The sequence below is a fragment of the Budorcas taxicolor genome, unplaced genomic scaffold (assembly GCF_023091745.1).
Source record: "Budorcas taxicolor isolate Tak-1 unplaced genomic scaffold, Takin1.1 scaffold455, whole genome shotgun sequence".
Lineage (NCBI taxonomy): Eukaryota > Metazoa > Chordata > Mammalia > Artiodactyla > Bovidae > Budorcas > Budorcas taxicolor.
This window is the reverse complement of record NW_026292546.1, coordinates 6905-78993: the sequence shown is the minus strand read 5'-3', so window position 1 is coordinate 78993 and position 72089 is coordinate 6905. Positions and strand designations below refer to the sequence as shown.

The 72089-nt window shown below is 43.0% G+C and overlaps 2 protein-coding genes across 3 annotated transcripts; one reads left to right on the top strand and one right to left on the bottom strand.

Moving 5' to 3' along the window:
* Positions 1-27436: 27436 nt before the first annotated feature.
* On the bottom strand, positions 27437-37368 carry LOC128071400 (protein LZIC-like). Its single transcript, XM_052664277.1, is given in 9 exon segments — positions 27437-28623; positions 28626-28664; positions 29154-29235; positions 29533-29628; positions 30923-31021; positions 31593-31728; positions 33246-33354; positions 36612-36770; positions 37306-37368. Coding segments are annotated over 7 exon segments (597 nt in total). The 5' UTR covers positions 33347-33354; positions 36612-36770; positions 37306-37368; the 3' UTR covers positions 27437-28579.
* Positions 37369-37489: 121 nt separating this feature from the next.
* On the top strand, positions 37490-65483 carry LOC128071401 (nicotinamide/nicotinic acid mononucleotide adenylyltransferase 1). Of its 2 annotated transcripts, none has more exons than XM_052664279.1 (6): positions 37490-37568; positions 38021-38149; positions 58618-58788; positions 60385-60568; positions 63577-63722; positions 64478-65483. In XM_052664279.1, the coding sequence occupies exons 3-6, from the start codon at positions 58674-58676 to the stop codon at positions 64876-64878; spliced, it is 846 nt and encodes a 281-aa protein (XP_052520239.1). In that variant the 5' UTR covers positions 37490-37568; positions 38021-38149; positions 58618-58673; the 3' UTR covers positions 64879-65483. The 2 variants fall into 2 exon arrangements, with proteins under 2 accessions (XP_052520239.1, XP_052520238.1); XM_052664278.1 differs by lacking the exon at positions 37490-37568 and adding an exon at positions 37639-37779.
* The last annotated feature ends 6606 nt before the right edge of the window (positions 65484-72089 follow it).

The following is a 72089-nucleotide window of genomic DNA, read 5'->3' as shown; positions in this document are numbered from 1 at the left end:
ATGGTACAGCCAGAATGAATAAATAACAACAGAAAATTTAAATACTCAGCATCAGGGGACACTGAAAAAATTTAAAGTATAAGCAATCAAAAGAATGACAGGGAACCATTAAAATGAGTCAGATAGTTGTAAATGACCTCAGACAGAAACTTAACTTCTCTGTGCCTCAGTTTACTCACCTGCAAACTGTGGAGAATAACAGTATTTAGTTCATAAAGTTGTTGTGAAAAATAAATGTGTCAACATAAGTAAAGCGCTTTTAACAATACCCAGCACACAGGAAGTGAAGAGGTATTAGCCAGACGACAGCAATGGTGATGACAGTGGAATGGAATGTTGGGTTCCAATATTTCGCGTGAAATGAAAAAGATAAGGTGAGTATTACAGTGTGTGTGTGGGGGGGAAAAGCAGTGCAAATCAGGCGTGTGTGCAGCCAGTGTGTACCTTATGCACTTGTACGTGTAGGAGTCTCTTGTTAAGATGAACAAGACAGCCACTAACAGACATCTTTTTCAAGGCCTCTCTCTCCCCAATTAGCCTTTTGAGTTCTGTACTATGTGTATATTACCTACTCAAAAAAAAAAAAAGTGTTCTTTTTAAGGAGGTGAAACGGGGTCAGAAGAGGAGAATAAACAAATATCTCCCTCCAGGCGGCCCCGTGCCATGGCTGATGTTGAGCACTTACGCTCTGCCACCACTACCGCTCACAGGCTGTGAGACCCCTTTCTCTTCCTTGGAGACAGGAAGCCAGGGTGGACAGCCAGCACTCAGAGCAGAGATTAAATGATGGGCATGTACCATTTCTCAGGTGGTGGTGGGCAGCTTCTCCCAGGGAGGGAGGAAGGACTCTGCTTCACCATGTCCCACTGTAATCTTCAGGGAAGTAGAGCCGGGGCCCTGGAGAAACCCCACCACCACCTCAAGCCAGCTTACTAGCCTGTAGGTCCTACTCTGTTCCCCCTACAAATTACCAGCACCCCATTTTCCGGCCACTTCAGCGATTGGCCATAGCGCACATGCTGAGGAACGGTGCTCCCACAGGTCTGAAATCATAGCCTAGTGGGCCTGAGCATGGTGATTTCTCTATAACCTTCTGTTCCTTCCTTAGTAAGACTGGATCAGGGGCTCACCCCGTCTTTAAAATCTCTGGATCATGTTGACAGCACCTATGGTTCTGTGTATTTAAACCATATTCTTCCATCCCCCACTCCCTCCTGCATGAGAAACACAAAATTTTAAATGGAAAATCATTCAAATATCCTCTCCCTGGAGAGAGTGGAAGAAACCTAGAGGGTCCAAAACCTGTTTTAGTTCACATTCCTGTGCAGAACAACATTCTGCAAGGACAAGGGTCAGGATGGATCTGTCAGAAGCCAGGGCTGCCTGGGGCAGGGGGCTGGGAGGCCTTGGTCTGGGCAGGGAGGTCAAGGCTAACCCATCTCCTTGGAAACTGAGCCCCTGGTTCGCCCGGGTGATTTAGCAGGAAGAACAAGGGTGGGGCCCACACTGTGAAAGGTATCTGAATCCAAAAGGGACCCAACCCCTGAAGGAAGCACCCCCCGCCCCCGCCACGGCCCCCAACCAGCTTGCAGAAGCCAGAACTGAAGAACGCGAAGGCGGTAACTTCATCTGTTTGGGAGTTGTTATTCAGTTCAGGGACACGAACCACAGGATTCCAGCAGCAGGAAACATGTGGGCTGGATACTCAGGAGATGCTCAGGCCTGAAAAAGCCTTAATTGGAACTGGTTTCCCAAAGCCTCCCACCCAGCTCTCCACGTGGGAGGGGAGATGGAAGTGGGTCACATTCTCTCAGCTGAACTGGCGTCACCGTGGGCTCCGACCACACGTGAACAAGTCCGGGGGCACAGAGTGGCCTGGTCTCCTCGCCAGGCCGGCCATTTCCTCCTGCTCAGATGCTGGATGGCTCTGGGGCCCTCTGGACCAAAGGGGCAGCTGGTTGGCACCAGAAGGGCAGTGACACTGAGGGGGCTGGGGGAACGAACATCACCCAGGAGCATAGCCCCATCCTGGCGCCTTCCTCGCTCTCTGAATGTGGGCAGGTGCCTCTGCCAGCCTTGAGTCCTCTCTATTCCAGCTCCCACCCAAGGATGAGTGGATGAACACTGGGTGCTTTTCAAGGACCTGTTTGGCCTCCCTTGACTGGGCTCTTTGGAGGGAACACGAGGCCTGGAGCTGGGCAGACTTGGGGAAGAACGACCCTCCTCTACTCTACTCTACATATACTGACCCCCAGTGGGGCTCACAGACACAGGTGTCCCTGGCTTCATGCCCAGCGCGCTGATGCAGCCAGTCCCACAGCCTGCCTGCTGCCATAAGCCTGCATTCCAAAGTTGGCAGAGAGAGGCCTGGAAGGCAGGGAAAAATTCTGCAGAGCCAAGGTCTGATGGACTTTTCACAAGAACAGGCACTGAGGACTTCCCTGGTTGGCCAGTGGTTGAGAATCTGCCTTGCAATGTAGGGGAAGCAGGTTCAACCCCTGGTTGGGGAACGAAGATCCCATATGCCTTGGAGCAACTAAGCCTGCACGCAACAGTGAAGACCCAGTGCAGCAAAAAAGAAAAGAAAAGAAAGGCACCAGATTGATGGTATCACTCCAAAACAAAAACTCTGGAAAGAGCGGATCACCATGATCACTCCTCCTGACTTGAACCCAAGTGACAAAGCTTTAAGGCTTTAAGAGGAAGCATAGTTCTTACTAACCATGACTGCCAAGGTGCTGATTGTTTCTGCAGATGCCCACATGAGTGCAGCTTTCGTCAAGTGCAACACACAAGGGCTCTAATCTCCTAACTCTTCCCGTGCTCTTCTGGGAAGCCAAGCAAAACCTCCACCTTAACATCCACCCAGGGCAGGTGCCCTTGGGGCTGATGGGGATATCTGGAAATTATATCCTGACTGCCCCCCACCACTACCCCTGAGAGTTCAAGATACTCTCACCAACATGTTCTTGCTTTATTCACATGGCTCCAACTAGATAATAAACCTCTTGGCCCTAGACTAGAAGCTCTGTATGATAAGAACTATTTTTACCCTGTTCTCCACAGTACTCCCAGTGCCTGCCATGGGGCCCGGATAGTAATAAAAGTTCAGTAAATATTTATTAATTGAAAAAGGAGCCATTAGAAGGAAGGAGGAAAAGAAGGACCAGTGGAAGACAGTCATCACGTCTTGCTATCTCGGTGCCCTTGGTTGACATTACAGAGACATCACAGCAGGGATCAGAAACCAAGCCCTATAAACCCCTTCTGTGCTCTGCCATCAGCAGTCTTCCATCCTGTTATGAGTCACTGTTTACATACCTGCTTACAGAAGCATCTACGGTACATGGACATGAGAAATAGAGAAACACAGACTTCCCTGGTGGTCCAGGGGTTAAGAATCTGCCTACAGAAGACACAGGTCCGATCCCTGGCCTGGGAATATCCTACTTGCCTTGGAGCAACTAAGCCTGTGTACCACAACTACTGAGCCTGCGCTCTAGAGCCTATGAGCCGCAACTACCGAGCCTGCTCATCCTAGATCCGTATGAGAAGCCACCACAATGAAAAGCTCGTGTACCGCAGTGAAGAATAGCCCCCGGCTGCCACAACTAGAGAAAGCCCAAGCAGCAGCACAGCCAAAAATAAATAAGTAAATAAATGTTTTTTTAAATAAGAAAGTAAGGAATGGAGAAACATTCATGACCTTCAGCCCTTAAGAAACTTCAGAAGGAGGAAAACGATGTTTGGTCCAGCGACACCCACCATGGAAGGACACCTTTCCCTCCAGGGGCTGTTGTCTTCCTCCTGAAAAGGCTTTGTGGAGGATCAGGGCATAATCAGTCTTTAACAACTTAGTATAACAGCAGTCGGGGCTCCATGCCCTTTCATAAAAGAAGTTCAAAAGCACTTTAGCTCAAACATCATAATGGCCCTGGGAGCTATGAAGGCACAAGTATCATTATCTCCATTTACGATGGAGGAAAGTAAGGCAAACCGAGGTTAATTAGCTTGCCCAAGGTCAGATGAAATGGGGGAAAAAGGCGTAGGATTCAAACTCTGCAGCAGCCTCCAGTGTGCTAACTCTGGCCTCCCCACAATGTCACCCACGCTGGGCTTAAGATGTTTTTTCTTCTCTGTTGTTTCTGCTGAAACACAGCATCTGATAGGAAGCCCAGAGCTCGCACATGAGAGTGCCATCAACTGGGCTTGAGTCTTGACTCTGTTTTCTGACCACAACTACTGAGCCCGCGCTCTGGAGCCTATAAGCCGCAACTACCGAGCCTGCTCATCCTGGAGCCGTATGTCCTGTTGTTGCTGTCCTGAGCTCAGCAACAAGAGAAACCACCACAATGAAAAGCGTGACCTCAGTCAACTTACCTAACCTTTCCAGGCCTCAGCTTCTGAATGTGTGCTAAGTCATTTCAGTCATGTCCAACTCTGTGCAACCCCACAGATAGCAGCCCACCAGGCTCCCCCGTCCCTGGGATTCTCCAGGCAAGAACACTGGAGTAGGTTGCCATTTCCTTCTCCAATGCATGAAAGTGAAAAGTGAAAGTGAAGTCACTCAGTCGTGTCCAACTCTTTGCTACCCCATGGACTGCAGCCTACCAGGCTCCTCCGTCCATGGGATTTTCCAGGCAAGAGTACTGGAGTGGGGTGCCATTGCCTTCTGAATGTGTAAAACAGTAATAATGCTACTTACCTCAGAAATTAACAGTGAGGACTAAATGAGAAAATATATGTAAAATGTCATTATCATTCATTTTCTCATTTTCTAAATGAGTACATATCACTCTCAAAACAATAATTTTTAAAAAACAGTTACATGAGAAAAAGGTGGCACCCACTCCAAGTTTAGTTTCTACAAGGCCACAGATAACATGTGACTGACACGCAAGTCTCAGTCTGCCAATGAAATATACCAGGTCCCTGAGAGGGACTTGCAACACAGAAGTCCTGTTTGATTCATTCTGACTCATGTTGGCCTCTCAAGGTTAGCAGAGCAGATGGTATCTCGGACACTGACAGACAAGTGGATGTCTGAGTAAGGATCCGAAAGGCTGGCCAACTGCCCCCAGTCTACAGAGGCCAACTCTGGACTCCTGGTGAGCTGAACTCCTGGCTTTGAAACACCATTTATGAGTGCTCTGCTGAGCTGCTCAACTCTGCTCAGCCCAGGCTAAAGACAGCTTTCTAGGTACCACTATACTCCTGGATCAAGTGATGTACAGGACTGTAGATCAAATAACCAAACAGGAGGTGTTCAGAGGTGACAATGTGGCCTGGTGGTACTCAGCAAGAGACTGGAAGAGAAGTGGGGGATGGTGTGGGAGAGGAAAACTGCCCAGTCACTCTTGATACACTTCCAACAAAGACACTGTGACATGGAATTTCCTGGTGGTCCAGTGGTTAGGACTCTGCATTCTCACTGCCGAGGGCCTGGGCCCAATCCCTGGTCAGGGAACTAAGATCCCACAAGCTGAGTGGCACAGCCACCAAAAAAAAAAAAAGACTGTGACAAATAGGTGTGCGTGGGTCCCTGATGCACATAAGAGCAGTAGCAGAACTCCAAGGTTACACCCGAGGCACGACCACCATAAGAATCTTTTCCTGATGCAGAGAGAAGCAGAAAACATAGGACATGCCACTGTACAGGACAAGACGCTAAGAGCTGGTGATGCTCATTCACTCAACTCAAGAAATATCTACCCATTACCTACATAGTCAGAAGGAAAAGATGGCTTGAGGGAATCTGCAGGACACACAGACACGCACACCTGGACCTTTGTTAACCTAGCTGATGGCTCCCACGCCTCCCAGCTTTCTAGGCCAGAGACGTGAGAAACTTGATGGGAATAGACGCAACACTGCTGACTTCCGAAAGCCTTCCAAAAGCAGGGCAAGGAGAGCATGCTCACTGCTCTTCCTAGTGTTAGAAGCTCTCCTGGGATGGACCCTCAGGAAAAGTTCCCATGCAGTGACTTCCCGCTGTTCAGAATCGAAGAGTAAAATCCAAATTCCTCACCGTGGCCACAGGTCTAACTCCTGCCAGCTCTTTATTCAGCCCACTCCAGCTTCCTTGGGCTTGTTGCTTCTGCTGCCCTCTGCCCATCAGCTGGGTCTCCACTCAAAATTACCTCCTTAGGGACTTGCCTGATGATCCAGTGGCTTAGACTCTGTGCTTCCAACGCAGGGCGGCTAGTCACAGAACTAGATCCCACAGGCTGCAACTAAGAGTTTGCATGCCACAACCAAAGATCCTGCATGCTGTGACCAAGATGCGGTGCAGCCAAATAAATAAATAAAAATACATTTTAAAAAAACACACCAAAGTTACCTCCTCAGAGCTCACTACAGTTATGACCCAGGCATTCTCCATCTCACTGCTCTCTTTTATTCTCCCTGCATCTCTTTTCACCATCCTGTTTTATTCACATGTGTACTTGTTTACCATCTGTCTCTCCCACTAGAACATGAATTTCATGCATCTTGGTGATCTTGTTCTTGGCTCAGTCCCCAGCATCTACAACAGTGCCTGGCACATAGTAGGTGCTCAATAAGCCATTCAATTTAAGAAATGTTTATGGAGTGCCTACAAACTTTAACAGTAGACCACAACAAGACAAAAATCTCTGCCCTAAAAGAGCTTAAATTCTGATAGGAGATATTTAGTAGATAAAAAAAATAATGGTGAAATAACAACTACTGCTTCAACCAAGCCCTTACCAAGGGGCTCAGTGTAGTTCTAAGACTCTAATAGGTAATTTAATCCTATAGGTAATTTAATCGGTAATCTAATAGGTAATTTAATCCTCCCAACAACTCCATGAAGGAAGTATTAATAGTTTATCAATGGGGAAACTGAGGCACAGAGCAGTTAAGTTACTTGCTGAAGGTCATGAAGCTCATGATGGCAGAACCAAGATCCAAACCCAAGTTTAGTCCTGTCTTTGGACTAGTCCTGTGTTTAGACCTCAGGCTCTGATTAAGAGCTCTGCTTCATATTTGCTGGGTGTCGAATAACTAGTTGCTCAGCACCCTTAGCAGCTGCTCCCTGTAGGCAGGGCTGGAGTGAGAGCCGACCCATCAAAGAAGGGCTGCCCTGCTCTGTGAGCATGGTGACATGGAGACTGCTGGGCTGACCACCGTGTTAGACTCTGGATGAAAAGGAAAGTGATGAAAGGACATGGACAGGGCTTCCCCGGTGACTCGGTGGTAAAGAATCCACCTGACGATGCCAGAGACACAGGTTCAATCCCTGATCCAGGAAGATCCCACCTGCTGCAGAGCAACAAAGCCTGTGTGCCCCTACTATTGAGGCTGTGCTCTAGACCTGTGCTCTGCAACATGAAAAGCCACCAGAATAGAAGCCCAAGCACCACAGCTAGACAGCAGCCCCACTCACTGCAACTAGAGAAAAAGCCAGAGCAGCAACAAAGACTTAGCACAACCACTAAGTAAATAAACACAGTTTTCTTTTTAAATTAAAAACACAAAAAAACATAGATAAGGTCAGCATTCCTGGGCTCTAGTTTCAGGCGCTGTGAAACACCTAGGCAGGTCCACCAGTACTTGATGAGTATACTTTGCGGGTGGGATTTAGATGCTGTGAGAGATGGAAAGCTGAGTCCAATAGAGACCCTGGCCTCAGAAAGCTTAGGGTCATGCACCTGCACATGAAGCTGAAAGAGAGGTAGAAAGTGACAGGTGCCATTAGCAAATGTATAGACTGGTATGGGATTTCAAAAGAGTTACTCAGGGGACTAGGTCCACAGGCTAAAACTCCACGCTTCCCGGGTTCAATCCCTGGTCAGGGAACTAGTTCCTACATGGCGCAACTAAGTGTTCTCACGCCTCAACCAACAATCTGCATGCTGCAACTAAAGATCCCACCCATGTGCAGCAAAGAAGATCCGAGATCCCGGATGCCACAACGAAGACCTGGCACAGCTAAACAAATAATTTTAAACAATAAATATTAAAAACAACAACAGTTACTCATCTCTGGGGGCTAGTGCCCAACAGTAAGAGGGGCCTGACCTACATAACCCCCACGGTCCTCTAGTTCAGAACCTGTTCTGACAGCACAGGTTTGGTGCGGCATGGAGATCCACGTTTTATTCTGGTTAATGGTTCAAGTTCATGGCCACTGAGCACTTCTCCCACCCACTGCGAGATCAGTCCCAACCTCTTTGGGCAACATCGTATAGCAGTGGGAGGGCAATCATGCTCTCGTTTAAATAATGCAGCCGGATGTGGGAATGAAGTCCAGTGCGTGCTGCCCTCCTCCTCCTTGAAATGGTTTTTAAGCCCACAAACCCTCTTCCCTTCAGGAGGAGGTGATCCACCTGTGGACACCTTGTCAGAACGTGGAGGCCTAGTCACCCTGTTCCCGTCAGGATCTCTAGAGTCTAGCACAGCGTCTGGCTCACAACAGGTATTGAATACAGTTTGCTGAGCTAAACCGGAGGATAGCCAGGTCTAGAAATTCTCTGCCAGACATCTAAGTCTCAGTCGGTGTTCCCTGAAGTTTCGCTCTCAGTCTCTCCCCAGGGGATCAGACTGGTTTCATCTCTTTACTTATGCTACCACTACCCTGGTTCAAGTCACCATCATCTTTTGCCCAGCAGTTGCAATGGTCAGTCTCCCAACTAGCATCCTTGCCTCTACATGCCAGGTTAGTCCCTGCTAACCTGACAGCAGGGACTGCTCAGACATGTTCCGCACACCAGAGAGGCAGACATGTGGGGTCTAAAAGAGGCTGAGTATCCAGACTTAGGTGTCTTGGTTACCAGGTGCAAGAAAAAGGAAGGTGGTTGGGGTGGGGATGATGGCAATCATCCCTGCTCCTTACAATCCAATCTCCATATGGAGGCCAGCATGATCTTTCAAAACTTAGATTTTATCACCTCTCTGCTTAAATCCTCCAATGAGTTCTAACTGCACTTGGGGGGAAAAAAACCAAACTGGTTCTTCCCACCTTCACAGCACTTACTACTTACCACTACTAAACTTACTTTGTCTGCTTATTTATTTACCCCTTTCTCTTGAGAATGTCAGCTACAGGAGGGCAGGGGCTATGTCTCCAGAATCCAGTGCCTGGAAAGCCACATAGGAAGCGCTCATAACTGAATGGATGAATCTCCATCCCAGGGAGGCGACTTGTATATAAGAGGGCCACTCACTCCACCAGGAAACCATGAATGACACACTGGCACCTTTATTTATAATTCGAAATCCTGCTTTAAACCAGGGGAAACTTGGTCACTCTGGACATTTTAATGGCCCAAGAGATCAGTATCACTTAGAGTCTAAAGCCAGGAACTAGAGCTCAGTAGTTGCAGCAGGGAGCTAGGAGTCAGAACCTAAGGACTAACTTTGACTTGCCTCCAGGTCCCTTAGCCACACCCCCACGCCTCAATTTACCCAGCAGTCGGCCAGGCACACTTTCCTAAGTTGTGTGAGTGACAGGAGACAAAGTAATTAACAGTACTAGCATACTTGATCCTCGGACAGGAGGTGACGCAAGCCTCACATCGCGTTATTTGTAAAACTCTTGATTTGCAGCCAACACAGGCCTCCTGGGCCTTCCCAGGGGCTAACCTGACAACAGGGACTGTTCAGACACGTTCCGCACACCACAGAGGCAGACATGTGGGGCCTAAAAGAGGCTGGGTATCCAGACCTAGGTGTCTTGGTTACCAGGTGCACAGGAAGGTGACTGGGGTGGGGATGATGAGGAGAAGGCAAGAAGCGCAGTTTGGGGCTCCCAGTGGTCAATCTTGCAGGTTCACAGATACATGCCAGCCATACAGGCGAGACATGTGCCTACAACCTGCACCTTCCAGGAACACTCACGGGGGACACGACAGTTCAGCCAGGCTAGAGAGAGGAAGAGCGACCCAGGGGCCAGACCTTGGCAGCATTTAGTTTGGGGAAATACGGGGGGCTCTTTACAGAGGTTCAGTCAGGATGCTAGAGCGGGGTGCAGGTGAGGAAAGAGACAAGAAGGCGCGGGACCTGAGGCTGATAGGCGGCGACAACCACGCCGATGCGGTGGGGTGAGCAAGAGTGGATGGCTCGGACACCTGTGGAGGCGACCTCCGGGGGAGGAGAGGTTGAGGACGGCTCGATGGTGGTCTGCCGCGGGATCGGGGGCGGGGGCGGCGAGCGGCAGGAGGCAGCGGCGGCTAGGCGGGGCAGGAAACCCGGCCCAGACCAGGGCTCCGTGCCGGTGGTACGGGCGGTGGGTCCCAGTCGGGTCGGGGGCGCAGTCCGCGGCCCCTCCCCGGGAGACAAAGGGCTGGCTGCTCCCCGAGCCCCGGAGCGGCGCGGGCCCGGGCACTGCGGGTGCGGGCCGGCCTCGGCGCTTACCTGGGCCGCCCGACCCGGCCAGGCGGGCGGGGGCTGCGGGTCCGAGAGCGGCGCGCGGCGGCCTGTTCCGGGACGCGCACAGCCCGAGCAGCCGCTACGGCAGCAGCGGCAGCGGCAGCAGCGGCAGCAGCGGGAGCGGCCGCCTCAGCCTCCGCCTCCCTCTCCGTGAGTCACCGCGGCGGGGAGGGAAGGAGGCGCCAGGCCGCCAGGGGAGGGACCGGCGGAGAGGGCGGCATCTGGCTCCGCGCGGGCGACGGAGGCGCGGTCACGGCAACGCCCCGGGGTGGAGGGCGGCAGAGGGCCGGCGTAGGGGCGCGGTCCGACGATGTAATGGGCACGGCCTGGAATTCTCAGTGGCTCTCATTGGTTAAGTGGGCCAGTGGCGCGGAGCTCTCAGCTGAGAGGTGGGTACTGCGAAGCGCTCAGGCAAGCTCACTGGGCCCTTTGGGGTGGGCGGGGCAAGTGGCCCCGGGGCGGAGCCACGAGATGGGCGGGTGGAACCCGGTTGCGGGTAGGGCCTAGAGGCTCTCAGAGCAAAGGGGTGGAGCGGGTCGGGGGTTGGCAAAGGAGGAGGGGCGGGGGCTCCGAGGGGGAGGCAGCCTAAGGGCGGAGCCCGGGCTAAGGATGGAGCCGGCGTTGCGGTAAAGCAGCTCGGCTTGTCCCTAGCTGCTCCAGAAGCACAGTGATCCCGTAAAAATAATGGCCTCTCCTACACATGAGTCTGAGTTTAAAAATGGGGGCGGCCACACGAGGCGGAATCCTACCCGTTTACTCAGGACCCCTGAAAAATCTGAAATGGACAAGGTTGCAAAACATTTAGAGGCGTGGTCTTCCTGGGTCTTGGAACTGGATATAGTGCTACCTTTGAAGCAGTTGGGCCCACTCTTGAACTGGTGTCCTGTGTAACCTGGATCCACCGAACCCCGAGAGCCCAGGGATGGGCCTCTGTGGGTCCGTTAAACTTAGAATATCGTCTGTATTGATAGTGAATGCATTGCGGGGGCGAGTAGAGAAGGTTGCCTTTGGTTAAAATGTTGCTACAGAAAGTCTGACTCGATCTGCTCTGGAGAGAGTATAAACAGCCTCCTTTAGGCAAAATGCGAATTGCTCTGAACATCCAGCTTCCCTTTAAAGGGACACGTGTCTTCAAGCGTGGTCTCACTTTCAACATTTAACTTAACAATTGCTTAGTGTGACACTAACCACACTTTTAGAGGCCTTACTGTGCCGCTTTCCCCAGCCTTTCTGCTCCTTTTCTGTCCCATCCTCTTCCACTTCCCTTATTTTTCTTCCCCTTCTCTATGCAAGAAGGATACAAGATACTTTTTTCTGTTATATTATCTAATGTCCATATTACTTTTAATAACTTTTTTTACTTACAATTGAGGAATATTTTATCAAAATCATGAGATTATGAACTTTTAAAGGCCAGAAATAAGTCAAAACAGTGTCTGTATCTCCCTTAGCATCCAGACTACCATGCCCATAAGAGTTCAACCAATATTTCTTTATACAGTTACTAGCTGATCCTTCAAGTTTCACAGAGCATACAAATATAACAAATTTACACAAATTATTTTCATATAAATATTGATGTTTAAACAAAACAAATGAATTAAAAGTAAACAACGTGCTTGGTTATTCAAGACAATGTATAAATTCTATATCAGAAAAAGGTACATGCTTAAGGATAAATGTGGGAAAGGAATGTATTAAAAAATGTGTCACTGAAATAATGGAAGCTTTTTCAAAATTTTCATAAATATATTGTTTATTGTTCAAAATTACAGTAAATTCATCAACACAGTCAGGCCTTCATCCCATCAGCTCAGAGTTAGAAAACTCTGCATCTCTAGATAGTAGGATTACTTCAGAATTAACTCAGCCTCTCCCCATCTGTAGTGTTAGAACGAAACACTGAAGGCTTCGGAGGCAGGAAACATCTGCTAGCTCTGACAGCCCAGCCCTGTCTCTGCCCCTTGGGGAACTGCTCCTTGCCACCCTCTACCCACCAGAGGTGCTGATGAGATGACCATTTATAGTATCCTAGCCTTTCCCCTCTGCAAGAAAAACAAACAGGGAGACATGAACTCAAGCTGGACCAGTTCACATGCTGTGTTCTCTGGACCATTCGCTAAGAAGAGGATATGACCTGAGGTGAGCCAATTGGAATCCTCTGAAACTTTGGGGGGGTTTTTTTGGCCACATAGCATGTGGGATCTTAGTTTCCTGACCAAGGATGGAATCCATGCCCCTGCATTAGAAGTGCACTCTTAACCACTGGACCACCAGGTAAGTCCCTAAAACTTTTTATATTAGAAATGAAGGGAAGCTCTTTCTCTCCTATTGGATCAAGAGCTGTAAGGATGTGACCTCAAAAATGTTTACCACCATCGTCTGCTCATCTCGTGGAAAATTCTGAAAGAATGAGGCAGTGTAACTGGACAAAGGGACCAAGATTTGGAGGGAAGTAAAGTGAAAAGGACAGAAACTATCATGGTGTGTTCCATGGTTTCAGTAGACCTTGTACCAATTCTGCACACACCCTCCCACACTTAAGAGGTCCCCAGATAGGTCTTTCCTCCATCAATAGCTGGCCCCACTCCACCGGAGTTGCTTATACCGGAAACTTAAGCATATCTTCCACACCACAGTCTCCCTTTTCCCTCATATTCAGTCCATGTTGTTTCCACCCCCAGATCACATCTTGACTCTCCCCAATTCCCACCATCTCCATTTCTGTGCTCCAGTGTAAGCCATCATCAGCTCTCACCTAACTCCAGCACTAACTTCCAAGAGCTAGTTCAGGCTTCCCCTACCATACTCTATCCATTGCCCACACAGCAACTAAAGGGGTCTTCTTAAAATGCACCGATCTTGTCACATCTGCACTATTCAATGAGTTCTTTTTGTTTTCCTGATGAAGTTCAGTATCTTTAGCATGGCTACCAGGCCATGCATGACCTGGCTCCAACCTGACCTTGTTCCACCTTTGCCAGCTGGGCTTCTGCTATACACAGGCCTTCTCCCTATTGCTTGATCACAGTGTCCTTCCTTCTGCTTTGGTACACCTGAGTGTACAGCTCCCTTTGCATCAGTGGCTTTTCCCCACTTCTCTCCCCTTTACCTGACAAAATATTTGGTTTTCTTTCGTCATTTTCAAGGAGACTTTTTCTATTGACATATAGCTGATTTACAATGCTGTGTTAGTTTCAAGTGTACAGCACAGTGATAGTTATATATATATGTATGTATATATACATATATATATACACACACATACTTTTTGCTTTTTTTTACTGCTGAAAAAGAAGGGAAAATATGTATATGGATATACTTTGGCCACCTGATACAAAGAGCTGACTCGCTGGAAAAGACAATGATGCTGGGAAAGAGTGAAGGCAAAAGGAGTAGAGGTCAGCAGAGGATGAAATGGTTAGATAGCATCACTGACTCAATGGACGTGAATTCGAAGAAACTCTGGAAGATAGTGAAGGACAGAGAAGCCTGGCATGCTGCCGTCCATGGGGTTGCAGACAGTCGGGTACAACTTAGTGACTGAACAACACATATTTTTCATGTTCTTTTCCATTATGGTTTATTGCAGGATATTAAATATAGTTCCCCATGCTATGGAGTAGGACCTTGTTGTTTACCTATTTTATATATAGTAGTTTGTATCTGCTAATCCCAAACTAAAGGAAACTTTTCTTGACCTATACTAGGCCAGCCCCGGTCCCAACAGGGCCATAAATTCCAGGAGGATAAGGAAGTCACTGTGAATCACTCCTACCTAGCACAGCATGTGTAGATGCTCAACAAATATTATTGCATGAGTAAACAAACACGTAAAGACTGCGCCCAGGACTTTCCCTCCACTGATAGCCACTCCTATTTCCCCATCTGAGACTCCAGTGCTCCCAACCCTCTTCTCATTCTTCACTAAGTTCGTGAGTCTATATTTTTATTTTTTCAGCTTTCGGGAAGGTCTCTCTGCATTCCTCGACATAGATATATCTTTTTATGGTATATTAATTATCTATTTATTTGTTTTTGGCTGCGCTGGGTCTTCGTTGCTGCTCGTGGGCTTTCTCTAGTTGCAGTGGGCAAGGGCTACTCTCTAGTTGTGGTGCACAGGCTCATTTATGTGATTTCTCCTGTTGCAGAACATGGGCTTCAGAGCTTGGGCTCAAGAGTTGTGGCCTGTGGGCTTAGTTGTCCCACAGCATGTGGAGTATTTCTGGATCAGAGATCAAATCCGTGTCTCCTGCATTGGCAGATGGATTCTTAACCACTAGACCACCAGGGAAGTCCTATGTATATCTTTAAACAGTTGCTTTCTGGAGGAAAAAATCTCTGTGCTCTATGAAAGTCAAAGTGTCAGTCGCTCAGGCGTGTCTGACTCTTTGTGACCCCATGGACCGTAACCTGCCAGGCTCCTCTGTCCATGGAATTATCCAGGGAAGAATACTGGAGCAGGTTGCCATTTCCTCCTCTGGGGGATCTTCCCCCAACCCTTGGACTGAACCCAGGTCTCCTGCATTGCAGGTGGATTCTTTACCGTCTAAGCCACCAGGGAAGACCAAAAGCTTTGTGTTGCCCCTTCTATACCAAAGGGATAACTCTAATAGTAAAATTTTCAGGCCAAGTATGAAACAACAGTGGAGCATCAACAGGATACAGGGAAAGAAAACAGTTTTGAAGTAGTTATGGCAACAGTGGTCCTCAAATTATACTCCATAAGGGGGCCTCCTGCCTACAGGTTGAGAAGGCACAAGGTAAGAATTTGAGAGAAAGGAAGAGACTTTGTATTGAATAAAGAAGAGATTTTTTAGGAAAGGAAAAATAAGAACCAACTCTATGTGTTCTGAAAACCAAATTTTAAACACCAATAATTTCCAGTAATACAGAAGTTTGTTATCCTGTTTACATGTAACACAACTCTAACTTCTCTGAGGACAGAGAGTGACCAAGGCTAAGCACACAGCTCAGACAAAGCATGCTGCAGCTGTGCGTCACTCTCCTTTTTGCCTTGGCAAGTAACTTGTCATCTAATTTTACTTTGGAGATAATAAGGAATTATTAAAGGCCATGATGAAAGCATTTTGTAGACCAGTGGGTATACATATTTTGGGTCATGAGTGGGGTATGTGCAGCTGTGAACATCTGGCTCATTGCCAACCTATCCCCAGAATGTTGGTTCCTGCAGCATCTGATACCTACAGTACAGGTTTCCCACGTCACGGGAACTTGCTTGTACTGTGCTGGGGAACAATGTAAATAAATAATCATTCATTTCTTTGGCTGAATGTTTTAACAGACCAACATGTCTTGTAAAAGTATTTTGTCTGTGTAGCCTCAAAGGTTCTAATCATCTAGTAAAGAGAAAACAACACAAGGCCTCAGTTTGGATCCAAATATTCAGCCTATTAGCCTTGGATCCTGGGATCCAAGAATATCCACTCTTCTCCCAGTTCATTTATCACCTTTTATTCCCCTTGCTGGTTACTGTCCAACTAAGTATAAAAAATTACCAACCCTAAAATCAAAGAGTCTCTACTCTCTGGGAATAAATGACAAAACAGCTATCTTTCCCCCCAGCACAAATCAATGGATTTCATATCTGTAGATGTTGCAATGTTATCAGTATATTTAGGTGTGACTTAAAAGATTGTCCCTGACAAGCAATTCTTTCCTCACCCTTTGGACCACCAGCTTATTGTTGCTAACAAGTAGTGGGGCCTGTTATTATCAAATATTTGTAGCTCTGTGCCTGCCCTTCACTGTTCTGAGTAGAAATTTTCAAACCTACCTGAGAGTATAAACCCTCCTGTTACACACTCATATGTTTAACTGTTTGCTATTTGTCAGACTGAGGTCAGAATTTGCAGTGATGTGACAGACATTTAGATTTTGCATTTGGGTCCAGCAGAGGTTGCTCAATCTAAATGAACTTTGTGGTTTTCTTTTCTCCACACACCGCTCCTCTCACTTTCTTCATAACTGTTCTTCTGGGAAATTACTTCCCATCAGCAATATTTGTCTCCAGCTGGTGAACTGGATGGGGCTTTTTTTTTTAGCTAATAAACACTAAAAGGCTGAGGGCAGCAAATCTACACCCCAGTGGTGCCAGCTAATGAAGAGCCTCACATGAAAACTTATGCAAAGGGGACAGGCAGAGTGCAAATGTCCTGGGATCCAAGATTATCCACTCTTCTCCCACACGCTGCATAACAAGACACTAATGATTATTAATTATTTAAGCAAAGAACATGAGAGCCAACACAGGCGGCAAAAGGGAAAAGAAGGAAGCTGCCTTCTAGGAGCTTCTGCTGAAGTCATTTTAATTAGGACAGGCTATAGAGCCAAGGGAGATAGACCAAGCTACTTAACAGCTAAAGAAATCTTTAAAAATCCTCTACCACTTTTTTCCCTTACAAAAAGAAAAAGACAACTTAGGTTATACTTGTATACATTGCTGACAAACTGGAATATGAAGTGGCTGCCACAGCCTGTCCTCTCTGATGGCATCACAGGCCAGCAAGTGACAGGAGGCTCAGCCAGGTCTTCACAGATTCTAGTGAATCCTGAAGCTGTGAGTCCCAAGTCTCCCCTCGAAATACGTCTTTCTTGCTCATACACACTAAGGACACTTGACTATCTAAGCTGAAGCTCCATCCATCTTTTCTCTGTACTGAAACCTTCATGAGATATTCACTTCAAATTTCAAACACTGTTGGGACTTTCCTGGTGGTCCAATGGTTAAGACACTGCGCTTCCACTGCAGGGGGCATGGGTTCGATCCCTGGTCAGGGAAATAAGATCCTGCATGCCACCAAGCGCAACCAAAAAATAAAATAATTTTCCCCCCCAATATTGTGTCATTTCTGGTAGGTTTTACTTTTTCTTTGGATATATCAGGATACCTAGAACAGTTTCTTCCTATTATATAAGCTGTGACACTATTTTAAAAAGTTAAGAGCCCTAAAAGGCACAGTTTGATCTTATTTTTAAATTCTTGGGTGATCTCCATTTGTTTGAAACTCATTGGTAGTTCTGCAGTGCAGCCTTTGCAAATTATCAATTCCCTGGCAGCTAGTGACATTTCCTCTTAAAATCAAGTTTTCATTTCTAATTCACTAACATTTAGAGATTTAATCCTCATTATTACTGTAGCTAACCTGGCTCTGTGACTAAGGAGAGACTGTTTTCCTTGCAGGTGTCTTTTTCTGACCTTGTTCCAATATTCACATTACCTTCCACTAGTTTCCTACAGGACATTTCATTTGAACTGATTCAGAACTTCATTAACATTTCACATGTGAGCCATTATGTATCCCCTGACTTTTGTTCAAGCCTAGTCTCTTTAGCCAATTACAGGTCACTGTTCTAAGCAGGGGATAATGCAGTAAATCAGACACGTTGTCCTTGCCCTCATGATGGGTGAGACATAGAACAATGAATTACACACTTCAATAATTCATTGCAATTATAGTTAAGTGCTAAAAGCTGAAATACAAAGGGCTCTGAGGCCATATAATTGGGAACTAGTGGCTTGGGGGTTAAAAATCCACCTGCCAATTCAGAAGTGAGTGAAGTCACTCAGTCGTGTCCGACTCTTTGTGACCCCATGGACGGTAGTCTACCAGGCTCCTCTGTCCATAGGATTTTCCAGAGACGTGAGCTCAATTCCTCGGTCAGGAAGATCCCCTGGAGAAGGAAATGGCAACCCACTCCAGTATTCTTGCTGGGAAATCCCATGGACAGAGGAGCCTGGTGGGCTACAGTCCATGGGGTTGCAAAGAGTTGGATATGACTTAGCCACTAAACCACAACCACCACCTTGTATTAGGGTCAGGGAGAGCTTCCTTTGCAAGTTCTTTGGAAAATAACATTTAAGCTTACACCTGAGGTATAAGTAGGAGTTAACTAAGCAAAGAGTAGAGAAAAAGGATAGCACACAGTGGAACCAGCCCATAACAAGGTCATCAGGAAGAATGAGAAGGTGGTGAGATTAATTTACTGAGAGAGAAGGCTGGTGACTAGAATGCAGAGTGATGGGGAATGAGGTCAGGCCCCTCTCATGCAAGAATTTATAGGTCATGCTGAACATTTAGAATTTATTCCCCAAAGGTTTAACCAACGATGTAACATGGTTTGATTTGTACTTAGATGACTATGGTTTCTGCAAGGAGAATGGACTCAAGTGGAATAAGAATGGCATATTAGTGAGTGCGTGCTGCATAAAAACCCACCTCGAAACTCAGTGGCTTAGCAAGCATTTGTGGCTTTTGTTCCGGGGTCAGCAAATTGGCTGGTGTGGGTGTGCTTCAGGCTGTGGGTTGACTGTGACTCTGTGGGGTGAGGCTGAAATCAACAGGGTTTAGCTGCAGCCTGGAATTAAGTCTGCTCTGTATCAGCTTATTCTCCTTGAACCAGAGGCCATACAGGGCACTTCCCTCTCAAGATGAACAGGAGAAGAGCAAGGGCCCCAAGTCAAACTGTGTGAGCATGCTGAAGACATCTCCATAAACATCCCATTTGTCAAATTCAGTCTAATGGCCAGGCCCAAAACTGCAAGATAAGGCGGTGTATTCTACCTCAAGGGAAAAAGATCTGAATAAATACTTGTCGAGTGATACTCCAATATATTAAAGCAGATATGATCAAGGTATTTTCCATGCTTTAGTTCAGAAGCTCAGTCATGTCCGACTCTTTGCGACCCCATGAATTGCAGCACGCCAGGCCTACGTGTCCATCACCAACTCCCAGAGTTCACCCAAACTCATGTCCATCGAGTTGGTGATGCCATCCAGCCATCTCATCCTTTGTGATCCCCTTCTCCTCCTGCCCCCACAATCCCTCCCAGCATCACAGTCTTTTCCAGTGAGTCAACTCTTCGCATGAGGTGGCCGAAGTACTGAAGTTTCAGCGTTAGCATTATTCCTTCCAAAGAACACCCAGGACTGATCTCCTTTAGAATGGACTGGTTGGATCTCCCTGCAGTCCAAGGGACTCTTAAGAGTCTTCTCCAATATCACAGTTCAAAAGCATCAATTCTTCGGCACTCAGCCTTCTTCACAGTCCAACTCTCACATCCATACATGACTACAGGAAAAACCATAGCCTTGACTTGACAGACCTTTGTTGGCAAAGTAATGTCTCTGCTTTTGAATATGCTATCTAGGTTGGTCATAACTTTCCTTCCAAGGAGTAAGCATGGAAAATAAATTGCAGAACCTACTGCTTTCCCCATCCTAATCCACCTTGCCTTAGTCCCCAAATAATTGGTTTCATTTTGCCAAAGACTTTACTGGATAGAATATATTGTTGTTTGGTCACTAAGTCGTGTCCAACTCAGATGCAGCATGCCAGGCTCCTCTGTCCTCTACCATCTGAAATTTCAGTTCAGTTCAGTTGCTCAGTCATGTCCGACTCTTTGAGACCCCATGAATCGCAGCACGCCAGGCCTCCCTGTCCATCACCATCTCCTAGAGTTCACTCAAACTCACGTCCATTGAGTCGGTGATGCCATCTAGCTATCTCATCCTCTGTCATCCCCTTTTCCTCCTCCCCCCAATCCCTCCCAGCATCAGAGTCTTTTCCAATGAGTCAACTCTTCGCATGATGTGGTTGAGTTTGCTCAAATTCATGTCCATTGAGTTGGTGATGCCATCCAATCATCTCATCTTCTATCACCCCTTTCTCCTCCTGCCCTCAATCTTTCCCAGCATTGGTCCTTCCAATGAATATTCAGGGTTGATTTCCTTTAGGAATGACAGGTTTGATCATGGATCACAACCTTGTGAAGGGGCTTGCATAACTCAATGAAGCTGTAAGCCATGCCTTGCAGGGCCACTCCAGATGGACGGGTCATAGTGAAGAGTTCGGACAAAACGTGGTCCACTGGAAAAGGAAATGGCAACCTCTCCAGTATTCTTGCCTGGAGAACCCCATAGACAGTATGAAAAGGCAAAAAGAATAGAATATAAAACTATATAATACTATCAGTTTAGAAGGGCATAGTAGAAACTCAGTTTACAATGGAAAAGTCTGGCATAGTGCTATGTACTCTCATCAATTTTTAGATCTAATTTATTTTGGGGGGTATGGGGTTTTTTGGTGCATTTTTTCTTAAAAAAAAATTATTTGAGAGGAAAGCAAATCTGTTCCTCCCCCCCACCCCAAGTCCTGATTTATGTCACATTTTTGTGCTCAGATTTAACTAGGATTCATTCTTTTTTCCCTTCTTACAGTTAGGCACGCATTCACAGCAACAGTCCTGGATCTCTAATAAGAAGCTAGTCTTGCTGTGTGGACATCAATATTTTTGGTGGGGTGTGAGGCTGAGGAGAGGAGAGTTCATGCAGCTTGGAAGCAGCCCTGGGGAGTGAAAGTGAAGCATTTTTAGCTGAATTCAAGTGGAGGCAATTCACTTAAAGAATCCAAAGGCTTTAGCAGTATCTTGGATTGACTTTAATGAGGAGTTAGACGGAAATAGCTACAGGCTCCAGGGGGCAGCCCAAACCTATTGAGGATCCCTCCTGGGAGATAAAAAGGCGCTCACAGAGCTCGCATCACGAAGTGGTGTCAACCTCTTCTATGCCCCTAGCACAGTGCTCAGTATGGGAGTGTTTCTGCTCATCTTTACTAACTGGTGGCTAACTACAGATAGAACAGAAAAGGACACTTATTTTTTACTAATAAGTGAAAAAGCTTTCTTAGAACAGAGCAGAAGACATGCTCATAGGGAAGAGGTAGGAATCCTCAAGCTAGCATACAGGTGACATGCGTGACTTTTTAAAGCAACTTTGAGCAGGCAATTTCCACTTAATTTCTTTTCAAAGAAGATATATAGAAACAGCATGCTGAAGGGGCTGCAGTGTCTGGAAAAGATAAAGGGGATGGTTGTAATTTGCCTTCCATTTCTGCTGCTAATGACACCCTATGGAGACAGACTATCATATTAACACACAAATTCCCACAAATCCAGTTAACAACCTTTCATTAGAATGTCTTGGGTTATTACAAGATCTCTTTAGCACAAATTATATCATTAAAGGAAATTTAACAGAAAAGGTGATTTACCTCACATCCAAGAAAAGGAAAAGACAGGAGAAACAGAATTGTAGGATTTTCCCACATTAGATACTCCTAGTTAATTTATGATTTTAATTTCCTCCTACTTCAAATATCTAGATATGAATACAAGCTTCCCTTAGCCAAACCAAACACACATAACTGTAGCCCACCAGGCTCCTCTGTCTATGGGATTCTCCATGCAGGAATACTGGAGTGGGTAGCCATTCCCTTCTCCAGGGGATCTTCCTGGCCCAGGGATCAAACCCTGGTCACCGGCATTAGAGGCAGATTCTTTACCATCTGAGCCACCAGGGAAGCCCCAAAGCAAACAAAAACACCTCCATTTTACTTAGTATTCTTAAAATGTATATTTAAAGATTTTATATAATTTTAATGAAAATGGCATTATTTAATTTCATACAGTTCCTTATACTGTAGCTTCAAAGCAATTTAAACATTTAATAACCATCCTTCACAAAATATCTACGTGAATATATAGAGGTGACTTAACAAACTGGGGCCAAAGTTAAATATGAAAGAGTGGCACAATTAGGACTAGAAATGCAGTGACAGGGTTCAGAGGACACACCATCCCACGATATGGCGCCTTCGCATATTGAATATTTTAAGCTGAAGGAACCTGAGAAATGGCATGAATAATACTTTTGACCTTCCCATGAAGCAGGTCACAAAACCCTCATATGAGAGGTACCCTCCCCAACACCTGGAAGGAAGGAGCATCCTTACCTTTGAAGACGAGACACAAAACAACTGGAACAAACAGATATGGCTGTTTCTCTCAGTTTATTACACTTAGCTCACCTCTGTTCTATCACATTTTCCCAAGACTTTTCACTCGTCAACAAATCTAGCATGAAAACACTCAGGTTTAATGGTTTCTCTGGGTCTTCCATTTCCTTATGAAGGCTCCCATGTCACATAACACTTACAGGAAATAAATCTGTATGCTTTTCTCCTGTTAATCTGCCTTTGTTATAGGGGTACCAGTCAAGAACACAAAAAAGTAGAGGAAAGATATTTTTTCCTCCCCTATAGGAGTATTCTCACTTTCTCTCCATTCAATATTCTCCAAAACAACTTAACCTTTGAACAACATGGGTTTGAACTGTGTGGGTCAACTTATACCCAGATTTCTTTTACTAAATACATAGTACAGTACTACACAATCTGTGGTTGGCTGAATGCATGGATGTGGAACCATGGTTACCAAGGGCTGACTGTCAAGTTATACATGGATTTTCAATTGCGCAGACGGTGGGCACTTCCAACCCCCACATTGTTCAAGGATCAATTGTATTTTAGTGAGATATGCATTTTAATGATTTGATTTTATAATTTTAGTATTTTGCCCCTCTGCACAGCTTGCAGGATCTTAATTCCCTCACCAGGGACTGAACCCAGGCCCACAGCAGTGAAAGTCACTAGAAAACCACTGAACTCCCTACAAGATAGATTTTAAAATGAGGTAAATATAGATGAAAGAGATCATTTAGTTCAAATTGTACAGATCAGAATTATTTCCAAGCATAATCCTTCTTACAATATGTGAATACACATCTGAAATAATGATTCTAAGGACCCATCCAACTAAAACAGAGTAACAGATTGGGTGGAGATTTAGGTCTATTTAAAACACGATTTTATCATTATAAAATAAATCTCTTGGTGATACAGTCTGACATCTAAACCTCTGTTACCATATAAACACTTAAGAGTCTTATTTTTTAAAGACTCTATCCAATATACATTTTAGAAAATTTAACAAAAAAGAGCTAGGTAATACCTGTCATGTATCAGCACTCAATAAATGTCTGATGAAGAACAGACAACATCACAATCAGACAAGGGAGCAGATAGAAGAATCTATCCTGGCTTCCACATAGGAATTATTGTTAAGATTTCTCTAAAGCACATTTTCTTCACTTTCAAGACCTAATCCTCACCAGGAAAAAGTACATTTTGGGTTTTTCAAACCAAAAGGGCCTAGTATCCACAATCTGTCCAGTACTTTATAACAAAATTAACCTGGCATAATCAACCACCCTCTCTGGCAAGAGCAGCACCATGGGCGGTCATCTGAGCCAGCACTGTGGGAGCAGTCAGGCTCCCTGGAGGCAGGCACACACATGAGTACACACTCACATCCCTCATCTCTACCCCAAGCGCACAGGTTAGAGACAAGAGTCTACGTTTTCCTTCCTGAGAGTGGAAAGCAGATTTAGGTTCTGTCTGCATGTACTCTTTTACTTGCTCATATTTTCTTGCAGAGGAATAAACAGTGCACACTTCTGGAAGGCAGGATGAAAAGAAATGCCACGAGGCTGAGGCTAAGGGTCTAAGATTTTGCCTGTCTGCTCCAAAATTACAAATGCTCATCTCCTGGGTAACTATGAAACAAAAATATTTAAATAAAAGAAAAAGCCCAGAAGCTTTTGTTTGTTTTGGTGGTTCAAACACAATAGAAGTTTATTTCTTGCTTCCAAGAGTTTAAAGTGAACTTTCCTGATTGGTGGGTGGCTCTCTTCCAAGCACTGACACAGGATGCCAGACTTACTGCTTGTTACAGTTCTGCTGTCTTTTAAAAATTTATTTATTTTTACTGAAGTATAATTGATTTATAAGCTCAAAGCTTTATAAATCAAATCTAAGGTATAATTTACCAAGACCTAGAATAAACTTGGTGTAAAATTTGAGGTGTTAACAAATTTTAAAAAAAAAATTAAGGGAATTCCTGGGCACTCCAGTGGTTAGGACTCTGCATATCTACTGCAGGGGGCATGGGTTCGACCCCTGTTTGGGGAACTAAGAGCCTGCAAGCTGAGTAGGGCAGCCAGAAAAAAAATCTTTTTGAAAGATGAAGTAAAAAAAAAAAGCCCACCACATTTTCTAAAAACATGGTCAACCATAGGATTAAGGCAATCATGTATAGTCTAATCCAGGCCAAATATCTGCTTTTACCTAAATTACTTATCTCTTTGATTATCATCAAGGGTCACTGCCTCAGTTTTCAACCTGGCCTAGTTTATGAATACTGTGGGAATAAGGCCAGGCCTAAAGAATCTAGTTACCACACAAGCCAAAAGTGGAAAAAAAAAATCACTGAACTCTTTCTTATAACAAAGAAAAGTCCCGTGTATATATGACAATTTAGCAGTAACCAAAAAAACAGTACTTGAACTACTAAGACATTTTGGAGTAAACAGACAGTTAAGATTACAAACTTTTAAACCATGTAATGAAATTATGACAGAAACACACAATCAGAAGTTCTTCTGGGAAGGCTTCAGAAGTTCACGGTCACAGTTACCAGCATTTGGGGCAGAGGACCTGTGACTGATGCATAATCTTAATAAGAATTTTTACTAGCATTATCTTCTTCTTTTTTAATTCAAAAGAAAACTGGTGGCTCTCCTTGACCTCCTTTATGGAAAATATTTTTACTTGTTTATTTTCAATGGTTGTCCATTGTCTCAGGCTGCAAGGAATCTGATGTTCTCAGAGGAAAACAACCAAGCATTAGGAAGCTACAAACTGACAGCCTCAAACCTCTCCAGTGGTCCCTCTGCCTGGAACAGCATGGACTTTCCACTGCGAACTCTCAAGAATGCCACTGACCCCTTGTTTTCAGGTCCCTTCAGCAGCTCAGTCTCTCTGCTTTGCTGTTAGTGTGAACAGGGAGAGGGGCTTTCAAAAAGAGAGTGAGGGTGTCAAAAGGCCATACCTAGTAGAACCGTATTTCTAACCTACTTTTTCCAACTTAATGAAAATACTAAATACTAGTTTCCTCAGTTTAATTCCAAGGCTACACAGACTGGAAGCAATTACAGCTTATTCATGGGGGTCTGTGGGAATGCTAACAGTTTAAATTTACATATTAATGCCTGAAAAACATTTTCAGAAGCAAAAGAGTGTTTTTTGGTCTTGGTAATGACTAGAATAAGAAAAAAATGGACAGGAAAGTGGTTGAAAAGCTCCAGGCAAAATGGTCCAGGTTTATTTTTGCTGTAATACTTTCAAACTATCCACCATTCCCTGTAATAAGACACTCTTCTAACAGTGGATTTGCTCAGTCTTTCATTTTGCCTAAGATGATCGTTCTCTGGCTGAGCGTCTTCAATAAGAGGCCTAACAACCAAAGTTAAAAATCCATCTGTTCCAACTCCAACTCATTCCTGGGGATAACTCATTCTAATGCTTGATTTCTTCTTCTACCACCCACCTAGAATACCTAACTTAACCACTCACCAGGTTTAAAAAAAAAGCTAAACATTGAAACAGAAATTGTTTCAAATTGTATTTCCTTAAACAGCCAGGTTGGGCACTTGATCACTAGAATTTACTTCTGTGGCAACCCCAGTTTTTTGATAAATGCAGGTATTCTTTCATTAAAATATTAGCTTGACCCAAAGATGTCAAACAGCCACCCTAGCATTAGTTACTGCAGTCTGAGACCTCCCAAGCGGTCTAAAAAACCAGAAGATTAAATACAGCAAAATATGAATATAAACATAGTTTACAAGTCATTTAATAACTACAGTTAAACAGACTTTTCAAAGTATTCACTTTTCAAGTTACTCTAAACTGATACCAAATTTGTGAAACAAAATATATCATATGGCTCTTGAAAAAACTTAAATGGTAGATTAGCTCCAATGTAAAACATCTTTCTATATTAACAAAGAGAGGGCAATGCACAGTAATCCTATATAGTGGGTAGCTCCCACTCAACTGAAGAGAAAAAAGGCTCAAAAAGATTAAGTAACCTACTATAGGTCACACGGCCCTGACAGTGTCTTGCTAGGCACTGCAAACCTGGCCACTATCAAAGGAAGATTAATTTTAAATTGAGTAGTAGTCATTCCTTACAAAATGAATACATTATTGTGATTAATGGCAAAATATTTCACTTAGGTTAGTCTTACAGAAAGTTTAAGGGAAACCAAAGTTTAAGGACTCCAGATTCATTTAGGCCCCTTTCAAATATAAAATACTTCCAATTTTCCTTGTCCTACTACTACTGAAAGGGAAGGGAAAATATTGCTATGAATTAAAAAAAAAACCCCAAACACCCAAAAGAGCAATTCTGTTCCTAGGTACATACCCAAAAGAAGTGAAAGTAGGTATTTAAACAAATACTTATGCATTAACGTTCATTGTAGTGGTAGTTTAGTTGCTAAGTCGTGTCCAACTCTTGCCACCTCACAGACTGTAACCTGCCAGGCTCCTCTGTCCATGGGATTCTCCAGGGAAGGATATTGGAGTGGGCTGCCATTTCCTTCTCCAGGGGATTTTCCCGACCTAGGAATCGAACCCAGGTCTCCTGCACTGCAGGCAAATTCTTTACCAACTGAGCTAGCAGCAGCACTATTCACAACAGCCAAAAAGTGGAGAAAAAAACACAATGTCCATCAAGAGATAAATGGATAAACACAATATGGTACCCACACAAGCAAGTATTTTCAGCCATTAAAAATGAGTGAAGCACTGATACATGTGACAATGTGGATTAACCTCAAAAATAGTATGCTCAGTGAAAGAGGCCAGACACAAACGGTCCCATACTATATAATACCATTTATACCAAATGTCCAGAATAGGTAAATTCACAGAGATAGGAAGTGGATGAGTGATTGCTGGAGGAGTGAGTGACTGCTTAGTAAGGATGGGGCTCCCTTGGGGGTGATGAAAATGTTCTAGACTAGATAATGGTGATCACCACACAGCACTGTGAGTGTACTCAATTGTACGCTTTAAAATGGTGAATTTTATGTCATGTGAATTTCACTTCGGTTAAAAAGAACACACAGAATAATGAAATAATGATGACTGACCGCAAAGCCCTAAACAAATAGCAGGTAATCTGCTTTTCCTTAGTTTGTCACAATTTAATGAGTTGTGGATCATCATAAACCAATACATAAAAAATTACCCATTACAAGTTCCATATAAGGCATTAATATAGCTGAGTTCCCCTAATTTGTCCAGTTGGCAGAGCACCTAGATTTTACAGTATATAAGAAGCTTTAAACATTTTAAGAATGTTTTTCATTTTTAAAAGAAAAAGAATACTGAGAAAAACATGTAAGAATATAAAGTGGCCAGAGCCTGGGAAACAAGCTGACGTACATACATATGTGAAAATCTACATATTTGAGTGTGCAGAGAGACTAAACACTCAGGAGAGAAACTGGCTACTCCTTGGAACTTATTTTGTGTTTCTCCAAAAACTGAAGAGTAAATAGTAGTTTACGGTCACCACCCTCTGGGTGGTGAGGTCACACACAGGGAGGGCCTCGAGCTGCCACTTCCAATTGCTTCCCTGGTGAAACAACACAGGAGGTTAAGTCACCTCAGGAGACTCGCAACAGGGCTCCCATTGTTCCAAGCTCAAAACTCAGAGACACAATGGGCACCATTCATACTGAGAGCTTACAGGCTGGAGAATAGTCCCTCAGTGACAACTTATTGGGACACTGAATTTTCATAAACACAGACTTGTACAAATAAGTCTTAATTATTTTTTAAAAGTAGCACAAAATAAATAAAACTCAATGGACATTACACTGACAGGACACCCAAGTCTTATCCCCAGCTCTGTCTCTAATAAGACTACAAACTAGTCACTTGCTCTTTCTGAGCCTCATTTTCCTTGTATGTAACATGAAAATGATTTCTAAGATCACACAGAACTCTAAAATGCTATGAACATATATGAGGTCTATTGATGTTGCTACATTATTTACTCCAACAAATGGGGATAAATTATGAGCAGAAAAGAACTGTCACTTCACATCTTTTCATTTACTATCAGCACTTAAGAACAGGGAGGGTTAATAAAAACAGGCAGAGACACTGTTTTCTCTTAAACAGACAAACTATAATGAACAAGGTTCATGAGGCCTTCCATCCCAACAAGGCCAGAATGACTGAAGTGTGTATCCCTACACAAAGCACAATGACGAAGGGCATAAACAAAAGCAGTGAGTACGTTTTTCTGTCACTTTTTCTTAGGTTATGAATACATTTCATGAATCTCTTGACTTCTCTGCCATAACTCAAACTCCCCAGAAGAAAAATACCGTTTACAATAAGAATGTCATCAATCTCCCAAGCGTTCACACCATATCATTTTTTCGTTTTTTCAACCTCAAAACTTGCCAGAGCAAGAACTTTGTCTCCAGAGCCTAAGGAGAAAGACACATAATAAACAAAGATGTCATTTCAAATGCATTTACAGTTCAGGTAAAGAAAGGAAAACCTATCACATTGATACTAAAATAGGAAATAAAATGAGCTTCTATTATTGGTGCATTATCCCTAAACCTTCCCACTGCCATCCCATTTCCTTCCCTTGCACAAACAACTCAGCTACACAGGCAATTTATTGGTTACAGACACTTTAATTCAGGTATGAAACAGAACATGTAAAATCTTAATTTACTTTTATATTTACATTTAGCTTACAAATGTTTTTAAAACATTAGGCTATACTAACTTGATTATTTTTAATTAAAAAGTATTGGGAAATAAACCCATTAAAAGAGGTTTATAGAGAAAATAATTCTGGTTTCATTGCTAACTCAAGAAAAGACCATCATTTTATCTCACCCACACCATCTGTCAATCTGAAGCAATAATTCACGTCCAGCTTTCAGAAATACAAGAGTACTCACCAAGATCTGTAGAGACTTTCTCAAATTGGCTGAGAATAGCACCTGCATTTGCTGACAAGAAGTTCTCATCATCTGCAGTCAGCTAAACAAACAAAACAAAGCCCAAAGGACTGAGTTCAGATGTTAACAAGTGGTTCTAGGAACCACTGTTAAGAATGTCATAGGACCACAAACTAAATTACAGATCAAGAAGCTATATACTAGAGACTTCCCTGGCGGTCCAGTGGTTAAAGACTCCACGCTTCCACTGCAGGGGGCACAGGTTCTAGCTCCAGGAACTAAGATCCCGCAAGCCAAGAAACCAGTAGGGGCAAGGATTCTATACCAAACACTTCCCACACTTTCCTTATACCTAATATATTGAATTAAATACAGATACCTTCTCTCCAAGTTTCCTGAGAGCTGTAAGTATCTCCACTTTCTGTTGAGTATACAGGTCTCTTTCCAGCTTTCCTACCATGAGATCTCTATCCATCTATAACAGATGAATGTGAAGCATATGGTATTTAAGTTAAAAACATTCTTTGCATAAAATCAAGCTTTTTAGATCTACTTCTTTAAGAAAAGATCCTTTACTGATTAATATTATAAAAAGACTATAAAAACAATTCAAGGTAAACATGATAGGAATGTTCTCACACAGTTCTAATATTTCTTGGTACTAATCATCACCATGGTCTTAGTTACAAACTCTACTAAGGAATTAGTAGGTCAACAGCTTCCTTTAAAGAGGAGCTACCTCTAAGAACTCCATTTCATTACACTGAAGCATGGTCTACAGGCCTGAAAGAGACAACCGGTTACAGATCCCCTGACCTTTGATTAAATATCACCTCTACCACCAGAAACATGGAGAGCATGTACTATGCCTTGGTACTATGTACATAGACACTGCATTAGTAATAGTGCACATACACATATTACTCCATTTAAACCGCATAAGAACCAGAAGACGTATCATTACTGCCTTTTTACAAATGGGGAAACAGCAAGAGACCGAAGAAGAGAACTCCGCCAACATCACATATGTCCATAGTAGAGCAGGGGTACAAATTGAGCTGATCTGTCCCAAATCCATGCTCTTAATCACTAGGCTATTAAATTACCAATGGCTGCATATAACTTATTAACATCTTAATTACATTCATGTCTATAAACAGACTTCTTCAAGTATCAGGTTTACAAGGATGTTTGAAATTCTTAGATAGGGAAGGCCACACACCCATAAGCACTGGTGCTGCTAATGAATGCTAGATGGGATTTCAATTCAGAGCTCCAGAACTAAATAGTAAAACTTTAAATGTGGCGTCTTGGTAGAGGCAGTCAGTAGCAATTTCAACTGCCATATGCTATTTAAACCTCTGTATTTGTTATCAATAAAGGATTAATTTTGTCAGGAAACTGTGGGTTGTAGCTCTAAAATCAACTGACCAATTTTTTAAAATAAGACTACTTTTTAGAGCAGTTTTAGGTTCACAGTTAATTGAGCAAAAGGTACAGAGATTCCTCATACATCCCTTGCCTCCCCCACTCATGCACACTAGCCCCGTTATAAACATCCCCTATCAGAGTGTATATTTGTTCCAACTGATGAACAAACACTGACACATCATAATCACCCACAGTCTATACTTTACATTAGGGTTCACTCTTGCTGTTGTACATTTTCAACTGACCAAGTTTTAAACTTCAGAACATCACACTGAGCAAATTCTTGGGCTGAGAAAAGAAATACACAAAGTGATTAGATCAACTGAAAGAAACTTTACCTCTGCTAACCTTGTCCGAAGCTGACCTGGTTGTTTCTTTGCAAATAATCTGATGACCTCTGGGGTTTTAAAGGCCTGGCTGATAGCTGCCTGAATAGCCTAGAAATACAAGAAGGTTTAAAAAAAAAAACAGTTCAACAAATCAAATATTACAATATTTGATTGATGGGTCTTCAATTTTTAATAGGTCGTCTTTGTTCATCAAATACTGTTACAACTTTAATTTCCATTTGCTATTTCCATGCAAGTCACTGGAGTAAAACAAACAACTAGATGAAGATCTGGAAGCAAATGCTGTTTTATCCATCAGTAGCACTCTTGCCTGGAGAATCCCATGGACGGAGGAGCCTGGTAGGCTGCAGTCCATGGGGTCTCGAAGAGTCGGATACGACTGAGCGACTTCACTTTCACTTTTCACTTTTATGCATTGGAGAAGGAAATGGCAACCCACTCCAATGTTCTTGCCTGGAGAATCCCAGGGACGGGGGAGCCTGGTGGGCTGCCGTCTCTGGGGTCGCACAGAGTCGGACACGACTGAAGTGACTTAGCAGACATTCCTCCAGAAGTTAAGCCCTCAACAGGGTATATTTTCTATTAATATTTTAAATATATTTACTGAGAAAAAAAACCACAACAAATTGTGTCATCAATGTAAATAAATTATGCTTACCAGTTGCATTCCACTTAGTTCATCGACCAAAGTCATATTTCCAGACATAATTTTCTTCAGTGAATCATTAAATTCACTTAGTTGCTCCAGAGTTTCCTTTTTGGTTTCTTCATATTCATCTGTATCAAGTTCCTCTCTGAAGTATAATGGACATAATACCAAAAAATATAGAGTTTCAAGAGAAGACAAAAAAAAAATCAGTATTTATACACCAAGGTTTCAAATACATATATATACAAAAAATACGTTGGTGGAAAAAAGGCTGAAAGGAAATATATCAAAAATACATCTAATGGATGGATGTGTTCAGATACTACTGTAGGCATTATCCTGCAACATTGATAACCTTGTTTTTTTTTTTTTTACCAAAGTGAGGCATGCTTAACAAACTACATAACTTCCTTTTAGACAGTCTCTGAATCAATGGTATAACCTTAGGTATAACCTTAGTTAAATATAAGATATTTAACTAGCCAAGACTCAGTTTATTTATAAGCTGCAGATGATAGTACCTTCCTTGCATTAAATGAAATATGAAAAGTTCTTGGTATAAAATAGGTATTTAATAAATAGTCATAATTATCATCATCATCATTATTCAGTCGCTAACTCATGTCCCAACTCTTTGCAACCCCATGGACTGCAGCATGCCAGGCTTCCCTGTCCTTCACCATCTCCCAGAGTTTGCTCAAATTCGTATCTACTGAGTTGGTGATACCATCCAATCATCTCACCCTCTGCTTCCCCCTTCTTCTCCCACTCTTAATCTTTCTCAACATCAGGGTCTCTTCCAATGAGTCGGCTCTTCCCATCAGGTGACCAAAGTATTAGAGCTTCAGCTACACAGCATCAGCCCTTCCAGTAAATATTCAGGGTTGATTTTCTTTAGGATTGACTGGTTTGATCTCCTACTGTCGGAGAGCCAGAGAACGTCATTTCCATACAGGTGCTGAGGGAGTTTCGTTACCTACTCTGTGATTCCCTATCAGGGAAAAGGCTAGCTGAAGATTTTTCTGGGTAAGGAAACTCATCCACTATCACCACCACCAGCACAACTGTTCTGTAGCCCACCCACCCCTTCAGAGCCATCAAAACATTAATGGTGGATAAAATTTTATGTACTTTGAAATACAACAACAATGCAGCACTTGCCATCTGGGGACTCCAAACAAGCCATTTAATAAACATTTGCTTTGGGCCAAGCATTAAGTCAGTCTCTTCATCTGTAATGTTTACAACAATCTTCAAGGTTGTTAAAAAGGCAATGAGCAATCTTAGACCTTTGAGCAGTTAATGGTGAAAGCACACACCAGAAAGTTCAAGTAATACTTTTTCAGTTTGATACAAGGCAGGGCTACTTTAAATACTGAAGACAAGATGGGTGTTATTATTTCCATTTCACACCTGGGGAAATGGAAACTCAAGGTGGTTAAGCATTTTGCCCAAGTTCACACTCACTTTGTAATTAAGCTAAAGACTTGCTCTTTAACTCTAAAACCTATACTGAGTTTAGTTGTCCAGCAGACAAAGCACTGTGAAGAACATTACAGGGGAAACCAGAATCACACACAGGACTGCACACGTAGAGCTTATAATCTAACTGTAGAAAAAAACGCCATTTTACAGCATAGCAGTATACAATTATACTCTTACCTGCATTCCTCCAGATCTTGTAATTGCTGCATTAGTCTATCCAACTGTTCTTCTAAATTCTGCTTTAGTTTGCTTGTCTCTGTCTTTCCTCTGGAAGCCATTTTAATCTCTAAGGAGAACAATAAACCCACATGCAGTACTGGTTATTTGAAATGATTCAATATAGCAGTGTAATTTAAACTAGATTATACTCTTTCTGAGCTACAGGTGTGGGGAAGATAGCTGTGCAAAGAAACAGAAAAGTTTAAATTCGTATAAACACCCCCACAAAAATGCCTGGCAGTCTTAATTGACTTGACAAATTAATCAGAAGTTTTAACTATTGATCTATCTTACTAAACAAATTTGATAAATGAAAATACAGCTTCATAAGGAAACAGATCAGGTGTGCCTCTGCTCCACAAGATTCATTTTAACATCCTTTTTCATTCTTAGTAAGTACACTCCAGGACTCAGAATTCTCCTAGTGTTATCTTGTTGACCTTTGTGTACATTTACCTAATGACCTGTAGGCATGAACAACTTTTGATATGAATTTATTCTCTGGAAATGTGCCCCTTTTTCTATGGGATTATCTTTCTCTTACTGATTCATATAATATGGATATAAAGTCTTTTGTTTTTATGTTGCAAATATTACCTCTTATCTCCTAATTTAAAATTTTACTTATGGTATTTTTTGTTATGGTAAATTATTATTTTTAATGGCCACACCTATCTTCTCTATGTCTTCTTAGTTTTGTGTCCCATGAAAGCAGGCCCTAACCCTACAAGATTTTCAAATATATACTATTTTGGTTTGGGGGGGAGGGGCAGAGGGGTCTGTGCCACAGAATTTGCAAGATCTTAGTTCTCCAACCAGGGACTGAACCTGAGCCCTGGCAGTGAAAGCACTGAGTCCTAAGCACTGGGCCACCAGGAATTCCAAAATATATACTATTTTGTATTCTAAGACTTTTATAGATATTTTTTTACATTGAGCCCTTTAAGCACCCACAGTTTTTTTTTGTTGTTGTTAGTGCTGTGAAATAGGGATCTTTAATTTTCTTTCAAATGGATAACTAACTGACCCAAAACTGTTCTACTGGTATTTATTTATGCTACCTTTGAGATTCAATAGAAACAGACTCTGTTTCGTTGACAATATTCTGGTTTTAAGGCATTACTTTGCTATTTATTACAGCTTTAAAGTTTGTGTATAGAGATGACTGATAAGGAGTTACTTTTATTATTGTGGGTTTTTTCCTCCAAATTCTTGGCTATTCTTGTACATTTTCTCTTATAAATAAATTTAAGGATCAGTTTGACAACTAGTTCCCAAAATTCAACTGAAATTTTGACAAGAGTTACATTAAAATTAATATGGATAAAACCTGAATCCTTGAAATTTGAATCTTTCAATTAAGCAATATATCTCTCCAATTACCTAGGCTTTCTTTCATGGTCTTTAGTTAAAAAAAAAAAAAAGCATTACTCACAAAGGCTTTGAACACTGGCTGTTCTTAGATATTTTGTATTTTTTGTTAATATTGGAAATAGTGGTTTTGTTATTACAGTGTCTCTATTTTTTTTTAATATTTATTTATTTGGCTGTGCCAGGTCTTTGTTGCAGCATGTGAGATCTTAGTTGCAGCCTGTGAGATCTAGTTCCCTAACCAGGGATTGAATTCAGGGCCTCTGCATTGTGAGTGCAGTCTTAGCCACTGGACCACCAAGGAAGTCCCTGTTATTACAATTTCTGATTATTGCTAAGGTATAGAAAAGCTCCTGATTTGGTGTATTGATATTGTATGCATTTACCTTAACATTTATAGTGTTTGAGTTTTTCCATTTACAGAAATTACACTCACATTCCTTTTAGGAAACATTAATATTAGGTATATTCATCAAAACTTAAATCCTAGGGTAAATTTTTGGTTTGCCTGGTGGCTCAGCTGGTAAAGAATCAATCCTTGGGAAGATCCACTGGAGAAGGGAACAGCTACCCACTCCAGTATTCTGGCCAGGAGAATTCCATGGACTGTACAGTCCATGGGGTCGAAAAGAGTTGGACAAGACTGAGCAACTTTCACTTTCTTTCTTTCAGGGTAACTTTTGAAAGCACTTAAAATTTTCCTACACTTAACCATTTCCAAGTGATTCCACATGTGGAACTTTAATGGAGATTCCTTATATGATATTCAAAACAGGATGCAGTCAGTGAAAAGCTAGACTTACTACTGCATCTGTTATATTTTTTTACTGTATTTTAAAAAATTGGCTGAAATCATCTACAATCATGAATATGTAAACATAAATGAACTACATTATAGCCAGAAGTGTAATTTATTATAGCTTAGTTCATGTATAATAGGTTAGCCAGAAAGTAATTTACTGTAACTATGTTTCATGTATAATTTCTCCTGGAAATACACATTGAAATTTTATTTTAAATCTGTTGAATTTTTCAGTGTAAGTCAAGGGAAACCTAATGTAAGATAAAGTGTCTTTTCAGGCTTAATTTCCTACAGTCTAACCATACTGGACTACTTGCTGTTTCAAAGCATATCATGCACTTTCATCTTTCTCTTTTGAGCCTGTATTTTTTTTTTCTACTTATCAAGGCCAAATCATTCATTCTTCAAGGTCAAATTTCACCTTTTCCATACTGCCTTCCTTGGTTCCCTCCCAGTCACTAGATTGTGACTTATTTGAGAATAGGGGTTTTACATTTTCTTTACACACCACCACCTAGCACAATGCTGGGCAGACAGAAAGTACTGGATAAACAAACGAATAAAAGTAAACGAATAATGAGAACTGACTGCTTTATCCACTGCATTCTACATCTTAGTCTCTATTAAGCACTATATCTGACGAATTATATGTGATTTCATTATAGCTTGTGGTTTGTCTGTATTCCTCTCCAGACTGTAAACTGCAAGCAGAAAATTGAGTCTGAATCCTTTATCTTAGAGTCTTCAGCACTTAATACAAACTAGATAGTCAATAACTGAATGAACTGTATAAAGGCACAACGTATTTTAAGGAGGTAAGTGAAAGGAAAGTGAAGTCGCTCAGTCGTGTCCGACTCTTTGAGACCCCATGGACTGTAGCCTGCCAGGCTCCTTTGTCCATGGGATTTTCCAGGCAATAGTACTGGAGTGGACTGCCATCCTTCTCCAGGTAAGGGTATTTTAAAACAATTTCAGGGAAGATAGAAACTCTTTAAAAACCCTACCCTGATGCTACATTATTTGAGATTTAGCTCAGAAAGATTAACTCGCGGGCACCACCTAGTATTCAATAAAGGTGGTGCACCTTTTACCAAAACTGCAAAATACTCTCAAAAATTAATCTGGAGACGAAGTTACTCATTCACGCTCACCTGTCTCTTAGTACTCTTAACTCTGCTCAGTGCTGACCGGTCTCAATTGGCATAAACCTCCAATTCTTGAAGTTCCAAGTGTCTTAAACTTGAGGAAAGCGAAACTTCTCATCAGGACTAAACAGGCTCAAAGTTCAAACCACCTAGGGGTGGAGTTGTCTGGGAAAAAGGAAACGATTAACGAGTGGTTTTATTTACTATATATAAACGTGGCCTAAAGCAGTCCCGAAAATTCCACTTAGGCAGCCAGAGAATATAACACAACCTCTCTTTCGAGGAAAACTTCAAATGGGCGGTAGGGGGTTGGAGGAGGGGGGAGAAACCCATTTTCTCTCGACTGTGTCTCCGGCAGTCGTTCTCAGGTTTTTCTGAAGTCAAGAGGGGTGACAAAGGAGAACCCCGCACCCGGACCTGCCTTGAGGGAAGCTGTCCAACCCAGAAGCACGGAAACAGTAAAGCTGGAGCGCACAAGTTTTCCTGCCTGGAAAAGAGCAGCGGACCTCAAGCATTCGGACGCGGTAAGGGAGCAGCTCCGGTCACAGCCCCAAATCCCACTTCCCACCGGGGAACTTGAAGCTCCCACATTTGGGCCCTGCGGCGGCGGGCTCGACTAGGCCCGGCTGCCACCAGAAGTCGCCGGGAATCCGCTGTCCCCAAAACTCTTCCGCTCGTCCCAGACCAGAAATCAAACTACCTCCTCAAGGCCCTCGAGGTCCCCTCTCCACCTCCGCCTACCCGAAGGTTCCAGAGTTAGGAGCCAGGGGCCCCGCCTACCTGAGCTCGGCGGAAGCTTGCTGGAGAAGCACTTCACTCAGACGCACGCACTTCCGGTTTCCCGGAGCCAATGCGGGTGCGGCCGCGGGTGTTACCCTCATTGGCGTTCGGGCTGCGGAGCGTCTCCTGGAGGATTCGGGCCGCTCTGCCCTGAAAACGTGGTGAGGCCGTGGTGAAGCCGTGGTAAGTCCCCACACCGAGCCGTTGAGAATCTGTCTCTGGCCGAGGCAGCCCAGGATTCCTTTTTAAAGCCGCCAGCGTAGACGAGTCCAAGATGTTAGGCTCTTTGAGGGTCAAATACAACTGTCCCTGAAGCGAGATCACATTCAACTTTGGGACAAGGAGTCTTGCCCCTTCATTTTTTCAGCTTCTCTCCGTGGAACCAAAACCCTCGGTAAATTGCCCTTTGGCCTTTGGAACAGGTGACTTAACTCTGAAAAAAAAACAAAATTCTTTCCTAGAAGCTTCTTGGGCTTGGTGGAAGCGAGGTGAAATTGTTTCTCCGGTTTTGTCTTTAAAAATAATTGTTTCTATCACTCAGGATAAACTTTTAAGATTACCATAGAACTCCACCAAAATGAATTATCTGTCCGATCATAGAATTTCTTGCTTATCACAGTAAGTTGTCTTTTCAGGGTTACAGTTTGTATGTGAAACCACTGTTCCAAGTTCAACTTAGGAAAGACTGTTGACACACAAGTTGGAATGGTTCCAATAGCCTACTTTGCAAAACGCTTTGGATTCACAGAACTTCCGTTGTAAAAGTAAGTAAGTGTTATATTCATAAAATTAGCTCTAATTTTTGATATGTGAATATGGGTGGAAGTGTCAACGTTTGGGAATAATATGGATCTCCCAGTGGCAAATAATTAGGGTCAGTGCCACAGAAAACAAAATTGGGAAATATACGCCTTTTGTCTTTTGACGATGTTGCTGAATAAACATCTCCCTGTGTTTGTACCCTAATTTTGATGATGATAATAAGATGTTCTATTTAGGCATTTGTGTTGGTTTTAGTGTGTGTAATTTTAGAAGCAGTGAAGGAAAGGCCTCTCCATATGTGCATTGTATTAATATTTGCCTGCTCTTTCATGGTGACTTAATCTGATTCAGAGGCTCTGTGTTGAGAGTTTTCTTACGTACTTTGGGTTCTTGTTTAGAGTTAGTGGGTAATGAAAAAGTATTTCTAGTGCATAGGCAAGATAAATTGGTTTAGGATCCACTTCTCAAACAAAAATAGAATCCAAGCCTGGAGGGAGGTTGGGAAGAGAGGAGAAGAAATTGGAAAAAGGAATGAACGTTAAATAGGTCATCACAGGAGAGAGCATTGGGGAATGTAACCTCAGAACTGGGAGTCATAACTGGAAAACCAGATAAATACTATCTGGCAGCTGGAGGAGTTTAGGACACTTCAACTTGGACTTGGGATGAGAGTCCAGAGAGCTCTCCAGCTAGGTAAGGAAAATGCAGGGTCAGATGAAACTTAAGTGGCTAACAAGAAGTATCATGAGCCAAAGGCACTCTGAACACATGGGCCTCTTTTAAATGTCTGCCAGTAGATAATGTACCATTGTAAGTCTGTGTAGTGGTTAAGAGCATGAACTTTCAGAGTCAAGGTTGTTACACAAACTGAGATCTTGAGCAAGTTGATCAGCCTCTTTCAGCTTCAGTTTCCTCATCTGCTAAAAAAGAGATGACAGGGGACTTTCTTGGTGGTCCAGTGGTTAAGACTACACTTGTACTGCAGGGGGCATGTGTTTGATCCCTGGTCAGGGAACTAAGATCCCACATGCCTTCCCCCGCCAAAAAAAGGAGGGGATAATAATAGTACCTACTTCATTGTAATGTTATAAGTATCACATCATTGTTGTTGTTATTTAGTCACTAACTCAGTCTGACTCATTGCGATCGCTTGAACTGCAGCTTCTCTGTTCATCCCTATCTCCCTGAGTTTGTTCAGACTCATGTCCATAGAGGCAGTGATGCCATCCAACCATCTCATCCTCTGTTGCCCCCTTCTCCTCTTGCCCTCAATATTTCCCAGCATCAGGGTATTTTCCAATGAATCAGCTCTTCACATCAGGAGGCCAAAGTATTGGTGCTTCAGCTTCAGCATCAGTCCTTCCAGTGAATATTCAGGGTTGATTTCCTTTAGGATTGACTGATTTGATCTCCTTGTTGTCCAAGGGACTCTCAAGAATCTTCTCCAACACCAGTTTGAAAGTGTCATTTCTACGGTGCTCAGACTTCTTTATGGTCCAACGCTTACATCCATACAGGACTACTGAAAAAATCACAGCTTTGACTATATGGACCTTTGCCATCAAAGTGATGTCTCTGCTTAGTACCTTGCTTGGTACACAGGAAGAATTCAATGGATGTTACTGATATATTTATCACCATCATTACATAACCATAATTGGAGATAAATATATAGATATATTTGTCTGCACTGGGTCTGCATTGCTGCATGTGTAGCTAGTGTGGCTAGCACGGGCTACTCTTCATTGTAATGTGCAGGCTTCTCATTGCAGTGACTTCTTTTGCTGCAGAGCATGGGTTTTTGGGCAATTGACTTCAGTAGCTGTGGTACACAGCTGCCTTGAGGAATGTGGAATCTTCCCAGAGCAGAGATCAAACCCGTGTCCCCTGCTTTGGCAAGTGGATTCTTAACCACTGGACAACCAGGAAAGTCCCCAGTAGTTCCATATTAACTTTTAAAAATTATAGGAAAGTAGAAAAAGAAAGAGAATTCTTCATGGAATTTTTTGACGTTTCCCCCCATGAAATGTTTTAACTATGACATATGTAATTAGGAATCCCATTTTTACATATCTTTATTTTTACAGTAAGTAGAATATAAAGACTAATGGTATATTAAATATAGCCAAGGTTTCAGATTAGCTGAGCATTTAGAAATTCAGTGTTCCATTCAATTCAATTAGTATTTAGAAAGTTTTCACTGTCAGGGTTTAACAGCTGTGAAAAAAGTAGTGGAAAGACTAACTTTAAATTTCAATTTCTTTAAATTTTAAATGGAGTGTAGTAGGTATCAGACATCAAAAAATTTTTTTTAATAGTAAATTTAATGAGTGTGATGCTTAATGTTTTATTTTCTGAAACTTCCTCTAACATTCTCCCAGAAAGTTGCTTCTCGGTGCACATACCCAACATTTTGCTTCAGAGACATCATATCCCTGGATCCCAGGTCCCACATGTGTGATGTAAATGTCTGACTCTGTGACCCCATGGTCTGTGGCCCACCAGGCTCCTCTGTCCATGGCATTCTCCAGACAAGAATACTCCCCATTTCCTCAAATAGGGGATCTTCCTGACCCAGGGATCGAATCAGTGTCTTCTGCGTCCCCTACATTGGCAGATGGATTCTTTACCAGTGTGCCACCTGAGAAGCCCAGGTCCCAGATGAAGAACTACTAAAATAAAACATCCCCCCACAATGTTGCTCAGAAGTTTTCCACTCCAAACAAATATGGTTAATATCAGAAAGTGCCAGTCTGTGAGAGAGTACTGCTGCTAGTGGCTGTTCAAAGTATGAGGGGGGCTAAAAAAAAAGGCGGTTTTAAAACTGTGTAATTTTCACCTGTATCAGAAAGAGCATAATTTATATTTCATAAGATATGAGTGACATCAAATAAATGTTGTTTAATGAATTTAAGTCTGGTAAAACGAGATTTGGTTTCGGAGGAAATGATAAAACCATAAAAGCAAATGAAAATTCAAAAAGGAATGAATTCGGTCTTTTGTAGAGCTGTGGATGGACTTGGAGTCTGTCATACAGAATGAAGTAAGTCAAAAAGAGAAAAACAAATATCATATATTAATGCATAGATACGTAATCTAGAAAAATGGTATAGATGAACCTATTTAGAGGGCCGGAATAGAGATGCAGACACAGAGAGCAGACATTGGATGTGGGGTGAGGAAGGGGCGGGTGGGATGAGTTGTAGGAATCGTGCTGACCTATATACACCGCCATGTGTAAAATAGAGCCCCGCAAAAAGCAGCTGTAGAGCACAGGGAGCTTAGCCGAGGTCTCTGTGGCAACCTAGAAGGGTGGGTTGCTGGAGGTGGGAGGGAGGCTCAAGAGGAAGCAGAATATGTATACGTGTAGCTGATTCACTTTGTTGTACAGCAGAAACTAACACAACATTGTAAAGCCATTATACTCCAATTAAAAAATGTATATACATGTAGATTCTTTTACTGTCTGAGCTGTCAGGGAAGCCCTAAAGAATCTGCCTGCAATGCAGGAGATGTAGGTTCAAGCCCTGGGTCAGGAAGATCCGTCCCCTGGAGAATGGAAAAGCAACCCACCCCAGTATTCTTGCCTGGAGAATTCCACCAACAGAGAAGCCTGACAGGCTATAGTCCATGGGGTCGCAAAGAGTCGGACACAACTGAGCGAGTAACACTTTCACTGTTCATGTAGATAGATTTTAAAATATAATAATAATAATACTAAAAGGAACTAAAGAGAAAAGCAAGTGAAGATTCAGTTTTGTAGGTTGTGGATTAAAGTGCTACTTTAATGCTTATCAATTAAGAAATAGAATTTCATTTTCTGGAGTTATGTTCAGAATGTTGCATAATTTTAAGACACAAAAGTATTAAGCAGCCTTGGTCTTAAGGAGCAGCCTCTCGTACTTAGAAAGAGTCAGTTAAATTTTTTCAGCTAGAGAAAAATGGCTGGATTCTGAATGTGCTTTAACGATGGAGCCCTTGAGATTTCCTAATGGGGTATGAGGAGATTTAGGATGATTTGAGGTACTTGACTTTAGCAACTGGAAGGGCTGGAGTTGTCATCAGCTCAGATCTTCAAGTAGATCAGATTTGGGGGTCGGAAAAGTGAAAGTGAAAGTCGCTCAGTTGTGTCCAACTCTTTGCGACCCCATGGACTGGGAGTGGGTTCCCTTCCCCAGGGGATCTTCCTAACCTAGGGATAGAACCCAGGTCTCCCACATTGCAGGTGGATTCTTTACCAACTGAGCTATCAGGGAAGCCCGGGGGCAAGATAGTTCAGAAAAAAAAAGAGAAACTTCTGATAAAAATCTTGAGGTAAATTGACATTTGACATTTATTTGACATGTTAATAAGATCTAAAGAATGTAAAAAGGCTGTTAAAAGTGAAAGTGTTAGTTGCTCAGTCGTGTCCGACTCTTTGGGATCCCATGGACTGTATCCCGCCAGGCTCCTCTGTCTATGGGATTTCCCAGGCAAGAATACTGGTGTAAGTAGCCATTCCCTCCTCCAGGGGATCTTCCTGACCCAGGGACTGAACCTGGGTCTCCTTATTGCAGGCAGATTCTTTACCATCTGAGTCACCAGGGAAGCCCATGTTATTTTTAAATAGTTTCTGTTAATCATAGTAAGAGAACTACTTAAGGGGATTTCACTGTCAACATACGAGTTACTCGAGTTTCTAATTCCTAAGTTTTAGTGCAATGTTTGGAACGTGGAAGGTGCTCAGTAAGTGTTGGTGTGGAGAATGGATAGTGTGTTGAGGTGGTACCTCCTGCAGCAGGTACCACCTGAACAGAGAAGCAGATGGAAAGCAGTCATTCCCATTTGTGAAGGTCTGTGTCTGTCATCAATGTGCTTGGAGATGTATGTATTAAACTTGTTCCTTCTGGGACTTCCCGGGCAGTCCGGTGGCTAAGATTCCACACTCCCAGTGAAGTCCCAGAAGGAACAAGAACTTAGATCCTACACGCCTCAACTAAAGATCTCAAATGCTGCAATTAAAGAAAAAAATCCCACAGCTAAGACCTGGTGCAGCCAAATAAATAAATACATAAATAAATATATTTTTAAATGAACTGATTTCTTCTGCCAAGAAATACTCTCCTTTTTCCTCAAGAAACAGCATTTTCTCCCCATCCCAAAGACTTTAGAGCATCTATGAGTGGCTAGCTCCTTCTTAAAACCCCTTAGAATCTATGAATACATACAGAACAAGCCAGAATACAGGGTAGCATGGCAGGTCAGTTGGCGGTTTTCTCTAGAGAGCAGTTTACTGTCATGATGCAAGAAATTGGTGTCACCCCGGTGGAGGAGTTCATGATGATTTTTACTCTAAAAGTTCCCACTGCACCTTTAAAGAAGCCATAGATTAACCTTATTCAAATATACAGTCTGGATCACTGTGTTCTTTTGAAATTAGACCCCTTGTTCATTACTAAGATTTTTATTTTTATTTTTCCTTCTCTGTACTTATTCTTATCACAGTCATCCAGTAGACGCTACTAGCTTTCTGAAACAGAATAAAGGAGGTTCAGGAAGTCCAAGTGATGTTCTTAAGAATATCTAATAGGTGATCCTTACTGAGGCTGAATTTGGTTGTGATGTCATCCCAGTGATTTTGGTTGAACTGTTCATCTTTATCCATCATCAGTGCTCATAAAACTGTCACCTGACAGCTTTCTTGCTAATGACTGGTCTTGATGTGCTTCCTGTTGTCATGGCTCTGATGTTCTACTGACCACTTCATCTAGGAGTAGCAGGGTGAAGATGGTCATATGTGCTTGCTTGCAGCTGTTAGGTGACAAGGCTCCTGGAAAAGATTCAGCCTGCTAAAGATACCTATCTAAGGCAGGGGACCAGCAGGGCTCAAATGCTAGCTTCAGACTGTTGGTTTAGTGTCTGGCCTTGGACGGATCACACTGGCCAGCCAAGTCAGTCCCAGGCTTGAGAAAAGCACTGTAGGATAAAAAATGGGATCTAATTAAATGACGCAGAAATAATGTGAGAAGGATGACTTTTTATTTTTTCTAATGTAGACCATTTTTAAGGTCTTTATTGAATTTGTTACAATATTGCTTCCATTTTATGTTTTGGTTTTTGACCCCAAGGCATATGGAATATTAGCTTCCTGACCAGGGATCAAACCCACAGCCCCTGCTTTGGAAGGCAAAGGGTTAACCGCTGGACTGCCAGAGAAGGATTGCTTTTATATTCCATTCTAACCCTCTCCATTTTTTTGGGCCATTCTGCCTTCGGAATCTTAGTCCTTGACCAGGAATTGAACCTGTGCCCACTGCAGTGGGAGCATGGAGTCTTAACCACCGGACCACCAGGGACATCCCAGGGAAGTATGGCTTTTTATATCCCATTCTAAGCCTCTCCTTTTTTTTCGGCCATGCTGCCTGCAGGATCTTAGTCCTTGACCAGGAATTGAACCTGTGCTCCCTGCAATGGAAGCACGGAGTCTTAACCACTGGACCGCCAGGGAAATCGCTCTCCACTTTTATGTGCTTCTTGGAGCACCTGCTTTAAGAGGAACTAGGGCTTCCCCTTGTAACGTAGCGGGTTGACCATAAGTTTCCACTTGTGGGAAAACCTGAGCAAACTTTTTGGCCAACCTATAACAATTCTAGCTGAGCATTTACTTCCCTTGAAGGACTGGCACACCTTTGACAGGGATAGGTTACTCTGGAAGTTTGTGATTACCTGTAGAAACCAAGCTGCTCACTGAGAGCAGCACAGACAAGTAGTACAGTTCAGGAGTGGTTTTTGCCTGTATTGGGGAAGAAAAGAGCACTGTGAGGAATTACTTGTCTTATAATTGCAACACATATTTTAAATGTTTTTGCTGAAAGGATTTTTTAAAAGGCACCAATTTAGCAAGAGATGGAAGGCTTGCTGCTTAATGTGCCAACCCAGTTCCACTGTTGATTAATGTCTTAACTTTTTTTGTATGTATAGTTCTGGTAAAGTGGAATTCACCCTCCAAAAAGAAAAATCTCTCATGGAGTTTTTAAACTTCCCTGGTGAAATGTTCTAACTGTGACATGTGTCTAATTAGGAGGTCTGTCTCTCCATCTTTATTCTTTCAAAAGGTTTATTTTTAAAATTTTTTGGCTGTGGTGGGTCTAATTGCTGCCCTTAGGTTTTCTTTAGTTGTGGCAGGTAGGGGCTATTCTTCATTGTGGTACCCGAGCTGCTCGTTGCGGTGGCTTCTCGTGTTGCAGAACACGGGCTCTAGGCACACAGGCTTCAGTAGTTGCAGAGCACGGGCTCAGTGGTTGCAGCTCATGGAATTAGTTGCTCTGCAGCATGTGGGATCTTCCCAGACCAGGGATCGCACAGGTGTCCCCTGCATTGCAAGGCGGATTCTTAACCACTGGACCACCAGGGAAGCCTCCATCTCTATTTTTTTAGTTTGAGGTAGAAAATAAATGTTGAAGACTAAAAGTGCATTGTATACAGCCAAGCTTTCAGATTAAGATGAGCCTTTAGAAATTCAATATTTAAAAACGTACACAGTCGGTTGCCAAAAATGTTAACACTATGGTGCAGACTCCCTCGATGAAGGATCCCACACCAAATACAGAAAACATCCTCTTTAGTGCTTGTGGGACCGGTTCCATCCAAATAAGCAGCACGGTAAAACCTAAAAAGATGGCAGAACAGCATCAGTTTACTGGGTTGAATTGCCTCAGAAATATTCTTTTTTTTTAAGATTTCATTAAAATATAGTTAATTTATAATGTGTTAATTTCTGCTGTGCAGCCAAGTGATTCAGTTGTACACATTCTTTTTTATATGCTTTTCCATTATGGTGTTTCACAGGATATTGAATATAGCTCTCTGGGCTGTACCTTAGGACCTTGTTGTTGATCCATCCAGTGTGTAATATCTTGTCTCTGCTAATCCCAAACTCCCAATCCTTCCCTCCCCCACCCCACCTCTGCCTTGGCAACCGCAGTCTGTTCTCTGTCTGAGTCTATTTCAGAGATATGTTTTAGAGATACGTTCATTTGTGGCATACTTTAGAGTGACTACAAGTGATACTATGTGGTATTATCTTTCTCTTTCTGACTTCACTTGTGGCTTCCCTGTGGCACAGCTGGTAAAGAATCCCCCTGCAGTGTGGGAGACCTGAGGTTGATCGCTGGGTTGGGAAGATCCCCTAGAAAAGGGAAAGGCTACCTACTCCAGTATTCTGGCCCAGAGAATATGGACTGTATAGTCCATGGGGTCACAAACAGTCAGACACAACTAAGCGACTTTCACTTCTAACTTCACTTAGTATAGTAATCTCTAGGTCCATTCATGTTGCTGTAAATGGCGTTATTTCATTTAGAAATGTATTCTTGAATGCAAAGCTAAATCATGGTGTTTCTTTGTGTATCTGTTGTGGAACAGAAGTGCTCAACACTTGGCCAGGCTAAGGTTTTCCTCAATAGAGGTCGTGTTCTTACTATTGGCAATGCTGGTGATAGTAACTGTGACAGTTCTTTTTTAAAATAATAACCCCATTATCTCATTTAAATCTTACAGCAAACTGCACAGCAGGTTTTTTAATCTCCTTTTTTTCTTTTGGCTGCAACAAGCATCTTGTGGGATTTTAGTTCCAGGTGTGTGGGCCTTGGAGTCCTAATTGCTCTCCCTCCAGGGAATTCCCTTAGATAAGGCTGGGAAGCTCTGGGAGGTGAAGTATTAACAGATTCTTCTGTTTGGGATGTGGGGGTTTGAACTGGCCTCCCTCAGTCTCCATAGCTGGTGCTCTTGTCCATTGGACACACTGCCTCTTGTGGAGTTGGGGTTTAGTAGAGATTCTTTCTAGAACCCTGCCTTATGGCACCCCAATAACTGTTTTCATTTTATAAAAATTTAGAAAATGTCTTTATTTAAATTGCACATCACTATTAGAAGTTCATACAAAAGAAAATATAACTAAAATATATTAGCCACAATATTCCTAAAACTTCTACACATTTCAGAGTCCAACTCTTCTGTATCACTTTTTGACTTCAAGTAGTCGAGGTCCCTGTGTTTCTACCCATGTCATCCTCTCAGTATCTAATTATTAAATGAGTAGGTAAATCTGATATTTTTATGTTATAACTATAAAGAATTTTATAATATCAAAATGTTTATGTTGAGTTGGCTGAAAAGTTTGTTTAGAAAGCCTGAATAAACTTTTTGGCCAACCCAATATTAAATTGGTTTCATATTCAAATAGTAGGACAACTCAAAGAGACACTAAGGAGCATTTTAAAATTTTCCTTCATCTGAATTTTATTTCATTTAAAAAAATGAGTTAATTTATTTTAATTGGAAGGTAATTACTTTACAATATTGTGGTGGTTTTTGCCACGCATCGACATGAATCAGCCATGGATGCAGGTGTCCCCCACATCCTGAACCCCTCTCCCCCTTCACGTGAATTTTAAATGTGAGTTTTTTCTCAGGTTTCAGTCTGTGAGCTCTTGCAGAGCAACAAGTCCTGTCTTATCCATTTTTGTTCTAGCAGCATCTGGCAAATAGACAATAAGTATATGACTACACTTATTAAGAATGACTCCACACTTACCAACTGTGAAGAAAGTAAAGATGATATTGCTAACCAGGTTGGTAAGGAGAGGTTGCCTGCAGTATCGAGAAGATCTGGGCCTACAAATCAATATACCAGGTCATACACTAATTGATTACTAGAAGAAATCCACACTGTTAACATAAAACCAGATGGCGCTGACCCTTGAATTCTAATTGTGGCATGAGGTTCATTTGGCTCCAGGCAACTCCCTTCTGTTAAGAACCTTTGTTCTTTACCATGACTGCAAATTAGTGCTAGCATTAATGACAGTATTGAGTTATGAATATTCTTAATGCTAAGAGTTATTAATATTCTTAATTTGTGGACAGTGTTCATTTTTTTTTCCTACTTTAATTCAAAGAACTCTTTTTTATTTTTGACTGTGCTGGGTCTTCACTGCTGCTCTCGGGCTTTCTTTAGTTGTGAGCAGGGGCTTCTCCTCGCAGTGGTTTCTCTTATGGAGCACGGGCTCTAGGCACACAGGCTTCAGCATTTGCAGCGCGTAGACTCAGTAGTTGCGGTGCACAGGCCAAGTTGCCCCGTGGCATGTGGAATCTTCCCAGACCAGGGATCAAACCTGTGTCCCCTGTATTAGCAGGCAGATTCTTAACTACTGCACTACCAGGGAAATCCTACCATTTAAAAATTCATGTTAATTTGATACGTTGGTGAAAAAACATTTTGTGGAAATTCTGGCCTCTAGAGTGAGGAAATATACCCTGCATCTTATAGTAGAAGTACACAAACCTCTCCTAGTAGAAGCTGGCAAATTTGAATTAGGCAAATTACAAGGGGTAATTTAGGTAAATTACAAGGTAGTTTCCAGCCCTTCCCCATCACTTAAGTGGAATCTCAGTTTTCAGATTTTTATTAGAATTTTCATGTTTTTAGGACTACAATTTATTTTAAATGTGTAAAATTGTATTTGTTTCATTTGACCATTGAAAAAGGTATTAACTGACTTTTTTGGCCAAGATGGATTTCTGACATAGAATCAGAAATAACAGGTCAAGTCATAATCTAGTTGAGTGTGCCTGTGTTGCCCTCAGCCTTGGAGACATCAGCTAATGCTAGGCTGTTGGCCCTGGTCTCTTGGGAATCCATAAAGTGAAATATTCGCACCCTCATTGTTTCCCGTTTAAGGACTTCTTATTACTGGAAGTATAACTTTTAACCTGTATAATGCTGGTTTAAAGTTAAACTCTGTCTGCCCAAATCCCAACTCTCCTCGCTGGACTGAGAGTTTTGACTTTTCAAAGAGGTGGAGCAGGTGACTGCCATTGATAAGAGGGGCAAAACAATGGGGCAGGCTGCATTTAAGCACATAACAGGAATGGCAGCAGGCACCCAAACCAACCCCACAGGTAAGATGTGCATGCTGAGCTGCCAGGTGCAGAGGTGGCTGGAGAAAGAACTTACCTTAGCAGGACATAGAACTGGAGGGTCAGAATGGTGATGGCAAACAGGAACACTGTCACTTGGCTGCATGGGACACAGTGAATTACATTGTACATTACTGTTTCAGTGATTTGAATGGCTTTAAGAAACCAAATTCAGGTTCTGTTTCATGGTAATGTTACGTCAACCCACAGAAATAAAATTTAAAACAGAGCAAAGATGAATTGAGATCCATCCCATTAGAACAAAATTGTCTAATGATACTACACTAAGGACAATAGTTAGCATTTATCGAGTTCCTACTATGTAGCAGATGGGCTTCCCAGGTGGCACCGTGGTAAAGAGTCCTTTTGCCAGTGCAGGAGATGAGGGTTAGATCTGTGGGTCAGAAAAATCCCCTGGAGAAGGAAATGGCAACATGCTCCAGTGTTCTTGCCTAAGAAATCCTACGGGCAGAGGAACCTGGTGGGCCCCAGTACATGGGGTTGCAAGAGTTGGACATGACTGATCACGCACATACTATGTAGCAGGCACTGTGACACTGGTCTCTAAGGAATCTTGAGAACCTTGATTTATTTACCATGGCTGTAAATTAATGCCAAAAGACAACCCACAAGCAATAATAAGAGTTATTACTGTTCATAATTAGTAGAGAAATATGTCACATTTTAAATTTACTTTTTCACTTAATATGCATACAGTTTAGACTTCTCTGGTAGTCCAGTGGGTAAGAATCTGCCTTGCAATGCAGGGAACACAGGTTCGATCCCTGGTCTGCGAACTAAGATCCCACACGCTGAGGCACCACAACTACTGACTCGAGCTTCAATTAGAGGGTCCAGGCACCTCAATAAAGGTCTCATCTGCCCCAACTAAGACCCAACACAGCCAAATAAGTAAATATATATTTTTAAAAATGCACACAATCCTATGAGATGAGATTGTGGTTTCCTATCTTATAAATGAAGAAACTGAGGCTCAGAAAAATTAAATGTCTTATCTCAGGACAAACACCTAATATAGTAAGCCGTAAAGTAAAAGTGTAAGTGTTAATTGATCAGTTGTGTCTGACTCTTTGGGACCCTATGGACTGTAGCCCACCAGGCTCCTTTGTCCATGGAATTCTCCAGGCAAGAATTCTGGAGTAAGCAGTAAAGCTACAGTTTAAACCAGTTCTGAGAGTCACGAGATACCTGGAGTAATAGGCAAGTTTGGCCTTGGAGTACAAAATGAAGCAGGGCAAAGGCTAACAGAGTTTTGCCAAGAGAATGCACTGGTCATAGCAAATACCCTCTTCCAACAACACAAGAGACAGTTGTACACATGGGCATCACGATATGGTCAATACCAAAATCAGATTTATTGTATTCTTTGCAGCCAAAGATGGAGAAGCTCTATACAGTCAACAAAAACAAGACCAGGAGCTGACTGTGGCTCAGATCATGAACTCCTTATTGGCAAAATTCAGACATAAATTTAAGAAAGTAGGGGAAACCACTGGACTATTCAGGTATAACCTAAATCAAATCCCTTACGATTATACAGTGGAAGGGACAAATAGATTCAAAGGATTAGATCTGATAGACAGAGTGCCTGAAGAACTATGGACAGAGGTTCATGACATGGTATAGAGGGCAGTGATCAAGACCATCCCCAAGAAAAACAAATGCAAAAAGGCAAAATGGTTGTCTGAGGAGGCCTTACAAATAGCTGAGAAAAGAAGAGAAGCAAAAGGCAGAGGAGAAAAGGAAAGATACACCCATATGAATGCAGAGTTCCAAAGAATAACAAGGAGAGATAAGAAAGCCTTCCTAACTGAACAATGCAAAGAAATAGAGGAAAACAACAGAATGAGAAAGACTAGAGATCTCTATTAAGAAAATTAGAGATATCAAGGGAACATTTCATGCAAAGATGGGCGCAATAAAAAACAGAAAGAGTGTGGACCTGAAAGAAGCAGAAGATATTAAGAAGAGGTGGCCAGAATATATAGAAGAACTATAAGATCTCAGTAACCTAGATAACCATGATGGTGTGATCACTCACCTAGAGCCAGACATCCTGGAATGTGAAGTCAAGTAGGGCTTAGGAAGCATCACTACAAACAAAGCTAGTGGAGGTGATGGAATTCCAGCAGAGCTGTTTTAAATCCTAAAAGATGATGCCGTGAAAGTGCTGCACTCAATATGCCAGCAAATTTGAAAACTCAGCAGTGGCCACAGGACTGGAAAAGGTCAGTTTTCATTCCAATACCAAAGAAAGGCAATGCCAAAGAATTTTCAAACTACCACACGATTGTACTCTTCTCACACGCTAGTAAAGTAATGCTCAAAATTCTCCAAGGGAGGCTTCAACAGTACATGAACAGAGAACATCCAGATGTTCAAGCTGGATTTAGAAAAGGCAGAGGAACAGGAGATCAAATTGCCAAGATCTGTTGGATCACAGAAAAAGCAAGAGCGTTCCAGAAAAACATCTGCTTCTGCTTTATTGATTACATCAAAGCCTTTGACTGTATGGATCATAACAAACAGTGGGAAATTCTTCAGGAGATGGGAATACCTGACCACCTTACCTGCCTCCTGAGAAATCTGTGTGCAGGTCAAAAAACAACAGTTAGAACCAGACATGGAACAATGAATTGGTTCCAAATTGGGAAAGGAGTACATCAAGGCTATATATTGTCACCCTGCTTATTTAACTTTTATGTAGAGTACATCATGTGAAATGCCAGGCTGGATGAAGCACAAGCTGGAATCAAGATTGCCTGGAGAAATATCAATAACCTCAGATATGTAGATGACACCACCCTTATGGCAGAAAGCGAAGAGAAACTGAAGAGCCTCTTGTTGAAAGTGAAAGAGGAGAGGAAGAGGTTGGCTTACAAATCAACAGTCAAAAAACTAAGATCATGGCATCCAGTCCTATCACTTCATGGCAAATAGATGGGGAAACAATGGAAACAGTGACAGACTTTATTTTGGTGGGCGGGGAGGGGGCTCCAAAATCACTGCAGATGGTGACTCCAGTGAAATTAAAAGACACTTGAAATTAAATGACACTTGCTTCTTGGAAGAAAAGCTATGACCAACCTAGACAGCATATTAAAAATCAGAGACATTATTTTGCCAACAAAGGTCCATCTATTTAGTCAAAGCTATGGTTTTTCCAGTAGTCATGTATGGATGTGAGAGTTGGACTTTATTTATAAAGAAAGCTGAGCGCCAAAGAATGCTTTTGAAGTGTGGTGTTGGAGAATGCTCTTGAGAGTCCCTTGGACAGCAAGGAGATCAAACCAGTCAATCCTAAAGGAAATAAGTCTTGAATATTCATTGGAAGAACTGATGCTGAAGCTGAGGCTCCAGTACTTTGGCCACCTGATGCAAAGAACTGACTTATTGGAAAAGACCCTGATGCTGGGAAAGTTTGAAGGCAGGAGGAGAAGGGGGTGACAGAGGATGAGATGGTTAGATGGCATCACCAACCTGATAGACATGAGTTTGAGCAAGCTCCAAGAGTTGGTGATAGACAGGGAAGCCTGGCGTGCTGCAGTCCATGGGGTTGCAATGAGCTGGACACAACTGAGCGACTGAACTGAACTGAGAGTCCCAGCCACGCCCTTATGCTATGTTAGCCCTACCTGCAGTTCATACTGGGTAACTCACATTGAGTGAGTTAACTGCCCACCACAACTTACACAATGAAATGAGGTCTGTGGTTACTGCTCAAACATTTTTTAAATTCTTTTGAAATTACATGTACATAGCTTCCATGCACGGAGAAGGCAATGGCACCCCACTCCAGTACTCTTGCCTGGAAAATCCCATGGACCGAGGAGCCTGGTGGGCTGCAGTCTATGGGGTCGCACGGAGTCGGACACGGCTGAAGCAACTTAGCACCAGCAGCAGCAGCTTCCATGCATATAGGAAAATCTTTCTCCTTAACTAGTAGTCCTCTTTCTTCACTGTAAACTATTATTCACCTTCATTATTTATTCTATTAATTGGATTTAGCACTGAATGACTTTAGGGCACTTGTAGGAATCAGATCTCCTCTCCAAAGTCAAAGGTTTATCCCCAGTGAAGATACTCAAAACAATAAGCAATTTGAAAATATACCCCCAGACTATTTATTTATTATTTTGTTTTATTTTTTGGCATGTGAGGTCTGAAGCTTGAAGTCTTAACCCCTGGAATGCCAGGGAAGGCCCCCTCACCCCCAAACTATTTGAAGCAGTGGCACACGGAACTAATAGAGTCTCGGGTTTAAGGTTACTATTATAAAAGCATTAGTGTCCCTTTGGCTTTTTTGGTAGCTCAGTCGGTAAAGAATCTGCCTGCCGTGCAGGAGACCCAGGTTCAATCCCTGGGTCGGAAAGATCTCCTGGAGAAGAAAATGGCAACCCACTCCAGTATTCTTGCCTGGAGAATTCCATGGACAGAGGAGCCTGGCAGGCTCCATCCAGGGGGTGGCATGGTCGGGCTTGACTGAGCTAACTAACATGCTAACTAACTAGTGTACCTTTAGAGCTGTAAATCTGAGCGGCTGCCAAGTCAATCCCATTAGCAGTCGGGCAACATAGATTTAATTGTACTGAGCATCCTGAAGTGTGACAAGAAAACCAGTTTTTTTTTAAGTTTATGTTTTAAAAGCTGACTTAATGTTTGCAAAATGTTTCATTAACGTTTACACATCAATGTTTTTGAAACTTAGTCAGTGATAATTTTAAAACTGAAAGTAATTCCCCTTAAACCTCCAAGTGTGTTAGTCGCTCAGTGGTATTCCACTCTTTACAACCCCATGGACTGTAGCCCGCCAGGCTCCTCTGTCCATGGTATTCTCCAGGCAAGAATACTGGAGTGGGTTGCTGCACCCTCTTCCAGGGGATCTTCCCAACCCAAGGATCGAACCTGGGTCTCCTGCATTGCAGGTAGATTTTTTACCATCTGAGCCACCAGGGAAGCCCTTAAGCCTCAAGACAGCCCCAGGAAGAAATGACCTTTTTGCCACAGTGGGCTGGGGAGGGACACTTACAGCCTGAGCTGGTGGGATCTTGGCAGCCAACAGTGCAAGCGATAGGCTGAGTGAGCCAGACAGAAGTGAATCATGGTGACCCGGGTCCCTGAGCACCTGGAGCAGGGCACGGAGGATCTGTAACAGTCCTGTTAGAGCTTCTAGACCTCTTCTCCACCTGCCAGGGCCTCCATCCCTACACACCAACCCTGCGAACCCTGGGGGATGCGAACCCTGGGGGATACGGAGGGAGTTCTCTCCAGGGGAGAGGGACAGGTCCTAGTCCTTAAGCCACTCTAGGCTATGATAGGAGCTCCCTGTAACTTGATTCTTCTATGGCTTTAAGGATCTGAAGTCTACAGCTGGCTGTGTTAACAGTGAATTAGTAACACTGAGTTGGATATTTGAGACAGGTCATGAATGTGAAAACAGGGAAAGCTTCCTTTAGGCTGAGAGATCAGCTTTCCTTTCTCAGTCCTTCCCCTGGGGAGGACCTGGAAACCTGAGCCCATCCCCAAGGGCAGGGAGAGCGCTTCAGGCTCTTTCATCCTTCCTTCTCTGAACAGCAAGCAACTCCCTCCCTCCGAGACCTGCTCAGTCTCCCTGGAGAGTGGTACCTGAAACTTGAGATGGTTGGGACCAGAACCAAGGCTGGACTCCAGCTGAACCGAGAGCCTCCACCAGGGTCCTTGAGAGCACGTTCAGTAGCTGGAGAGACACCCTAATTTCCCAGTGGGCCCAGACCACCCCATAATAGCATAGGTGCTTTGTTTGCATGAGTAATGGGGTGGGGCAGGTTATAGGTGGGCAGAGGCAGTAAGCCCCAAGTGAATCCTGGTGTCATCCTCGGGATGATAATTGAAAGCTACATTTAAATCATTCTAACCCATGAACTCGTTTTTAATGTTGTGTGAAGCATTATTGATCCTTCTCCCCTTTATTTCCTCTTCACAGTTAGCAGTGTCCCTGTGATTCCTGCCGCTGTTTGGAGTAGACCTCAAGTATTCATTGAATACATGTTTCCTAATTTCCATTCCCACCACCTGTACTTAAACTGAAGTTCTCATTACTTTTAACTGGACTTCCTATCTTGCTTTGCCCCTTCCAGTTAATCTGATAGCATCACTGACATCAGTATTATCACTTCCTCACAAATAACAGCTACCATTTATTTTGACACTGTGCCAGGCAATATGATCAGCGTTTTGCCATATCATGGCATTATCTCTATTTTACAGATGAGGACACAAAGTTAAATGGTCAGGTCAGGGTCATACAGCCATTTGCTGCTATTCAGTCACTAAGTTGTGTCCGACTCTTTGCGACCCCATGGACTGCAGCACTCCAGGCTCCCCTGTCCTTTACTATCTCCCAAAATTTGCACAGATTTATGTGATGATGAATTGGTGATGCCATCCAACCATCTCATGCTCTGTCACCCCCTTCTCCTGCCTTCAATCTTTCCCAGCATCAGGTCTTTTCCAGTGAGTCAGTTCTTTGCATCAGGTGGCCAAAGTACTGGAGCCTCAGCTGCAGCATCAGTTCTTCCAATGAATATTCAGGACTGATGTCCTTTAGGATTGACTGGTTTGATCTCCTTGCTGTCCAAGGGTCTCTCTAGAGTCTTCTCCAACACCACAGTTCAAAAACATCAATTCTTCGGTGCTCAGCCTTCTTAATGGTCCAACTCTCACATCCATACACGGCTGCTGGAAAAACCATAGCTTTGACTCTACGGACCTTCATTGGCAAAGTGATGTTTCTGCTTTTTAATATGCTGTTTAGGTTTATCATAGCTTTCCTTCCAAAGAGCAAGCGTCTTTTAATTTCATGGCTGCAATCACTATCTGCAGTGATTTTGGAGCCCAAGAAAATAAAATCTGTCATACAACCATGTAACACCAACATCACCTTGTTTTTCTAGAACGCTGTTGTCACACCATTGCTCAGAAACCTTCAGAGTTTCGTGTTATCTGTGGAACTGAGGTTGCCATTTCTCAGCTTCTCAGTTAGGAGGGCTCATTTCCAATCTACACAGCCCCAATTTACCTCTCAATTTTCTCTTTGGTGCTGGAGAACCTAGGAGTCACAATACCTAAATTCTAGCCCTGGGTCGCCACTCAGTAACTCTGTCCAATGAGAGCAAAAAATTGGAGCAAAAGTAAGTTGGTCATCCTAGCAATTTGGTCTGAACACTATTGGGCTATAAATAAATGGTCCTTATGCAGGTCTTTGAGTGTTAGCAAGACTTAGGAGCACACAATGAGGAGTTTTATAGCCTTAATTTCCAATTCATTTTCAACTCATTATTTCTTCTTTGAGATGTTCATAATAATGGAGAATTAGATAAACCTAAATGACTAATGATAGATGATTAACTGGAAAAACTAAATATGTAGCAATAGGTTATTATTTGGAATAAAGTAAATGTCCTTGGCCATTCTTTTTCTTTTTTTGGTGAAAATTAAATGATAATGTGCATGAAATTAGTTTATAAGTTGAGAAGTGTCCTATAAATGTTGGTTTGTTTGTGGTCATTCATTGTATTTCTACATTAATCATAAAAATACTTTGAGCTCTACAGGTGATCCCCCAAAAGTTCCCAAAGTGCTTTGAGCATTTTGGCATCATTGGAATTACCTTTGTAAGTGCTCAGAATTATTATTTTGAAACATAACTTGATATGTTAGAATATTTTAAACTTCACAGTAGTGAAGGTATTTTTTTATTGATAGTTAATAGAGTGTTTGTTAAAGAAGTGATTAGAGCTGGTACTTCCCTGGTGCTCCCGTGATAAAGAATCTGCCTGCCAGTACAGGGGACCCAGGTTCAGTGCCTATTCTGAGAAGGTCCCGCACACTGCAGAGCAACTCAGTTGGTGCTCTAGAGCCCATGCTCTGCAACAAGAGAAGCCACCACAGTGAGAAGTCCTCACGCTGCAACTAGAGAGTAGCCCCCACTTGCTGCAAGTAGAGAAACCCTGTGCATAGCACCAAGGTGCAGCCAAAAATAAATTAAAATATTTTTTAAAAAGAAGGAAGTTACTAGAAATGAGTGATATGAGTTGGAAAGGTTCACCAAGTCCCTCTGCTCAATATTCTGTAATAACCTAAAGGGGAAAAGAATTTGTAAGAGAGTAGATACATGTATGTGTATAACTGAATCACTTGACTGTAGACCTGAAACTAACGCAACATTGTTAACTATGCTCCAGTATAAAATAAAAATCGGGAAAAAAAGCAATAATAGAAAGTATGAGTTTATTTTTAAGACATTTGGGTAAATTCCTCCTAATTAAAAAAAATTAAATAATTTAAAATAAGTTGCCTTGCATTACTTCAGTAGGGTTTGGGAAGGATCAAATGGAATAATCAGTATCAAGAAGAGTTTGTCAATTGTAAACTGTTACTCAGTTGAAAGTGATAATATGACCTTGCTGACTAAGAGGAAAAGTACAGTTTTGGAGGACGGGTTGTTGGGGAGTTATCTTTGGTGGATAATAATGTCATTGTGGGCCTTCCCCGGTGGCTCATCAGGTAAAGAATCCACCTACAGTGCAGGAGACACAGGTTTGATCCCTGCGTCGGGAAGATCCCCTGGAGGAGGAAATGGCAACCGACTCCAGTCTTCTTGCCTGGAGAATTCCACAGACAGAGGAGCCTGGTGGGCTACAGTCCAGAGGGTCTCAAAGAGTCAGACGTGACTGAGCAGCTAGACATAGTGGCACACTGCACAGTGACACTGTTCTGTTACCCATGGCCACAATAGTGCAATCTCAGCACCATTAAGCTTTCATGTTTGCTCATAAGTCTAGGCCCACCTTGTGGGCCAGCTGATCCAGGCTCAGCTGACCTCACCTGACCTGCTTGTGCTTCTGGGCAGATTGAGGCTTGACTGATCTAGGATGGCCTCGGCCAGGCAGCTGGCTATTGGCTGTCTGTCAGCGGGAGCATCGTCTCTGTCCTGCAGGTTCTGTCATCCTCCAACAGGCTGGCCTGGGCTTGTCTTCATGGAAGGGCAGGAGTCCAAAGGAGAGTGGGTGTGCACAATGCCTCAGAGGCCTAGGATCAGAATGGGCATGTTTTCCCATGTGCCACGTTATTTGGGCCAAAGCAAGTCACAGAGGGTGGGAAGATTCCATTCCTTTATGAAAAGAGCTATAAAATCACATTGGAAAGGAAGGGTGGGGAAATGGAGCCATTTTTGCAATTCACCCAGTGTCGTCACTGAAGCCAAGCATTTTTCCATCTCTTTGGTTTGTGGGTTTTTTATTGGTGATGTTTTTTGTTTGTTTCTTACTTTTTGACTGCAGCATGTGGGATTTTGGCTCCCCAACCAGAGATTGAACCCGAGCACACTGCATTGGAAATGCAGAGTCTTAACCACTGGACCACCAGGAAAGTCCCTCCATTTGCTTGAAATGAGTATGTGGAAGGACATCAAAAGACCTTGAACTGAACTTACTTTCTTTTTCCTTTGCAGGCAATAAGAGAATTGTGAGAGTTTTCCATTTAGATCAACAACTTCAAATTCTCAGCATGGAGAACTCAGAGAAGACAGAAGTAGTTCTTCTTGCTTGTGGGTCCTTTAATCCTATCACCAACATGCACCTCCGGCTGTTTGAGCTGGCCAAGGACTACATGCATGGAACAGGTAGGAACAGTAACCAGCAGCAACGATGGGGTTCAGGATACACTGCCGTAAAATGTGGCACCTTGGCCTATTGGACATTTTAAGCTGGAGGATTTTGATGAAACAGCAGAAGCAGGAAGGTCACTTTGCCCTCCACCCCTCTTCCCTGAAAGTGAAAGTCCATGGAATTTTTCAGGCCAGAATACTGGAGTGGGTAGCCTTTGCCTTCTCCAAGGGATCTTCCCAACCCAGGGATTGAACCCAGGTCTCTCGCATTGCGAGTGGGTTCTTTACCAGGTGAGCCACAAGGGAAGCCTATGAAGCAGATTGTAAAACATTCACACGACAGATGCCCTCCCTAAACTCAGAGAAATGGAGCGTCCTTATCTATGAAGAGAAAGGAATGCCAAGCAGACAGGCCTTGTTGGATTCCCCCAGGCTCCTACACTTACCTTGTACTCTTTGTTGTTGTTCAGTCGCTCAGTCTTGTCCGACTCTTTGTGTCCCCATGGACTACAGCACACCAGGCTTCCCTGGCCTTCACCATCTCCTAGAGCTTGCTCAAATTCATGTCCATTGGGTTTGTGATGCCATCCAACCATATCGTCCTCTGTCGTCCCCTTCTCTTCTTGCCTTCAGTCTTTTCCAGCATCAGGGTCTTTTACAATGAGTCAGCTGTTTGCATCAGGTGGCCAAAATATTGGAGCTTCAGCTTCATCATCAGTCCTTCCAATGAATATTAAAGATTGATTTCCTTTAGGATTGACTGGTTTGATCTCCTGCACTCCTTGCTCTGTCATTTTTCCCCATGACTGTTCACTCTTCATCAAACCTAGCATAAGAATACTTAGGTTTAACTGTGTCTTGGGCTCTTCATTTCCTTATGAAGGTTCCCATGTCACATAAATCTTACATTAAGTTAATTCATATGCTTTTCTCCTGTCAATCTATTCTTTGTCAGTTTACACCAGCCAGGGGCCCTAAGAAGGTCCAAGAAAACTTTTTCTCCCCTGCATATACACAGATTCATTTTGTTTTGTTATGGAAATAATCATGCTATGTGTTGATAGATGGATGAGTGTGCCAACTCACTAATAATCAGGGAACTAAAATAATAGAGTGATATTTTTCCCATCACCTTGACAAGAATTTTTAAAACTTGATAATGTCAAATATCAGGTGTTGGGAAGGAATGGGCTCTTGGATATTCAATGGATTAAGGCTTTTTACAAGGCAGTTTCGGGCACGACTGATCGACTAACATACACATGAGACAGTTTGGCAATATCAATCAAAATTTATTAATAAACTGCTGACAAATGGGTGGTCTGTTTGATGGGTACGAAATTTCAGTTGGGGAAGTTGAAAGAGTTCTGGAGCTGGATTGTAGTGATGGTTGTATAACACATCACAATATTGTACACTTAAAATGGTTTAAATGGTAAATTTTATGTTATGTATATTTTACCACATTTAAAAATAAATAAGTAAACCTGTGTCATTGTTTAAAAAAAGGAGGAGGGGACCTGTGACTATGAAACCATATTGATGATTCTATTTCCTATACATAAAATCTAATCTGTTATACCTTATGTGAAGTCTAATTCTTTACCCCAGGGAAATATAAAGTTATCAAAGGCATAATTTCTCCAGTCGGCGATGCATATAAGAAGAAAGGACTCATCTCTGCCTGTCACCGAGTTATCATGGCAGAACTTGCCACCAAGAACTCAGAATGGATAGAAGTTGATACATGGGAAAGTCTTCAGAAAGAGTGGACAGAGACAGCCAAGGTGCTAAGGTAATCATGGTGAAGTCCTGCAGTTCCTGTGTGGGGTCATCACAAGGCTGCGAAGCACATGAACAGACCTGGGTACTATTCAGCCTGTGTGTCTTTCATTATGTTTTGAGATGTTTGCATGCTTGTTAACTGTGTACATCCCTGTAAAAGAACAGGAAGTATACTTGGCCTGTCTGTGCCCTGGTGAAAAAGGTAAAGCTGTAAGGTGATGACCCTGTGGTCAGTCTTCTCAAGGATAAAAGACAAAGGCAGATAATTGGGCTTCCCTAGTGGCTCAGGGGTAAAGAATCTGCCTGCCAATGCAGGAGACACTGGTTCATTCCCTGGTCCAGGAAGGTCCCCTGTGCCACAGAGCAACTAAGCCTGAGCACCACAGCTACTAAGCCTATGTGCTACAGTGAGTGAAGCCCATGCTCAGCAACAAGAGAAGCCACTGCTCACTGCAGCTAGAGAGTAGCCTGTGCTTGAGAGTAGCCTCTGCTCGCCACAGCTAGAGGAAAGCCCAAACAGCAGTGAAGACCCAGCACAGCCATAAATAAATAAATAAAATTTTATATATATATAGAAAGATGAAGATAGGTAATTTAAGGAAGAGAGGCCATGATTCTTGATCACAGAGAGACCTGGTTTGGACGCTACTTCCATGGCAGCATATAGGGGGTTGTCACAGATCACTGTGCTCAGGACTCTGAAACCATTCCAGTTTAAGGATTCAGAACCCAGAGTGAGTGACATCTTATTACTACTTAATGTTCTCTTGAGTGGCATGTCCCCGGTGGCTCAGTGAGTAAGAAATCTGCCTGCAGTGCAGGAGACACAGGAGGCGTGGGTTCAATCCCTGGGTTGGGAAGAACCCCTGGAGGAGGAAATGGCAACCCACTCCAGTATCCCTGTCTGGGAAATCTTATGGACTGAGGAGCCTGGAGGGCTACAGTCCATGGGGTTGCAAAGAGTTAGACATGACTGAGCTACTAAGCAAGCAAGTTCTCTTGAGTATAAAACACAAGGGCTTTCTGAAAAACCTTTCTGTCTCATGTCTATTCTTAGAGATGTCTATTAGAAATGTCTATTCTTTGAACCTTCTGGTTCTAACCATATTAATTACGATTTGGATAGGAAATAGAACCACTCTGAGCATTCTAAGCAGAAAGGGACTTTAGGTCTAGGTTGAAAGGGCTGGAGGAGTGGAAGTGGTGGTTTGTTTCGAGATCATGTCCCCTTAACTGCAGCTGAAGTTCAGGAAACTATTCCTGCTTCTGCTGCCACAAATGCGGCTGTTAAACTGTCCCAGTCTCAGCGTGAGGGACAGGACAGTGGAATATAGGGTCTGGCCTCCATGCCAACCTGTCAAGGTCCAGAGCCTCCCAAATCTCTCTGCCTCTGAGGACCTCTGGGAAGTGATTTCAGGGTGGGATTGAACCCAGCCAGCAGACAACGTCCAACCCAGTGACTTACCCAGAAGCTTAGCAGGGAGAAGAGGGTGACTTCTGTTCATTGGTCAGAAGTTCTCCCATCAGAGACCAGGCTCCTCCTCACTCAGCCCTCTTTGGCTCCAGAATAACCTTCCTGTTCATTCCTGAGGGAAGGGGGTTACGGGCACCAGGGGCCCACAGTTGTCTCTCTCACATGTTGCTCCTGTTACCTGGGTAACTGTACCACTATAAAGCCGTGGACACCCTGCCAGCCAGAGTGAAGCTGCATACAGATCCTGCCTGTGGGCCCTTCCGCTTAGGCTTCAGACACTTGTCACACCCTCAGACCTTATCCTCGGCATTGAATTCTTCATTACTAGGTTAGGCCATACTCTTTTTTAAAAATATTTATTTTTATTTATTTATTTGGCTGTGGCAGGTCTTAGTTAAGTTGCATGGCATCTTCAATCTTCATTGCAGCATGAGGGATCTTTAGTTGTGGCATGTGGGATCTAATTCCCTGACCAGGAATCGAACCCGAGTCCCCTGCATTGGGAGCGTGGAGTCTTAGCCACTGGACCACCAGGGAAGTCCTAGGCAGGCCATACTCCTCAGTGGTCAAGGGTGTGGGCTCTGGAGCCAGGCTGTTGGGATTCAAATTCTGGCTCTGCCATCTATAAGCTAAATGACCTTGGGCAAATTGGTCACTGTCCTCCTCTCTCAATAGGTATAATAAACAATTCTGATAGAATGCTGGCAGTACTATAGTTGCTTTATAGTAACCAAAACATTTACTCAATCTGGTTGTTCTTGACTACCTCCTATGTCTAAGAGGCTCTACTAGAAGCTGGGGGTACAAACTCAAAGCCTGCACTTCCTCTCCATTATGGGGATAATAATACTATGACATGGGATGTTGAGAAGATTTCATCAGATCATTCATGCAAGAGATTTGGTGTAGTGGTTAACACATAATAGATAATCAGCGTTTTAACTCTGGTCATTGTGACACAGACACATACAGCTTAGGATAGTAATAGCTACCATTTGCTGTGCTCCCAGGAGTCTCCCTACTCTCTATTCTTTTAATTTATTTTCTTAGTTTAGTTTTGACTGTGCTGGGTCTTGGTTGCTGTGCAAGGACTTTCTCTAGTTACCATGCACAGGCTTCTCTTTGTAGTGCCTTCTCTTGTTGCAGAGCACAGGCTGTAGACTATGCAGGTTTCAGTAGTTGTGGCACATGGGATTTAGTCCCTTAGTTCAGTTCCAGGGATTGAACCTGTGTCCCCTGCCCTGGCAGGTGGATTCTTAACCATTGGACCACCAGGGAAGTCCCTGTTGCTTTCCATTCTTGACAGCCAGAGCCCAGGGCCACTGTGTCTTGACCAGCATCCATTTTAACCTGACAGTACTGTGTACTTGAAGGTATCCTTTCTGAATAATCAGGTATTGTGTGTACCTGTGGTTATACATTTTTAACAGCTCCCAACCTTTAACTTTGTGTCAGAGGCTCTCAGGCCTCTCCATGGGGATGATATTTCAGTTGAGCATTGTGAGAAAGAGAAATAAATATTTTGTTGCTTTGTTGTTTTATAGACACCATCAAGAGAAGCTGGAGGCCAGTATCTGTGATCCCCAGCAGAACTCACCTGTGCTGGAAAAGCCTGGACGGAAGAGAAAGTGGGCTGAACAAAAACAAGATTTTAGTGAAAAGAAATCCCTAGAGCAAACAAAAACGAAAGGTCTGTATGTTTTCCCAGGACTTAGCAATGAGGGCTGTCAAGACTCTAAGGCTGGGCAAGCCCCCTTTGTATTTGCTTTCATATTCAATGTGTGTGGGTGCCTGGAAAATGCCCCTTGTTAGTTTTCTTTTTTCTTTCTTTTTTTGTTCTTCCTTTGGCTGTATCACACAACTTGTGGGATCTCAGTTCCCCCAACAGTGATTGAACTCAGGCTGTGGCAGTGAAAGCCCAAATTTGTAACCACTAGGCCACGAGGAAACTCTCTGCCCCGTGTTAGTTTTCTGATAGGAGGAAAGGAGAGTCAGAGGCACCCTGAGTTTATTTCTCCTGCGGTAGGTCAGGTCTGGATCTCTTTTTGGAAAAGCTGAATCTGATAAAAATTATGAATCCTCAGAAAAACAGACATACACTTTTTTTTTCTTTTTCTGCACTGGATCTTTGTGCTGCACCAACGCTCTTTCTGGTGGCAGTGAACAGGGGCTACTGTTTGTTGCTGTGCATGGGCTTCTTATTGAGGTGGCTTCTCTTGTTATGGAACACCAGCTCTAGAGCTCAGGCTCAGTAGTTGTGGCCCATGGGCTTAGCTGCCCCACCGCATGTGGGATCTTCTTGGACCAGGGGTTGAACCCATGTCCCTTGCATTGGCAGCTGGATTCCTAACCGCTGGACCACCAGGGAGAGTCCTACACATTCATTTTGATGCCAGGAGTTATTAAAAAAACAATCCCTGAGGCTCTATTTTCTCTTCTTCCCAGGTGTGCCAAAGGTGAAGCTGCTGTGTGGAGCAGATTTTTTGGAGTCATTTGGTGTGCCCAATCTATGGAAGAGTGAGGATATCACCAAAATCCTGGGAGACCACGGGCTCATATGTATTACTCGGGCTGGGAATGATGCCCAGAAGTTCATCTACGAATCCGACGTGCTGTGGAAACACCAGAACAACATTCACTTGGTGAACGAATGGATCACCAATGACATCTCCTCCACGAAGATCCGGCGAGCCCTCAGGAGGGGCCAGAGCATTCGCTACTTGGTCCCCGATCTTGTACAAGAATATATTGAAAAGCATAATCTGTATAGTTCTGAGAGTGAGGAGAGGAATGTTGGAGTGGTCCTGGCTCCTTTGCAGAGAAACACTACAGAAGTTAAGGCATAAGAAATTCTACAGCATGGTATTTTAGACTTCTTTTTTGGGAGTTTGAAACCATGTGGGTGTTAGTAACTAGGGGAAGAAATTGTTATCCTCTTTAATAAAGTTTAACAGTTTGGTAAAATCAGCAGTAAATTAAAGTTAGGTTTATCTTTTTACTAGAAGTTGCTAAGATGAATGTTTTCAATATGTTGTTTTTAGTTTGGCTATGCCATGCCGCATGCGGAATCTTAGTTCCCCAAACAGGGATCGAACCAGTGCAGTGGGAGCACAGAGTCTTAACCAGTGGACTACCAGGGAAGTCCACAAATTCCTTTATCTTTAAAACAAGAGATTAGCAGGACTAAAACCAGAGGAACATTCCATCAAACTAAGTACAAAAACAATTCAAAAAGAGCACCCTAACTTTACCACATAAAGAGAAGTGAAGTGTGAAAAGTGAAGTCTAGGAATTTCCTGGTGGTATAGTGGTTAGGACTGCACTCTCACTGCCGAGGGCCTGGCCTTAATCCCTGATCAGGAACTAACATCCCACATGCTGTGCAGCGAAAAAAAAAAAAGAAGAAGAAGAAAATTAAGAGTCCACTTAAGAACCTGACTTAAGTTATGAAAGGAATGAACATTTTATGCATGCCTATTTCTGGGCCCACCCCCCCACACCCTCCCCCCACCCCCCCCCCCCAACCCAAAGTGGCCAAACAATTCTTAAAATAATGATCTTGTAAAAGGCATCAGCTATCTCCAGCTGTGCAGAATACAACCTGTGAATGACCTGGAAGACACTTTACACTAGTTGTTCGTTCTCTCTGACACATCTCAGAAGGCCAGTGAAGCTTTGCTAAGGCATGTTGCCTGCAGCATCACTTTTGGAGGTAGGAAGAGGCGTCCAGGCCCTGGAACGTTTAGAAAGGTACGCAGGTGTTTCTGATGCCCATGACAGATAGGGAGCCTCTGCTGTCCACATGTTATGCATGGATTCTCTTAGCACATAAGAGACCTCTGAGAGTAAGGTCCCTTATTCAAGGAGTCTCATGCCAGAGAATGAAAGAGGCCTCATTCAAGGATTTTATGAAGTGTGAATGCTCTTAGCCTTTACTCATAGCTTAATAATCAAACAATGAAGGGACATGAGAAATACCACACTGAGTGAGCCCAGCAGTTCCTTTAGCTCAGAGTTTTGAGGCCCTGATGAATGGTTTGTGCAAGAAAGCTCCACAGTCTCAATCTAAAACTCTTGAGTTTTGAAAGACCCTTGCAGTTTCTGTTCCATTCCCTGTGAATCTGCCGTTTGTGAATTTAAGCAGAAAAAGAGCCTGTTTTTTATGCTTTGTCTCTTGTTCTTTTGTATGAACTTTAACCAAAGTAGAACACTCAAATAATAATTGAGGTCATAACATTATGTTAAAAAGACAAACTTGTTATATGATTTGCTACTGATTAAAATTCTGTGGCAGTTTTACCCATACCGCATAATTGCACTCATCTCACATGGTAGTAAAGTAATGCTCAAAATTCTCCAAGCCAGGCTTCAGCAATATGTGAACCGAGAACTTCCAGATGTTCAAGCTGGTTTTAGAAAAGGCAGAGGAACCAGAGATCAAATTGCCAACATCTGCTGGATCATCAAAAAAAGCAAGAGAGTTCTGGAAAAACATCTATTTCTGCTTCATTGACTATGCCAAAGCCTTTGACTGTGTGGATCACAATAAACTGTGGAAAATTCTGAAAGAAATGGGAATACCAGACCACCTGACCTGCCTCTTGAGAAACCTATATGCAGGTCAGGAAGCAACAGTTAGAACTGGACATGGAACAACAGACTGGTTCCAAATAGGAAAAGGAGTATGTCAAGGCTGTATATTGTAACCCTGCTTATTTAACTTATATGCAGAGTACATCATGAGAAACACTGGGCTAGAAGAAGCATAACCTGGAATCAAGATTGCCGGGAGAAATATCAATAACCTCAGATATGCAGATGACACCACCCTTATGGCAGAAAGTGAAGAAAAACTAAAAAGCCTGTTGATGAAAGTGAAAAAGGAGAGTGAAAAGTTGGCTTAAAGCTCAACATTCAGAAAATGAAGATCATGGCATCCAGTCCCATCACTTCATGGGAAATAGATGGGGAAACAGTGGAAACAGCATCAGACTTTATTTTTGGGGGCTCCAAAATCACTGCAGATGGTGATTGCAGCCATGAAATTAAAAGACGCTTGCTCCTTGGAAGAAAAGTTATGACCAACCTAGATAGCATATTCAAAAGCAGACATTACTTTGCCAACAAAGGTCCCTCTAGTCAAGGCTATGGTTTTTCCAGTGGTGATGTATGGATGTGAGAGTTGGACTGTGAAGAAGCTGAGTGCCAAAGAATTGATGCTTTTGAACTGTGGTGTTGGAGAAGACTCTTGAGAGTCCCTTGGAATGCAAGGAGATCCAACCAGTCCATTCTGAAGGAGATCAGCCCTGGGATTTCTTTGGAAGGAATGATGCTAAAGCTGAAACTCCAGTACTTTGGCCACCTCATGCGAAGAGTTGACTCATTGGAAAAGACTCTGATGCTGGGAGGGATTGGGGGCGGGAGGAGAAGGGGCCGACAGAGGATGAGATGGCTGGATGGCATCACTGACTCAATGGACATGAGTCTGAGTGAACTCCGGGAGATGGTGATGGACAGGGAGGCCTGGCGTGCTGCGATTCATGGGGTCGCAAAGAGTCAGACACGACTGAGCGACTGAACGGAAAGCACAAAGGCCAGAAATAGCTTTTTTTAGAATAGTTTTATGGTTCATGAAAATCATTCTGTGATAGAAACAGGACTAAAGTTAACTTTCTAAAGAAAGTAGAATAATTTACCTTTGCTTACCTACACCGAATGATTTACATTTCATACTACACTACTCTGGATGAAGGATTTATGCCTCTGCAGGAGAAAAAAAAAAAACATATCTGTGCAATTTAGTCTTATCTGAAGCCACAGTTTTAAAAAGGAAATAAAGTTGGCAAATGTAAATTATATGGCTCTTGGCCTCTTCTTTTAATTTTTACTTATTTATTTATGGCGCATTGGGTCTTGGTTGCAGCCTGTGGGATCTTTCATTGTGGCATGCAGACTTCTCTCTAGCTGAGGCCCCCAGGGTCAATAGTGGCAGCTCACCAATTGTGGCATGTGGGATCTAAGTTCCCCAACCAGGGATTGAACCTGTGTCCTTTGCATTGGAAGGTAGATTCTTAACCACTGGACCACCGTGGAAGTCCCTATTCCTGGCTTATTCTTACTGAAGTCAATGGATCTGTTTCTCAAAGACAGAGAATACAAAGCTTGACACTCAGTGGTTTCAGTCTCTTAACCTGCTGAATGAATGAAAGGTCATAACCTCAGATCACAGAAATGAGAATCGTTCCCCTGCTCCTCAGTTGTTTGGAGTTTAAAAATTGGAGCAGTACTGAAAAATAGCAATAGAACTGTTGCTAGAAGTCGATGAAGTTATCAAAATTTAACTTTGATTTCTTCTGGAAAACTACACAAGTTTATCTGAAGTATGTCTGAACTGCAGAAAGGTTCCAGTGCTAGAAACTTCTTTTCTACTATGAAGCCTTTTCATCTAGAAGTGCCCATCGTTTGCTGAGTGTATTGACCTCAGGGCCTGCTGGGTAAGGCTCATAGGGACCCTCCCAGGAGACCTGGTAACAGTGAAATGGTCCTATTGTTGTGGCATTTATGAATCAGCAACTTTGTACACAGAAGGAGCTGCTTGACTTTTTGTCCCCATACCAGGATGCTGCTAATGCCATGCATAATAGCATGTTTGGGGGCCTCCTTAAGGACACAGGTTCCTCTTTGGATAATGAAACTAGGACAATGAATTGAACAAGAAAATAAATAGTAACTGTTGCAGCTTTCATTGAGGAAGAGGGGGAAATGCCATTGTTTATTCTCTATCATGTCTCATATTTGGCACTTATAATGTGAATTTAGTTTAGGAATTGTGCAGAGCTGGTGTATTATTTGATGCTGGTAGGGGTGGCTGTGTTTTTGTTTATATGCTGCTGATGCTGCTAAGTTGCTTCAGTCATGTCCAACTCTTTTCAACCCTATAGACTGTAGCCCGCCAGGCTCCTCTGTCCATGGGGTTCTCCAGGCAAGAATACTGGAGTGGGTTGCCATGACCTTCTCCAGGGGATCTTCCTGACCGGGGGGGTTGAACCTGGGTCTCCTGCATTGCAGGCAGATGCTTTACCACTGAGCCACCCAGAATGCCTAATAAATACTACAAATTATTTATCATGTATCTGAAACTTGAGAATCCTGTTTCTAGTTTATTTTTCGCCACTTCCAGCAACCTTAGATGGGAGGAACAAATCTGAGAGGAGAAGCCTATTCATGGAGCCAGCCCGACTGAAGTCAAGTGTGTAGGGTGGGATGTGGGGCTCATAGGAGGGAAGCTTGGTGGGGTCCACATACAGTTTTTGACCTGTTACAGTAGCACCAGCACATGGTGGGGAATTCCTGTCTGTTGGACTCCTCCTCTGGGACAATACCCCCACTCCGCTCAGGAAATCACCTTGGTTTCAGTGCTGAGATTCAGATCCATGTCTGCCTCAAGTGCCTTATCAGTCAATAATGCAGCAGACAGTGTTTCCCAAATCAAGTGCCCAAGTTTTTCCAGACCAGTGGGTAACATGACAACAATGACACGTTTAAAAATGTTAGGGAAATTTTCAAACAATTAGTGATAAAAGTATAATAGGGGCTTCCCTGGTGGCTCGGTGATAAAGTGAAAGTGAAGTAGCTCAGTCGTGTCTGACACTTTGCAACCCCAGGGACTGTAGCCTACAAGGCTCCATGGGATTCTCCAGGCAAGAATACTGGAGTGGGTTGCTATTTCCTTCTCCAGGGGATCTTCCTGACCCAGGTCTCCTGCATTGCAGGCAGACACTTTAACCTCTGAGCCACCAGGGAAGCCCTGGTGATAAAGAACCCTCCTGCTAATGCAGGAAACATGGGTATGATCCCCAGTCTGGGAAGATCCCACATGCCTTGGAGCAACTAAGCCCATGCGCCACAACTACTGAGCCCATGTGCACCGACTACTGAAGCCCATGCACCTGGAGCCCATGTTGTGCAACAAGAGAAGCCACCGCAGTGAGAAGCCCGTGCTCCACAACTAGAGAGTGGGCCCCGCTCATTGCAACTGAGCAAAGCCCGTGCAGCAACGAAGACCCAGCACCGCCAAAAAGAAGTGTAATAAATCCCCTGTGTATCTAGGTCTCATCCCCGAAATGGGACCAAGCTCCCTCATGGCGCTGCCTCCTTGTGTTAGGAGGGGAGGTATAGATGAGGTGAAGTTTATTTTATGTCTTTACTGTATGCACCATTCTTCCCTGGACCAGTATCAGATTCCATCAAATGCCAGAAAAATGCCTCCACTACAAATGCCCCTCATCATTCCTGCTCATCACTGTCTAGGAGAAAGCACTGCTCGTCCACAAGCATAGGACTGCATCTTGGCTCTTAATTTTATGGTTCACTTTGCCAGTATCAAATGGAAGGAAAGAAAGCACAAATTTGGACAAGTAACATTTGTCTTTCCTTTCCAGACATAGCTTTGGTCCTAGTCAGGAAGAAAGATCTTGGAATTGTAGAGGAGAAGATTTCTCCTTCTCCCATGGGCAAGTCCAATCTATGTCCAATCTACTTCAACATCCATTCAACCCTACCCATAATAGATGGTCCTTGCCCAAACTGGCCAAGAGCCATACTAACCAGCACAATTGCTGACACTATTATTCCTATGAATTTCATTTTCAGGCCAACATTTAGAACAATAAGATTTTAAGGGTAGGAAGGAAATATGATTTCTCCATGTCCTGTTCCCTTAGTTATCTGGAATTTAAATAGGTTTCATGCTCCAGAAATCTGGTCAGAGTTCATAGTTCTGTGCCCTTAGAGTGGTAAAATTTATCTAATCTCAGGACTTGATATCATCCCATCATATTCCACCAAAGGAATCAATGTTTTGTACTTATGAGAATCAGTAGCCTCATTTTGAGTAAGGCAATGTCACTATGGGCCTTAGGAAGCATCACTACAAACAAAGCTAGTGGAGGTGATAGAATTCAAGTTGCAAATCCTAAAAGATGATGCTGTGAAAGTGATGCACTCAATGTGCCAGCAAATTTGGAAAACTCAGCAGTGGCCACAGGACTGGAAAAGGTCAGATTTCATTCCAGTCCCTAAGAAAGGCAATGCCAAACAATGTTCGACTATCGCACAATTGCACTCATCTCACATGCTAGCAAAGTAATGCTCAAAACCCTGCAAGCCAGGCTTCAACAATACATGAACCAAGAACTTCCAGATGTTCAAGCTGGATTTAGAGAAGGCAGAGGAACTAGAGATCAAATTGCCAAGATCCGCTGGATCATAGAAAAAGCAGAAGAGTTCCAGAAAAATATCTACTTCTGCTTAGTTGACTACACTAAAGCCTTGACTGTGTGAATTACAACAGACTAGAAAATTCTGAAAGAGATGGGAATACCAAACCACCTCACCTTGCCTCCTGAGAAATCTGTATGCAGGTCAAGAAGCAACAGTTAGAACTGGACATGGAACAACAGACTGGTTCCAAATTGGGAAAGGAGTACGTCAAGGCTGTATATTGTCACCCTGCTTATTTAACTTCTATGCAGAGTACATCATGCGAAATGCTGGGCTGGATGAGGCACAAGCTGGAATCAAGATTGCTGGGAGAAATATCAATAACCTCAGATATGCAGGCAACACCACCCTTATGGCAGAAAGCGAGGAGGAACTAAAGAGCCTCTTGATGAAAGAGAAGAGTGAAAAAGTTGGCTTAAAACTCAACATTCAGAAAAGTAAGATCATGGCATCTGGTCCCATCACTTCATGGCAAATAGATGGGGAAACAATGGAAACAGTGACAGACTTTATTTTTATTTTCTTGGACTCCAAAATCACTGCAGATGGTGACTGCAGCCATGAAATTAAAAGACACTTGCTCCTTGGAAGAAAAGCTATGACCAACCTAGATAGCATATTAAAAAGCAGAGACATTACTTTGCCAACAAAATTCCATCTAGTCAAAGCTATGGTTTTTCCAGTAATCATGTATGAATGTGAGAGTTGGACTATAAAGAAAGCTGAATGCCAAAGAATTGATGCTTTTGAGCCGCATGTTTTCTAAATAAAACAA

Excerpts from the sequence above, each read along its gene's own strand:
- LOC128071401 (XM_052664279.1), top strand. The coding sequence starts at position 58,674 with ATGGAGAACTCAGAGAAGACAGAAGTAGTTCTTCTTGCTTGTGGGTCC. Across the intron at positions 58,789-60,384 it reads GGACTACATGCATGGAACAG|GGAAATATAAAGTTATCAAA; the intron begins GTAGGAACAGTA and ends TCTTTACCCCAG. Across the intron at positions 63,723-64,477 it reads AGAGCAAACAAAAACGAAAG|GTGTGCCAAAGGTGAAGCTG; the intron begins GTCTGTATGTTT and ends TCTTCTTCCCAG.